At 34.6% G+C, this 67,287-nt stretch overlaps 7 protein-coding genes and 2 long non-coding RNA genes across 13 annotated transcripts; 2 read left to right on the top strand and 7 right to left on the bottom strand.

Moving 5' to 3' along the window:
• Positions 1-1,128: 1,128 nt before the first annotated feature.
• On the bottom strand, positions 1,129-4,147 carry LOC112941122 (uncharacterized). The gene is made up of 2 exons (XR_003246151.2): positions 3,913-4,147; positions 1,129-1,463 (listed from the first exon to the last, which is right to left on the bottom strand). It is a non-coding gene; the product is annotated as an uncharacterized lncRNA (long non-coding RNA).
• A 9,600-nt stretch (positions 4,148-13,747) lies between these two features.
• Positions 13,748-15,230, top strand: LOC101250200 (uncharacterized). The gene is made up of 3 exons (XR_002027464.3): positions 13,748-14,175; positions 14,721-14,804; positions 14,895-15,230. It is a non-coding gene; the product is annotated as an uncharacterized lncRNA (long non-coding RNA).
• Positions 15,231-15,535: 305 nt separating this feature from the next.
• Positions 15,536-18,773, bottom strand: LOC101250488 (uncharacterized). Its single transcript, XM_004235662.5, has 3 exons — positions 17,883-18,773; positions 16,119-16,190; positions 15,536-15,879 (listed from the first exon to the last, which is right to left on the bottom strand). Exons 1-3 carry the CDS (start codon positions 18,471-18,473, stop codon positions 15,877-15,879), a joined length of 666 nt encoding a protein of 221 aa, XP_004235710.1. The 5' UTR covers positions 18,474-18,773; the 3' UTR covers positions 15,536-15,876.
• Positions 18,774-19,315: 542 nt separating this feature from the next.
• LOC101250783 (protein ALTERED PHOSPHATE STARVATION RESPONSE 1) lies at positions 19,316-27,656 on the bottom strand. Its single transcript, XM_004235663.5, has 4 exons — positions 25,815-27,656; positions 25,397-25,572; positions 20,607-20,830; positions 19,316-20,237 (listed from the first exon to the last, which is right to left on the bottom strand). The coding sequence occupies exons 1-4, from the start codon at positions 26,887-26,889 to the stop codon at positions 19,448-19,450; spliced, it is 2,265 nt and encodes a 754-aa protein (XP_004235711.1). The 5' UTR covers positions 26,890-27,656; the 3' UTR covers positions 19,316-19,447.
• A 223-nt stretch (positions 27,657-27,879) lies between these two features.
• LOC101251073 (uncharacterized) lies at positions 27,880-33,441 on the bottom strand. Of its 5 annotated transcripts, none has more exons than XM_004235664.5 (9): positions 33,127-33,441; positions 32,451-32,561; positions 31,343-31,416; positions 30,943-31,045; positions 29,850-29,900; positions 28,889-29,039; positions 28,617-28,755; positions 28,335-28,440; positions 27,880-28,242 (listed from the first exon to the last, which is right to left on the bottom strand). In XM_004235664.5, exons 1-9 carry the CDS (start codon positions 33,308-33,310, stop codon positions 28,094-28,096), a joined length of 1,068 nt encoding a protein of 355 aa, XP_004235712.1. In that variant the 5' UTR covers positions 33,311-33,441; the 3' UTR covers positions 27,880-28,093. The 5 variants fall into 5 exon arrangements, with proteins under 5 accessions (XP_004235712.1, XP_010318575.1, XP_010318576.1 ...); XM_010320273.4 differs by having other exon boundaries at positions 27,880-28,239; XM_010320274.4 differs by having other exon boundaries at positions 27,880-28,230.
• Positions 33,442-33,510: 69 nt separating this feature from the next.
• Positions 33,511-36,794, bottom strand: LOC101251365 (vacuolar protein sorting-associated protein IST1). Its single transcript, XM_004235665.5, has 6 exons — positions 36,462-36,794; positions 36,225-36,357; positions 35,558-35,661; positions 34,980-35,124; positions 34,730-34,870; positions 33,511-34,537 (listed from the first exon to the last, which is right to left on the bottom strand). Exons 1-6 carry the CDS (start codon positions 36,500-36,502, stop codon positions 33,671-33,673), a joined length of 1,431 nt encoding a protein of 476 aa, XP_004235713.1. The 5' UTR covers positions 36,503-36,794; the 3' UTR covers positions 33,511-33,670.
• A 6,518-nt stretch (positions 36,795-43,312) lies between these two features.
• Positions 43,313-47,271, bottom strand: LOC101263011 (G-type lectin S-receptor-like serine/threonine-protein kinase CES101). Its single transcript, XM_004236361.4, has 7 exons — positions 45,916-47,271; positions 45,394-45,501; positions 45,102-45,310; positions 44,827-45,037; positions 44,507-44,744; positions 44,262-44,412; positions 43,313-43,895 (listed from the first exon to the last, which is right to left on the bottom strand). Exons 1-7 carry the CDS (start codon positions 47,048-47,050, stop codon positions 43,584-43,586), a joined length of 2,364 nt encoding a protein of 787 aa, XP_004236409.1. The 5' UTR covers positions 47,051-47,271; the 3' UTR covers positions 43,313-43,583.
• A 9,040-nt stretch (positions 47,272-56,311) lies between these two features.
• On the top strand, positions 56,312-63,597 carry LOC101251963 (mitochondrial arginine transporter BAC2). Its single transcript, XM_069295395.1, has 3 exons — positions 56,312-56,823; positions 57,022-59,948; positions 63,344-63,597. Exons 1-2 carry the CDS (start codon positions 56,590-56,592, stop codon positions 57,688-57,690), a joined length of 903 nt encoding a protein of 300 aa, XP_069151496.1. The 5' UTR covers positions 56,312-56,589; the 3' UTR covers positions 57,691-59,948; positions 63,344-63,597.
• LOC101251664 (pyridoxal 5'-phosphate synthase-like subunit PDX1.2) lies at positions 57,969-59,079 on the bottom strand. The gene has a single exon (XM_004235666.5). The coding sequence runs from the start codon at positions 59,077-59,079 to the stop codon at positions 58,162-58,164; it is 918 nt and encodes a 305-aa protein (XP_004235714.1). The 3' UTR covers positions 57,969-58,161.
• Positions 63,598-67,287: the final 3,690 nt, after the last annotated feature.

Here is a 67,287-nt window from a genome sequence, read left to right as displayed (position 1 = left end):
TACAGAGGTTAAAATGTTCTCAACAAATGCTAACTTAATTTACAAAACACGTTTCTCCCTTACGAAGACATAGACCGCAATTTGCCAAATCAGCAAGTGCCTATGAATTAGTTTAGAGAAAGAAATCAAAATTAAAGTTAGTTATCAAGTAAGCACATTGTTCATACAAAGAAAAATGTAATCCTTATTAGGTTTGATAGATAAACATGAATATATATGTTTTGAAAAGTGACAAAAATTGTATCATGTTTTAAATAATGACAAAAATTGTATTATGGAAGAAGCAAGACAAGCAAGGTTACTGATGATAAATGAAAGCTAGAATATTGCTGATTATGTTGAAGAATGCCAAAGTTGCAGACATGTTCCAATAAAACTAAGTTCAAAAGAGGAGTCTGCTTTTGCTAATAAATCACCTAAGGAAAATTACATGAAAAGCTTTATTTCAAAGCAAAGCACAAAAAGAAGTCCTAACGCAAGAAGAAATCCCAGTCGTAGAAGGATTCTTTAATTGACAAAGTTTTCTTAATTAAATTTAAGGCAATCTATTGTGGTAATTAAGGACAAACCTTATGGAAAGGTTGTTTATCAAGTTCAAGCAGGAGAAGAAATACTACAGAGAAGAGGATTTCTTTCCAGCAACAATGTTGTTGTGGCAAAGACAAGAATGTTCGAGTTGAAAATGCGGCAAAGTTATGTTGAAGATGTGGCAAAGACAAGTTCGAGTTGAATTAAGAGTTCCACACAAAGTAGGAATCCTACGCGTGAGCTTCTAAGTTTCAAGAGAAAAAGGAAGCAGAGCACAAGTAGAATTTCTAGTTGAAATAGCTTTTGGATTGAAGTTTAAATCGATAGTTTCGCTTGACAAAAATTGCGCACTTGCTTGACAAAAATTGCGCACTTACATAGAGAGAAGATCAAAACATGATCAACAGGTTTGAGAGAGTTTTGAGATTTATTGGGAGTGTTGCAATTTGTGAGGAAAAACTGTAAGATTGTAATTAAGAGTTTTGATTACAATCTTGTGAGTAGGAGTTGTTTGACAAGTTGTAGAACTTGAAGAACGTTAAAAGATATAAAACCGGGTTTTTTTTTTGTCTTTGGGTAGCTAGAACTTAGAGTTTATAATTCCTCTAGTAATTAGAGTTTATAATTTCTTAGGTTACATAGCTTTGTAATCGTGGTATTGTTTAAAGTTTATAAATAAGTATACAAAGTGTTGTTCGAATTCTTTGTTGTTAAATTTCAAATAAATAGAAACACGTTATCTGTACGTGTTCATTTGAAGAATTCAAGAGGGTAGAATTCCAACAGGTATTCACCTCTCTTAGGCTGACAACAATAGATTGTTTTTCCACCACCATTGCGACACCTTTTATCGACATGAATTTGGAAAGTCTCGATAAGAGTAACAAGAGTGAGATTTTACTTTTTCAATCTTCAAAATCTTTGTACTTGAAAAGCTGCAATGAGTTACTAATTAATGTCAAAACACTGTAAAACAAGTCAACATGGATGAAACTATACAAACTGAAAGAACAAACCAACGGGATGAAACTATACAAATTGAACCGAACAAGTCAACAGGGACAAAACGGGAATCAAAGGTTTAATGGCAAAGGTATTCAAAACAATTCATAGGTAGTAGTGTCGTTACGTTATACGTATATGAACATAATTAGTGAAATAAATTGGTTCAACTTTGATAAAATTGACATGCCAACATGAAATTATTATTACACATTGATTAGCAAGAAATTGATACGTACAAAACTAAATTATTATTGCACCTATAAGATTGATTAGAAAAAAAAACTGATACGTACAAAATTAATTAGCAACTACTAAAAGATATATGAAACTACACAAGAAACAAAAATAAAATAAATAATACATAAATAGGGAATAGAAAGGAAGCAAATATGGATTTGATGAAGTTGGCTGATGTAATGAAGCCAAATAGGACAACTACTGATGAACTAAACTATCTGAACTAAGCAATACCCCATAAACGACAACTAAATCAAAATTTTGAAATAAGGAAGAAGAGAGAGTGAGGAAGAAATGATACCAGAAATTTTCCATGCTTTTCTCTCAGTTGAGTTTATATAACCACCTATTAACGTGCCCTCATCTCAACCCCAGTGGCGGAGCCAGGTATTTAACAATGGGTGTCCAAAAATAACAACTTGTTATGTTAAGGGTGTGCAAAATATGTTATTTAATCATTTCATACATCATTTTACTTATATATATATATGATATTTTTTTTGACTAAGGGTGTCCAAAATATGTTACCACTGTGTGGCTACGCCACTGCTCAACCCTCGCCCTTCACTAACCAGCTTCTAATCTTGACCCTTCATTTCGTAGTTTTGTTATTCTTACGTCTTTCATTTTGAACCTAACCTTCAACATTTCTAGCAATTGAGGATCATTCCCACTTGTCTTGTTGCACATCCTTGTTCACTTCTTTCTTGCTTAGCCTTGTCGAAGGCGTGAATGCTTCTTCTCCTCCACCAAGGTGAAGGTTTTGCCTCTTCGATTCCGCCATTTTTCCAATTAGGATGCCAAGTTAAATTAGGAACAAAATTGTACTTTGTTCAATGACTATTTACGGAAATTATTATGTTTCTCTTATAATTTATACCAAGATTAAACTAGCAAAAAAAAAAAGGGGGGGCGTTGAGATTGTCTATCTGTGCACGTAATTTGAAAAGGCCGATCACATTTTTATTGGGCCTCCACCTAAGAGAGAAATGGGCCCATTATGAAACAAGCCTCCAACTAGTTTGTAGAGGAGGCATACCCGGAGAATATGACACGCAGCACAGAGAAACAAGGGTCTAATTTTTATGTTTCTAAATTTTCTAGATTGGAAGTCTTTCGAGATAAAGAGAAATAAGTTTGATGTAATGGAGATTCATCATTCACATTTATCATCAGGTACTGTAATAATCTCTCTTTTCATTTGTTATGGGAATTTAATTTGCTGAAATATGTATATACATATATTTAATATGGGATCATTTGTTTAGCTAATGAAGAAACTAAAATCATGGATTTTTGTTGATCTTGCAGCTAGTTTGGAAGATGCACAGGATTATGATATTTCTGGTTTACAAAGTGAAGAAATATCTGCAAAACAGGACGATCAAGTAAAATCGTCAGCCAATGTGGCTTCAAGAAAACACGACAATTTCCTTAGTTTATTTTCTCTTAGAGATATCAATTCTTGCATTCTAATTTCGGAGAACAAAAGAGTAATTTGTTCTGTCATGATTTCGTTATTAGTTGTCCTGTCTTATGCCCATATCCCACTTAGTATAGCAAGATCAAATAGCTTTGTTGCCTCAAGGCCACTTTACATATTGTTGCTAACGGATTTTACAATAGTGATTGCACGAATAGTTCGCAAGGAAGTAATTCCTGATGAAGAAAGAGCCAAAGACACAGAACGAGTGAAGGATTTTGGACAAAATTTGGATGGAGCTCTATCCATATTGGAGTATGGTTTGGTTCTGTATCAGACAATTCGTGCAATCTTCATTGACTGCAGTTTCTATTTGGTCATTGTAATATGTGGTCTGTCTCTAGTATAGTAAACATACAAAGAAGTCAATTCATATCATATATAAACAATGTAATTTTTCTCTAACGGAGATTCAGATGAACCCTTGGCTCTATACCTAGCTCCCTCACTGGCTCGCATCTTGCCTTGTGAGTATATGACATTTCTGAGGTAGTGTTCAGAGGCGGTTTATAAATTCAGTTGAATTCAATAGTTTTGGATAGTATCTTATATAGTATGTGCAAAAAAGACAAGTATATACATTTTCTTAATTCAAAACTCTTTAAAATTTTTGAATATTATCTTAGATAGTATGTACAAAAAAAAAGACTATTATATACCTGGATATACATTTTCTCAAATTCAAAACTCACGACGTCTAAATTCTGCGTCTAACGCCACCAGGCACGGTTTGTGACTCAACCTTCATAACTTGAGCTTGAAGAGTTGTTGCTATTTAGTGTACCACTACTATATGATGAATTGATAGATGAGATTGGTGAGTGTCAGGGTTAGTTGCAAGTGGCAGAATTGTATAAGAGGACAATGTTGTTGGTATTATTTCCAGGTTTCATTAAATGAATAGGGGCCATTAGAAATTAAATCTGTAGGATGATTCAAGTTGAAGAATGTGTACGTATATAATATATAACTTTTATTTTTATACATATTGTATTAAATTTTTATTACTTTATTGAAATAGTTATTCTAGGTGGAAATCTATGTAGATGACTGATGATATTGATAAAAGATGGGGAAATAGTGACATTAATGCGTGTAAAGTAAGTAGAATAAGAAGTTCACACATATAAATGCCTAGACAAACAAAATATAATAAGATCACATAGTTATTCTTGGTCAAGCAAAGTGCAAAAATATTTTCCTAGTGACATGTGATGTTTTATTATCTTAGGACATGAATGTGAAAAAACACATTTCAAGGGGGAAAAGGGGCCAATCAAAGCCTTATCTCTAGCCACATCATATATATATATATATATATATATATATATATATATATATATATATCTTTTCATTAATTGAGTGTTCATCATAAACTATATATGTTAGGTTATTAGCATTTTAATATTAATATTTAACATAAAATTACTTTATTTTGGAGTTATAAGAATGGATAACTTCTACATCATCCATTAGCATTGGTTATCCATCAATGTATTTCATTCTTAATTCCTCCATTACTCCCTTTGTAACCTATGTAACATATGTAACTCCCTTTGTAACATATGTAACTTCCATTGTAACTTATGTAACCTATGTAACTCCTAAAGAGAGTTCTTATTAGTTGAAGGGAGGTGTTCTTTTTTTGTGGAGCTTTGGACTCAACTCTTGTCCAGAGTTGTTGAGTTATACTTTAAAAAAGGCTGTTGTATCCTGGAGGGGACAAGTCAAAGAGGACTACTGCTAGACCGGTGAAAACATTTGCTGCAGTGGGCTTGAATCTCCTTAAAGAGAGTGAGATATCCGCGCTTCAGCCTGAAGAAATTACTTTCTTCATTTTATTTTCAATTGTAATCTTGCAATTTTATTATCTTGTAAGTTTTTTTTTCACTAACAATATATTTAAACGTTTATGAGATGGAGATTAGTAAGGTTGTGGGCCACAACTTGTGGCACATCATACATTCTTTTTCGTAGACTTCACTTACGAGACTATACTTGTATATCTTTTACTATCACTTATCATAACAGATTAGCGATGTTGTGTATTCACTTATTACTTAATTATGGTCAATTCATATGATTTAGTGTAAATCACATGAAGTACCAACTCAACATATACATAATATATGTATTTGCAAACATGATTATCGCAAAGTTTTAACTGATCAATACATATTCTTACCTTGATTTTTTAAGTTCAAATTAATTTTAAGATGCATGAATAAAGAGATTTGAGTATGTCACATCTTATCAAGATTGTTACCTAGTAGGTTGACAAATGATTAAATATAAGAATTTTCTTAACATGAAGCAACACTGGGGTCATGTCTAAATAGTTGAATAATCCATTCTCCAAAATGTCAAGTTAAACTGAACTTTTGTTTGTTACCTGTTGGTCCCATAGTGAAACTGGATAACCCTTGTCATACACTAGTGTTTTTTGTCCCTTCAATATATACCAATTTCCTCAATTTTGAACCATCTTTGTGATTTGTCATCTCAACATCAGCTACCTGTATTGTCACTGCCCCCCTCCCCCTCCCAAAAAGAATATTGGTGTCCGATACTCGTACTAAAGCTGAAATTTCTAATTTGTGCAGAATAGGAACTTGTTCAGGTAGAAGCGTTCTCTATAAAAATATTTTTATACTTAGGATCCACACCGAAATTTATAATTAAGGAAAGACCAATCCCATTCACTGCCCTACATCTTTTAATCGATAGTATTCAATTAGTCAATTAAGTGACAATTCCAAAATATTTTCTAACCTTTTTACTTTATTAGATGTTTAATCTTTTAAAGCAGACTAGTAGGAATTAATAAAAACTAAATAATATTCTCTAAATTTCATTGTTATCTTTATACTAACAAGTAACAATCAATTTTTCTGACTCTTGTTAGATACTCGAAGCTAATGCCAGCGTAACAAGAACACAATAACTAAGTTTCAATCTCAAATAGCTAGTTAATCTCATTTTTTCCTATTATGTATTAACTAATCTATGATTTTGACTTCTGAAATTAAAATGATCGAAACGTCATACTATTAATACTTCCATTTTCAAACTCTTAAATAAAGTTAGTTAACTATATGCTATAGTTACTATAATAAAAATAATTTTTAGCAACATTAAATATTGACACTAATAAAGAGTGCTAACGTCTTTACTGACATTAGTTAAGTGTTGTTAGAACCAATGTCGCTAAAGGCTTTAGGAACATATACAAAAATTGACAATTATCACTAAAAATACATATTTAATGACAATTAAAAATTAAATATCGCTAATAATCATTTTTAATATAGTGAATGTCACTATTAGATTAAAGGGGAACATATATACAATTTAGTTAAAGTTCCTCACATAGTTAGTTGTATATCCTCTTTGTTTAGTTATAGTTAGTTAACTATATGCTATAATGCCACTATTAGATTAAAGGGGATATATAATTTAGTTAAAGTTCCTCACATAGCTTGCTCTATATCCTCATTTGTTTTAATTTGTTTGGCTCACGTTACGAACTCATATTAAAAATATATCAAATTTTATGATTGCAAACCTGTTTTTGTAACAATATATTATATAATATAATACATACCAATTTGTTGATTTTTTTTTTGGGTCCTTTAATATGGCCTTCACATGCATACAAGCACTAGTTTAGGATGAATTTGGGGCTTGGCGGACCCACCTTGTCCCTTCTCCATTAACTTTCTATGGGCTACTATTAATGCCTATAATCAACACCAACTATAATTGAATTCTAAATTAATCATTTTTTCAGAAGAATTTATTCTCCTCTTAATTTTGTCGATTAATTAAATTAGGCTCTATCCTATATGACTATGAGATAATACTAAACAAATAGCTTAGATTAACACAAAATTAATCGCCACAACTCGTGAACCAAAGATTCCATCATCACCTAATCTTGTTGAATACTTTAAACAATAGGCAACAATTCTTCTTTCCGCCGGATTAGTATTCCCTGTGTTTAGACTTCAAAATAAGAAAATGAAAGTGAAAAACCGGGGCCCATATCTTAAGTATTGATTTTCGTGAATTCAATATTTTCTTAATGACATCGTAATTTTTTAGAAATATTATTTACGAAATTCTTATATATAAATCTTATATTTGAATATTTTTATCAAACTCTCGAAATTTAAACAAAAGGAATAGTTTTAAAAATATATTATTATGAATAATTTAATAAAAATATTATATTGTTATATATTAACTTAATAAGTTCGTATTGAGATTATAAACTTTGAAAATATCTCATTGACGTTATGAGTTGGTATTTTTACATAAATTCATATAAAGAAATGTAACCAACCAGAAATACGATGAAACCTATACCTGATCACTTTACCGAATGAAAAAATTAATGAGTTCTTTTTGTTGGAAAACTATATGTTAAATAGAAGCATATTAGGATTTTTATGGTTTATATGAATAATAGATAATTAAATTATTTATATTAGAATACATAAATATAATTTAATTTAATTTGATAAATATTTCTTAAATTGTGAACAGAAATCTTCAAGCGAATCTTCAAGATATATAGATAGACTTTTTAAGCGAATTTATAAGATAGACAATGGTTATAGTCTTCTACAGTGATCTCAAGTTCACACTCAAACTCTCTCAATACTTGAGTTATTTGGGTGGACAAGCATGAAGAAACCTTCTATCGTCTAGGATTAGAAAAATCCCTAATTATAGAAATTTCTTTCCGATCCAAAGAGGAGAACTAAAATACAAGTTATTTTTCTTTCACCGACAAATACAATCAGTTTAACCCTTCCCCTTTTCCCTTTAGAATTAGGATTTCAAGTTCTATTTTAATATAGACATGATCACAATATTAATTATTGAGGCTTCCTATTATGGAAATAATTTCAAATAAGCATTCCTCTATTTATATTTCGTAATTCTCATCCACCACTTATGTAATTTCTCATGTTAAGATTTAGATACTAATCATTAAATTAAAAAACTGATAAATTTAATTCAATGATTAATTTTCTTTAGAGCTCTGCTTAACTTATTTCATGTGCGGATTCATAAATCCACTTGCAAGGTTTGACACGATAAAAATTTACAAGTTTCTCAAAAAGGCATATCAATAATCAATCTACATAAAGAGACATGAATTTCATCAATTAACTAATTATTTCACCAATATATGTTATTATCATCCAACTTACTGGGCATATTGATCCATTTAATAAAGCAAAACAATAATCAATATATATATATATATATATATACATATATATATATATATATATATATATATATATATATATATATATCATAATAGTTATATCAGAATTAAAAACATAACTACATTTAATAGTTTAGAGAATATGTTTTTGTCGGTAACTATCTCTACTTAATCCCGTTCAATACATATAAAATGCACCAGTACAAGAAGTTGGAACTATACCGTTCGCATAATCAAGATAAATTACATATAATCTTGTGCTACAATCGTAATCTACACACTAAATCATCTACTATATAAGTAAACATAAATCTATTAAAACTGAGCAAATATCTATTCTATAATAACTATTATATCTTAACATATGTTACTTGTATATATTCCAACTATCTTCCATTAAACTTTCAACCACCACGATTGTTATAATGTTGTATATCTAAATGAAGGGGTGGCTCGACAGTGTTAGAAAAAGACATGTGTTTTAGGCTCCAAAATTTAAGGGGCCTTATTTTTTTAAAAAATAGGTTTAAAATTATTATTTTTATATTTGTAGAAAAAGTAAATTTTCATGAAATATGAATGAATTATTAGAAGAAATTTGACATATTTGAGTACTATATCTCATCAAAAATAATTTAAAATAAGAAATGTTATATTATCAATTGAAAAATAGAAGATTTCAATTATATATAAGTTATTAACAATTCAAGTTTAAGGTCTTATTTGATTTTTGTTTTAGATCACTAATATGCTTGAACCACTCCTGTCCAAATGCATGGTTAATAATATATATCCTAACAATCTTTCACTTAAATGTTTAATCTTGAAAATTATTAGAATACTATGCCTAAGCACATGATTAATAATAGATATCCTAACACTTTTCATCCTTTAACCATTCTACGCTATACGAATTTGGATTACTTCATATAAATTTGAATTAATTGAATTTAAATTAAACTATATAAATTTAAATTAATGGAACTAATAAAAAAACAATTTGTAAGAAGAATTAAAGATAAGAGGGCCAAGTCAAATGTCTGTGTAAAAGCATCGGGTGGTAGTGCATGAAGACAAAAAAAAAAGGGGAAATCAAAAGAAAGATTTTATCTGCAAAGCATCTTTCTTTGCTTGTGTGAAATAAGTTCCTCCACTAAAACATAACCAAGTAAAACAGAGTCAAAACACATTTTCTAAAATATTCTCATTTAATACTGAAATTAAGGAAGAATTACATTTACGGTGAGTCTGTAACCACAGGCAAAATAAAACCTCTAATAACTAGATTCATTTTTTCCTCCATCAAGCAACTAAGTCATTTTTGGGGAAGATTCTAGAAGGAACGGCAAACCTAGCAGAGAATGATCTAGAAAGTTCATCTTCATCAGCAAAAATAGAACTCCGATCATCAAAATTCTGGGAATAAGAATGAGGATCATAAGTAAACCGCATTGAATTTGAACAATCGAAAACTCGCCTTTTCTCTTTTCTGATCTTCCTCCATATTAATCTCCAGATCGGTCCTTTGCTCGATCTGTTCACCGGCAACTTATAGGAGACGAATGGATCGCAGTCTCTGCGGGAGTAGCTCCGCCGCCAGCTGATGTTTCCGGCGTCAGAATCGCACCATGAGCCAATCTCCATGAGAGTAGACAAAACAGAGTGAGATTTTGGGGATTTATGAGTTGTGAGTGAGTAAGCGTTTCTTTTGGCTTATAAAAGAAGGTAAATACAAGGTGGGGATGCAAAGTGGACTATTTATAAAGAGGAAAACGATGTATCTCTACGGTCCAACTGTGTAGCTGTATAAAATGGTCCAACTCAAAAAAAGGGCACGTGACATGTTCAAGGGTAATATAGTCATTTCAGTAGGTTCGTTTGGTTCAAAATAAGATTACCTTCAAAAATATAATCAAACTTACCAATCTTCTGTGATAAAATAAATAATCTCGTAATTGCATCCGTAAATTTTATGATATTCTCAGCCAAATACAAAATTAAAATGTTGACATGAGTAGAGAATCAATCCACTTAGTCCTTATGATATCCTCAGCCAAATACAAAATTAAAATATTGACATGAGTAGAGAATCAATACACTTAGTTCTGCCTATCAAACGAAGTATTATTTTTTAATTAAATCAGCTGTAATAAACTGATGATTAGTTTGCTGATTATTTTAAAGTAATTGAGTTTTAATAGATCTATTATGGCTAATCATGTAGATATCATGCAATTAATTGGGATGTTTGACTTGATCATTTGATGAGATAACATGGTCTTTAGTTTAGACAACTCAAATTATGCACCTTAATCTTCACCTGAACGTGGGATATTATTCTAACTACTAATATTTATGCTCCTAACTATATCAATTACTATATCTCAGTTTAATTTTTTCTTTTATTTTTAATATAAAAAGTCAGCTTCCATAATTTTCCCATTTCACTTGAGCTCATAAATATATTAATCACTTCATTTAGCTCAAGCTGATTTTTATGCTTAATGAAGCTAAAATATTTGAGAGAAAGAGTATTTGTATATTGCTATTAGCTTCTAATTTAAGCTCTTGAAATTACTACTAATTGGTTTGAATTTGAAATGAATCTTCTAATTTGTTCAGATTTTAATACAAGTAATCGAATCGAATCAAATATATAAAAAATTCAAAAATAACACAATAATTGAAAATTGAATAGGCCAGCGGACGTGGTCCCTTGCAGAGAGCAGAATGCACCAAATCAAAGTAGGAATTTTATGTGGGGGCTGGTGAGAGGTGGGCCCAAATGAATTTAATAGGCTTTCTCCTACTTACCTGTATTTAGGCCCATTATCAGCATATGGGCCACGGTAAATTTTGCATATATAGCATCGGTGTTTTAAAAGATGAGGGCGTGAGATGAGACGTTTTATACAGTATATGGAGCGTGACGTAAGCTTTGAGATACGGAGCGTAAGTCTCATGGATCTATGGGGCGTAGTCGCATATATATTCAATTTTATAGTTTTTATTAATAATAAAATAAGTAAAAGTAAACTTTTCAATAAATTATGATTTTTACGTGAGATAAGTATTAATATTCAATAATGAAGAAAAAATGATTAAAATTATTATTTGGGAAATATCATTAACAAATAATAAAAATATGATTTAAAGTAAAAAAATAAATTAAAAATGCCTGGGTGTATGATTTACGCCTAGGACTTACGTTTTTATGTTCAGGGCTTACGCCTCAAATTTTAGGACTTATGTCTTATGGATCTACGTTTTTAGTTTACGCCCTCATAGCGTTTTGATATGCTCCGCCTCAAAACTCGCCCCAAAAACATTTTTGAAAACACTGTATAGCATCTTTCCGTAGTAATTACTAATTAGATTTTTAAATTGATGGACAAAACTTATCTTAACAAATCACTAAGTTTTATGGTCAAATTTTGATAGATCACCATAATTTTGACTATTACGTTAATGAATATCAGAATTAGTTTATAACAAAGTTTTAAGGATCATCAAACTTTTGCTGAATTTAAAGAATTAACAATATTAAGAAATCATTAAAATTTTGACCACTTTCTCGATAAATTATTAGAATTAATTGATTGCAAAATTTTAATGAATCACCAGGATTTTAGATCCCAACTTGGATGAACCATTAGAATTAATTGACTATAAAATTTTTAACGAATTACTAGAACTTTAACAACAACTTTAACGAATCATTAGAATTAATTGACTATGAAATTTTAACGAATTACCAGAATTTTGACTACGACTTTTGATGAATCATCAAAATTATTTGACTACTAGTTTTAAAGTGATCACCAAAATTCTGACCACAATTTTGACAAAACAACAAAATTAGCTGAATACAAATTCTTAATGAATCACCAATTTTTTGTTTACTCATGATTGACTAATTTATTTTTATCAACTATAAAAAATAAAATAAATTTATCATCCATTTAAACTGATTTTCAAATATGTCCTTTTCATTAAAATATATCCATCCAAATTTCAACAATCTACAAGTGAACAAACTTATTTCATTATTTTTTGATTCATGAAAAAAGACTAAAGAAAATACTTCAAATTTTTTCTGAGCAAATAATTACCCAACGCGAACGAGTATTAATTCTAAACTAATCATTTCTCCGTGAGAATCAATTTTGTTTCGTTTCAATCTATTTATTTCGATTATTAGCTATGTAATAAAGGATATATTTTTAATTATTATTTTAATAAAATAAAATTATTAATATCATATAAAGTACTCCCTTTTGTCTCATTTTATGTGGCGTTTTTTATTTTTCGAGAGTTAAATAGTTTAATTTTGACCGAACACTTGCGTATAAAATTTTCAAATTTTTTGAAATGAAATTTTATATATTTGTAAACTACGTAGAGAGTACTATAAATTAGAATAATTGATAATTTAAAAGGATCTATGAAAAAATTACGGTAAAAAATGACTTGTTTGAATCTCGAAATTCGAAAAGTGACACATAAAATGAAACAAAAAGAGAGTACATAATTTTAAATATAATTTAAAAATCTTAAAAAATTATACTCCAATTTACTCTAAATATTAGTAATTTATATAGATCGTTACGTTACTCTATTTGTTTGAATCAATTTGCTTGATTCAACTTATAGTCTTATATTTAGAATGTTTTAAATCTATATATTTTTTAAAAAAAGAGAACAAGTACCCATCAATCTATGCCCGAAATTCCAGAGACACACTTATATTATACTAAAGTTTCATTACCCCTGAACTTATTTTGTCAGAAATTTTCTACCCTTTTTGGATATACGTGACATTTATTTGAAAAAAATAGTTAACCAGCGTTGAGCCCCAAACATAAGACAAAAGGGGTAGAAAATTATTAATAAAATAAGTTCAGAGGTAATAGGACCTTAGCATAATATTAGTGCGTCTATGAAATTTCGAGCCTAGATTGAAGAAATACGTGTGCATTATCTCTTTTAAAAATTACATATATACCGCAATGTTTCGCCGAATGATCGAGTGAGCACCTGACTACCGCGCCTGAGTGCGCGAAGTTACTATTAACAGAGCACCAAACGAGTATAAAACAAGTGGTTGGAATCTTCGGCAGCCGCGTCACTAGAGATTTTCAGTGCCAAACAATGGAAACTAAGCCAAGTGTACTCCAAACAGATAAGTCTTGTTAACAGAAAAAAGGAACTTGATGATTCCATTTCCATGGAGCTAACAAAAAAACAAAACCATATTTCCCACTTGCAAAAGCTAAAGAGAAAAAAAAAGCAAACCGCCCAGTCCTTATCCGTGATAATAAATAGGAATCAATCTAAAGCTTCTTTTTTTTTTTCTACTTTTCTTCTCATCCTTCCTTTTCCTTTTCGATACTCTTTAGTTATATATTCGTTACATTATAGTTAAATGTCAGTCAGGAATTTCATCATCGAATAGAAGAGATGTGCTACTCAGGGATTCCTTACAAAAGAGAACGATATGTTCATATACAGGCAAATACTGCAGAATCAACTGGAAGCAGAGGAGTAGTTGCTGGTAGTGCTGTAATGGCGAAGCAGTGTATTTGTTCACCAACAATCCATCCAGGATCGTTTAGGTGCAGGCATCATCATGCTGATTATAAATGGGTTGTTCCACTAGGAAATAAGCAGAATCACTTTGGTGCGTCTGTCACCAAGGCTCTATGACAATTCTGCTGTACAAATTCGAATTGTCATTTGTAATTTTTAAGTTTTTGTGCTTTTACAATAAGATGTAGATGATCTTCTCAATTTATGTGAAAATGTTACACGAGTGTGTAGTTACAAAAAGAGATTTTGCAATTTAGTCTTCAGTGTAAGAGAGGGGCCTTGCAAAATTTTACAAAATTGTTGAGCAGCTGGAAGAAAACATTAAAATTATAGTAACATATTGAACATACAACAACAAGTAAACAAAAAGAGAAGGAAGAAGACAAGTCAAGATAGTTATTCTAAACCTCAATTATAATTTCTTCCAAATTTGGAGAGCTTCTAATCAAGCAAAGAATACATCAAGCTTCACGAAATAAATTTTCTCAATCTGTGAATACTATGAATCAATCTAAAGCTTCTTTTTTTAGTTATACGTTTCCACTTTTCTACTTTTCTTCACCTTCCTCGCAAATTACGATACTACTAACACGGTTATATATTGTTGATGCTGGTGAATCATTTCCCACTATTTAGTTATACAAGATGTGCTACTCAAAAGTTCGTTATTGGGATGGTAACCTTGACAAAAGAGAACATCGAGGACGATATCTTTCTCTGGTAAGAGAGACGGATTCAAGATTTAAATTTTTTGATTTCATATCTACTATTTATAGGATTTTTACAGATAATGTGTATTCGCTCCTGCAGGTAAGCATAAGAGGAGCTGATGGTGCTGGTGCTGGAACGAGGAAGTTTCAATGTGTTTGTTCCCCCACAATCCATCCAGGTTCATTTAGATGCAGACATCATCATGCTGATTATAAATGGGTTGCTCGACTCAGACACAAAGCCTAATTACTTAGGCTACTTCTGTCGCCAAGGTTCTATCACGATTTCGCTGTACAAATTCAAATTATCCTTGTAATTTTTTTCATTAAGATGTGGATTGAACTTTTTTAAAAATTAATCAGACACTCTCTTAACTTTTTGTAATTTATTTCTTGAATTGAAGATATCTAAAAATAAACTCTTTAAAGCCTGTCATAGATGTTGCAAGGTTTCATTTAAGACATGTGAGTTAATGTTTGTGTACCACTTGCCTAACATAGAATCATCTCAATAAGAGAGGGGCCTGATGGAATATTGTAAAGGGATTAAAGAAGGTAGGGACAGTGTCGTGCTCATCGTATTGCATTGGTGATGCACCCAAAGCCAGAGAGAGTGTCGAATCATTTATCGTGATTCTATTTTACACGTACCCTAAAATAATCATCACATCACTCTATTAATTGAGGTATTTATAGTTTTCAAGGATAATTACTACATGGGTGAAGGAAAAAAAGTACTAATAAATTGAAAGATTGTTGTTTCACTATTATTTTTTGAAAGCACGACAAATAATTTGACAGAGAGTATATTGGAATGGTTTTCCTAGAACAAATGGTACATGCTACTGTATTACAGACGTGTGAATGTTGTTCCCCACAAACACGAAAAGCCTTGATAATTACAATAATGGGGAGCCCAATATGCAGTTTACTAAAACTTGGGATAATCGAAACCCTCGAGACGTAATCAAATGCACACCAATTCCATAAAGACCATAGAGCATTTACAAGGCCTCGAGCAGAGTTTGGATACTTGCCCTCTTATGCATTTCCATTAGTTCACAATTCCATCACAAACCAAGTCACTGTTAGCAAAAGACAACAATGTTTATTTCCAGGCAATTACATCATAAATATGATGGTACATGAGCAATAGCTATTGTACATTTTGGCTTTCACATATCAATGTGGGGTTTTATAAGGTAGCAAGAGTACTTGAGCAGAAACTTCTGGGAAATAGCTAAAAGCTTAACAGTAATGCTCCTATTTTGATTGATCTATGACAAAACAAATACCAGCTATACATTAGGACACAGTATCATACCTCAGGGTAGCAGTTCTGATGAGAAATCGTTTCATTGCGTGTGTCCACAACAATTTCACACACCACTTTTCCCTGAAAGAACACAACGAAAATATATCAAAACTTATTCTGATTTACAGACCAGAATATCTCAACAAACAGTATCAACAGATGCACTTTCTGGCATGACCGTGCCTCACTTCCCAGCACATAAATATTGCTTTTAGGAGTAAGGGTGCTATGGAAACTTGAGTTCCAACAGAAAAGTGATTCCACTCGCCAGAAAAAGAGTTTTAAGAGCTCAGAAAAATGCAGTGTCAACAAGTTTAGGAGCTTCAGATTATCCAACATCTAGATAACCTTTTTTTTTACCCCTTTTCCTGATAACTTACACGACTTTAGCATTGAAAGAATATGGAGAAGCCCATTAATTCTTTAATTATATCAAGTACTTCTATGCTCGACTAGATCATTACTATTGAGAAATGAAATGAAGGAAATCCCCCCTTGCTCACACTAAAGAGCAGAAGGCCAGTCAGGGAGACGGAGTTTTCAAGATCATCAATTAACGGGTCATCTAGATAAAGTTCATCGTTAAAGATAAAAATACCCAAAGATAAAAATACCCCCTTACACGCCTTAGAAAGCCCGTTAAAAATATAGTTTTTCCAAGATCATCAATTAACTTGTGATCAAGATAGAGTTCATCATTCAAGATGATATATTTGAAAGAGAAATCAAGCCAACAACACCGAAGAACGATACAGAATAACAACATGAAACAACCATTAAGACTGTTAGAATCAGATCCATAGAAGATAGAAATTGTAAGACCATTCTCCTGTACCTAGTACTTACTGTCAACAGCATAGTTTATTATCCCGATAAAGCTATTTTCTTAGTCGACATCAAGTAGACAATAACACCATTAACCATGGGAAATGAAAGATCTTAAATCAATACGTCATACAAAGAAATTATCAACAGTGCTACCATGTAATGTCAATATCAAATCATTTCTTCCGGTGGAATAAGGTTGTTCAGTTGTATTATGCATGACTATTACGAGAAGGGTTAAAAATATAAGAATTTTGGTATAAGTTGAGAAACACATAAGGGAGAATCATGGTTTTTGTGGTAAAATTTCAGAAAAGATAAACTTGTACGAAGAAAAAGTTAAGTGAAGCTCTTGAAACTTTTTTTTTAATGGTACTTACATATGCAAAAACTTTTCATTTAACAAAATCAGACAACAGTATGGGATAAAGAACATTTTGGTACAAAGAGATATAGAAAACAAATAAGCGTTTATCAGACTGAAGAGTGCTATTCTCAAGAAATACCTCAGATATCCTAACACACAGAAACAAAATTATTTGTTGACATAGTTCCCAGATGTAAATACAGCTTATTCCCTATCTTTTTCTTTACCCATGTATATCTACACATAATGAACTTCCAATCCCGTTAACTCAAATGACATATTCTCCTCGCTAACACCATCTAATTTTTTCTTTTGATATATGTGGTATCCAGGCCGTTAGCATACACCCCGACTGATTCCAGGATAAATGCCACCTCCCACCACAAGGCTAGGACAAATGGAAAAAAAAAAATCATCTAGTGCTTTTATCTAGTTGGAATTTAAACTTGAGACCTCATGTGGGGTGCTTAAGGTATATCATTTATCAAGCAGGTTAACAGAGCAGCTAAACTAATATCGAACCCCAAAAAATGATATCAATTAAGTTATGCAATGACAATAGAAGAGTTGAAAGAGTATACCTTTATGGGAATATCAAAGAGGACCAAGCCAAGCTCACCACCAATTTGAGTAACAGTATCAAAAGTAATAGAGCCCCTAGCCAAATCCTCAATCAATGGAATTAAATCAGAGAAAATGCTAACATCGGTTAGCTCAAGCGTAGCGTTGACATAGGAAGAAGCCCTAGCCTTAATACGACCATAATCAGATATAACGTGCCCGAGCTGCTTACCCCTATACCCTATAGAAATCACTACATAACGGAAACCGACGGAATAAAAGTCCTTATTACGAATCTTAGCAGTGACATCCAGGGTAACGTCGATTGCAATTTTGGGAAATGAATGAACTTTAAGGTGCCGGAGCTTGAGCCGGGCAATGGAGAGTTCGGGATCAGAGGGCCATATCAAGAAAAGTGCGGCGGAGAGGAGGATGAACACGGCGGCGCAACAAACGTATCGACGGGTAGGTCGCCGAAGAAATTGTCGAGGGGTACGGTAGTATTGAGGTAGAACGATAATGTATTGGGGTTGTTGATGTGGTTGGGGTGGATAGGAAGGGAGGGGGTCGTAAGGTCTAGGGGGTGGATCGGAGAGTTTAGAGGAAGCCATTGATGAAGGGTTTTAGGAGTTGAAAGGAGAGAACTAGGACCGGAGATATAAGGTGGAGGAGGAGTCTCGTGTAATACAAATTGTATTTTTACTCAACTCATGTTGGCTGTTGCGTGGTGCTCAAATGATGTAATGTCAATTGACATTAAATCACGGAATTTAAGAAATATACGTTTGACAATTATCTTACAAACAAAACATACCCATCATGATTTTTTTTTTGTTAAATGTACAACTTAACATGAATAAGATAATGTTAGTATTGTTGAATATTTTGAATAAGAAAGGTAAATATGAGTTAAGTCAGGTAGTACTATCAGCTACTATTATAAAAGGGTTAGGAAAAATGATAAAATAAAATTATTAAACACAATAAGTGAAGTTAAGAAAATGAGAAATGAATTAAAACAAACTTTGCGCAATACAATCTGATGTCTAATGTTGCTTTCACATTTTGTTTTTTCCTTTTTGCAACTCAAACTCAACATCAAATCCATCCATCACTTGTGGCATAAATCCAGCCTTCAAAACCAATAAAACATGGTTAAATCAAAACAGCCTGCATTTATCTTAAGCGAGAGGCAAGAAGATAAAGTTTCCTTAATTTTCTATAACTTACATAAGCTAATAAAAATTCGCAAGCATTTATTTGGACCTCTAATTTCTATAACTTACACATACTTTGAGATGATCATCTATAACAAGAATATTTTAGGCCAAAGTCATTCATAAACGAGAACGGTGAAGTTCCTGTTGCTCTTGCAAGTTCTTGGTAGACTTGAATTGGCACAGCTGTGTCTACCGAGAGCACATAATTCTGAACTTGCTGGGTTCTTGACAAATTCTGTTGTAAACTCAAATCTTCTTTGATCCATATACGATAACAGTACAAACAATGAAATACACTATCAACCAAAGGGCAATGCAAACGAGTACACGGTTTATACTACAACTTGTATACAGTGACATCAAAATCATGTGTTGACACTTCTATTACGATGCTTTGCTATAGACCTCAAGTCTCTGTACATATCTGCACAGGCAAGAGAAAATTCTGACATTGCCCCGAAAAGCTCAGGTAAGCGGCTTCTCAGGCTTGTCAAAGACTTATCTCTCACCTGCAGACATTGCCTCTGGTATGAGTCCTCCTCGTCCTCCAGCCTCTTCCTCAGCGCCTCTAATTGTAGCTGCCGATCGACCACAAGAGTATCTTCCTGCGCCGATTCTGGATCCATTTCATCTGGGATTCTACGCTGCATATGCTTGTGATACCAATCCTCATATTGCCTAGTCTTCTTGTTAAGCTCTCTCCGAGTATCCTCACACCTGTCCCTCAGCTTCATCTCCTCCTTTTGGTATTCAAAGATAGTATTTATGACAGCTGAAAAGTTATAAATAGCAGTTCTAGCCAACTCATCAGGAAGCTTCTCAAGATCATCATGCCAGGCATGTATAAGTGCCAAAATTGGTGGATTTTGGGGTCTTTGTGGCGATGAAACCTTTTCTTTCAGATTTGTGTCTATAGGGATGAGATTTAGCTTTAACCAATTGTTAAGAGCTTTGATATACTGTTTTTGGTAGATAACCAGTTTGTCAAACTGTGAATGCCACTCTTGGACAACAACATACAACTGCAAAGTTCGTTCATGATGGTGCTCAGTTGTTTCTTTAGGGGATTGAGATATATCCAAAGACTTCAGCGCTTGTGCAATCTTAGACTGACTCACATGATATCCTTTCATGTTCTCCCACATTATAGCCATCCTGCAATTGATAACAAAAAATTTCAGGACAAAACCTACAGATAAATATCTCCAAGTTGGCGATTTTGAGTGGCCAAGGTAGAGAAATGAACCAACATTTAAAAAGAACAGCTGCAACAATCGTCTCGTTTTTAGCGACACAAATTACAATTGTTTGGGTACATACTGACATGGTAAGAGATAATAGACCTTGACTCAAAACTAGCCAGTCAGGCCTAATCAGCTCAGATGAAAAAGCTTTTTAAAAAAATTAGAGAACGTTCAATGGAAGAAAATTTTGCATTAGGAAACAAATGTCAAATAGGCGGCGGTCCATCAAGAACAACAGATTTCAATATGGCTTTGCCTATGCACACGCTAAAAGACTTACCCATTAACCAGATCAACCAATTTTGGATAAAGTTGTTCATCGCGTAGCCGATTTATCTCTGAAACAGTAGAATCCATCGACTGCATATCGACAATGTATCTCGTGTGTAGATGACTTACTGTAGCTTTCACTCTCTCCAAGCTTTCTGTATTTGTACCACGTTTCTTGAGCTTATTCAATGAAGCGACCTTTCTCTGATATTCAAGTTTCATTTGTTCTCCTGCCTGTGGAAGGATCACCAGATATCCATGAGAAACATGCACATTAGATAGTAGAGTTCAAACCCAATAGCATTATATAATTTTCTTTGACAACTTCATAATACAATTTTAAACGCCATAAGTAACCTTGAATTCACTAACTTCCGCAAAACCAAAAGAAGAGTTCCAAATCAGAAACAGGATCATGACAATAAGGGAATATCCTTGATGACTGAGTTGCTAACATAAGTAAAAACACAGCACCAGAGGACATTATCCTAATCCGAAGGGGCTTCTACTAGGGTACTTGACAGAAACCAAAGATGATTCAGGTTCTAGAATTCCAATGTGACAGTTGACAAAGATAATTTGTTGAGAAGAAACTAGTTCAGAGAACGACAATTTGTCGAGAAGACAGATTTAAAGGAGAATTATGCTTTACAAAATTGTCTTTGACATTCATTCAGGGCCTCTCATACTCATTCAACATCTATGAGTAAATGCCAAGTTCACAAAAACCTGGAAAAGAAACTCAGAGATATTTTGAGAAATATTTAAAAGAAAGTGCGATAATAAATAAACATCACCTTTTGCTGGGTTTGTTGGATTACTTGGTAAAACAGATGCAAACATAAAAATTTCTGCTGGAGAGAGAGAGAGAGGCGTGTTTTGGACGGCAAAAGGCGAGAAATGTCTGCCTCGCCACAAGGCGAGGCACTCACCTTTTTGAAGTGCAGGGCCAATAAATACCAAAAAAATTAAAATATTTAATTGAATATATAAATCATCAAAATATTAGTAGCAATACCATATAAGCAAATATTTCAATTCGAAAACTGCAAACAGTTTGTACATACCAAAAGCCTAGAACTTGAATGAGAAAAAAAAAACATAACAAAAGTTAAAACTGTGAGGAAAGAATCAGAGGAAGAAACAACTCTATAGCCTCAATAAGAAGAAGGGGAAAAACAGAAGAAGAAGAAATACGTATTGCTTGGACTTTGGAGTCGCCGGAAAAGTTTGGATGGTCACCGGAGAAGTCTACTCGAGATGACCAGTTGGAGTCACAGCCGCAGTCTAAGGGTACAACAGTGCAAATTTGAAAGAAAGCCCTAAATTACCTTCCAACTTTTAAAACCCTAAATTGGTTGCCTTTTTTAAAAAAGAAAATACGAAAGGCGATGCCTTTGTCGCCATGGCGTCTCCTTTTGAAGATCGCCTCGCCACAAATTTAAAAGGCAATGAAGGGTCACCTCGCCTCTCGCTATTGAAGACGAGGCAATCACCTTTCACAACAGATAATTATTATTCTACGCCTTACTACTATAGTAGATGGGATGTGCAATAGATAATTGTTTCACTACATAAGCAAAATAATTCCAGATTTCTACTTATCTGGAAGCAAAGGGTAACAGATAGAAGCTTTAGTAGTTGCTATTCTAGCCATAATTCTGAACTTATCCGGAATGGGAAGGGGTAACAAAAAGAAGACTTTGTCAACTCTAGTGGATGCTATTCTAGCCCATAATTTTGTAACGGGTTGGTGAGACTATGAGTAGAAGGATCAAAATAAGCGACTCAAAATGACCATCAAACTATTGGTTTTAATGTAAACGAAGGATTCAAACCCTAAGGGTTAACCAACCACCCAGACCCAATTTCTCGAGAAAATGGTCAATTGTCCCCTTAATCTATATTCGAATTCTCAACTATACACTTCAATTTCACGGGGGTCCTTTCACCCCCTAAAGTATTTAAAACTGAAATTATTACCAGCCTAAATGCATAGCTGGCAAGGTGCGTGTATCTCACTTTCTTCGAGGGAGCGAGCACCAAAAGTAAATGTTAATTTTTAAAATATCTTTTGTCATAAATATGTATTTCTAATTATTTATTTTCTTCTCCACTAACATATACAATCACCATCTTTAAGCCATTACTACCATCACTATCTCCACCAAATTCACCATTCTTAATTCCAAAAAGGTCTTCAAACTCTCTTTGTGAGGAAGAAAGAGATGTAGAAATAGAAACTGCTTCCGAAATGAAGGTTTTTAAACAATTTGCAAAATCAATCTAATAAGCTTCTGATAAATTGATATGGAGTATACATTTATATCCCCCCAAAAGGCTTTGAATCTGATTTGGAAAGAATCGATCAGAATTTAATGAAATTCACTTGAACGCCCAAAAAGAAAGAAGTATTTCTTACTGATAGACCCTTTAATTATCAATCTCAAATCTCAATCAATCAGCTACAATCAGCTTATTTTCAATTTTATTAATTGTTCAATCGCTGGTGAATCAACCATTTCCTCTTCAAATTTGTCACCGACATCGACTACAACAATGACGTGAAGCACATCGTCGGCTCCTATTCATCTTCCCTAAGAGAAGAGTGCTCGTCTCCGATGACCTCCATTAAACGGCGACAGCACCTTCTCTGTTCATCCCCCCCCCCTCTTTTTTTTAAGACTGCTTGCGCCCCTGTTCCTGCTTTAGCTTACTTTGTTTTCCAGATCCCCCGACAGGAAAAGATCCTCAATAAACCTTACCATCATTATTTCACCTCGCTTCCTCACAAGTGCAACTCCAAAGATATTTGGGTTTTACCATAATGGTGAAAATGGATATGGTGAGGATATATGGAAAAAATAATAAAGAATTATCAAAAAGTTGAAAAAAAAAACAAAATTTATTGGAAATTCCACGGGTCAAACGCGTGAAATTCACAGGTCAGTATAGATGTGGTTATGACTTTTTAAGGGTGTAATAATTTTAGTTTTAAACACCTCAAGGGGGTGATAGGACCCCCGTGAAATTGAAGTGCGTAGTTGAGAATCCGAACATAGGTTGAGGAGGCTTTTGGCCATTTTCTCCAATTTCTCTCCATCAGTTCTTCCAATCATTCTTCAGACGACAGCTAATGCTTTCTCTTCCAGTCTCTATCTCTTTTCTCAAACTCCTCTGATGGCTCCTATGCTTGCCTCACTTCATCGTCTTGATGAAAATCCTGGTCCATTTTCTTTAAAAAGTTTAGTAGCAGAACTTAACTCTTCTTCTTCAACAATTGAATTGCACTGCCAATTAGGTCTTTGACTGGTTAAAGGAGCAGCCGCTTAAGATTAGTGTCTACTGTCTATATATAGTTAAAGTAGGATGCCCTGCAGTTGGAATTCAATCTGTGTTGTATTAGAAGCACAGTTTTCTTTTTAAAAATTCTAGTTTGTTTATATTAATAACTTTGGTCTGAACTGTAAGGTCAAACTTTGATTATCCTAAGATATATACTTAGAAATTTAACGATAGTCTAGAAAACTTTATGGTTCTTGCATTTTACTACGATTACGTAAGTCTTGGAGCAATTGAATCAGTATAGGACAACTGTGGAAACTGTTGAGAACATTTCTCAATTCAGGACAACTTCTGAAAGCACAATATTGGTGGACAATGTTTATTTGGATAAATTACATGATTTTTCAAAGTACAACTATATATAAGATATCTGCATGTGTTTTGCTTTAAGGCACTCACCTTAACGGCTTAACCCGATAAAGCCAATAATATCTAACAATTTGTTACACTTATTGAAAAAAATTTCTTCATACAATTAAACTTACAAGACTTCCAATATGCTTCATACACAAGTTGATTGAATTGTTCACATTACCTATGTAGAGAGATTGTATGCCGTTATGGGGGAGAACTCTTAATTAGGACGAGGGGGGAAATGGACTTGAAGAAAAAGTTAATTGAGAAGATGTTTAAGGCGAGCTGGATTGGACTATAACCATCGTTTAGCCCATATTACCCCAAGCAAACTTTGGGATGGTTGGGTCATTGACAGTTTATTAACTTTAACCATTCTGTCCAGAATGACTGTTTATCAACTTAACCATTCTGTTCAGAATGGCCGTTTATTAACTTAACCATTCTGTCCAGAATGGCCGTTTATTAACTTAACCATTCTGTCCAGAATGGCCGTTTATTAACTTAACCATTCTGTCCAGAATGGCCGTTTATTAACTTAACCATTCTGCCCAGCCTACTATTGGCGCATCCTCCCATTTTATTCCCCCAATCCCACTCCCACAACATAAACTCGATGTTCTTGGATACCCAGATATAAAGCACTCTATACAGTATCAACCAAAAACAGGAAAGCAGCTTTAGGAAAAAACTCTAAGTGGGCATGCTCAACCTTAATATAAAAGCTGCGAATATATTTGAGTGGAGCTGCTTCTTCAGATCTTCTATTAGGAAACCTTAGTTTAGCAGGAACTCCATGCTACACACATGCTTCATTTAGCACTTGTCAACACTATGGTGTAACTCATATACCCCAATACTAATGCAACACATTATAAGAAGTTTCAGATTCTTTGAAATGTTGACCTATGTGCTTGAGTCAATGACCTTTTTAGTTAAATTATCATCTTGAGGTGCTTTACAAGTGTGTACAGACTCCGATATGAAAAATTCAGAAAAGTACTCCTAAAATCTCAATGAAGCCACCTGGAACTGAGAGGGAAAAAATGAGGATCCAATGTATTCAGACATTGCAAACAAGAAAGTGATAAATAAACACACCTTCACTTCATCATACAGTTTTTTCTCCCAGGCAAGCATCTTGTCTAACACAGTTGCATGAGTTTCATGTTCTTCTGAATCAAAGTCATCCAACTCGTCATCGGCATTTGGCAAACCTCTGAAGGACCTATTCCATGTTATGACGCGCATGACCCTTGCAGAATGATCAATGTGTCCTGAGAAGCAAAAATTACGGAGATATAACAACACCAACATGCCCAATTGTGTGTTGACAGTCATTGAGAAAGTAAAACATCAAACTTTGTGTTTAAAATCAAACTAAAAATAGCCCATAAATTAACCACAATTTGATCAAGGCTTGCAACGTTGGTAACTTTTGAATAACAATGAAGATAATCCTGCATAAAAAGAAACAACTAATTAAACTGAATATTTCTTAGAGAGATCTTAAATGTACCTCTATTATCAGCAAAATTTGAGTGATAATGCAATCGATTGGCCTCAAGCATCTTAGATACTTCGTGAGCACTCTCGGACGCCTTAAGGAAACAGTCATCCAGCTCAGAGAATATCTGAAGAAGGTTAAATTGGCCTCCTTTTTTTTTGTTCTCTCCTGGAACAACATTTTTCACTCTTTTCACAACCTTCGTAGCAGCCTGAGGCGGAGGAGGTGGCTGCGACGGAGGCTCCTCTACCGTTTCCACCACATCTGCTTCCTTCGGCATCTCATTTTTCCTCACTCTTTCACTTTCATCAGCGCGGCCATCATTTTCAGTTCTCTTGGCCCTTTCTTCCATCATCCTCCGCTCGAGTTCCTGTCGTTCAATCCTACTCTCGTCCTCCTCTGCTAGCGTTGGCGCTGGTACATTTTCCATTGAAGGGAAGAAAAAATCCCATGACATGGAGTCCATCCCTTTATTATCTGGTGGTGGTGGGGGAGGTGGCGTTCGATTATTCTGCGGCAGTGTCCGAGGTGGAGAAGGAGGCGTAGGCAATTCTTCATCCTCGATTCCCTGTCGATGAGATGCTGCACCTCTGCCCCCAATTCCACCGCCGCCGCTACTTTTACTACTACGATGCCTTAAACCATGAGTGCTTTCAGTTTCCATATCATCTTCGTTCTCCTCCTCGATAATCATATCGGATCGTTTCGGGTCGGGCGTGGGGATAGAGATTTCGGGCATGGTTGCCGCACGCTGTAGAGGAGAAGCTGGGAAAGAGGTGTTGGGGAAGGGCGGCAGGGGAGGTGGAGGAGGCATGTCTATAGGTGCGGAAGAGAGCGGAGGAGTACCACCGGGAAGGGGAGAAGAAGAGGAGGAGGCGGCGGCGGCGGCGGCATTAGAAGGAAACTGAACCTCACCGTGAGCGTAATCGCTGAGGGCAGCACCAGTGTTCTTAAGGGACATAGTATAAGCAGAGTGAGCTGCAGCAAAGGCGTTGCGGGCAGATACAGCCTCTTTCATGAAGTGCTTTCGCTCTTTGCATCGAGTAACAGTTTCTTCATTTTCGATCTTCGATTGCGTACACCCCATTTTACAGAAGAAGCAAACAACACTAAAACTCCATATATATACAGAAGAAGAGATTTCACTGAGAAGATGATAACTGAAGTGGAGAGAATTTAGATCGGATCAGCTCTGAAGAATTTGTGTAGAAATTGAAAAAAAAGAGTAATAGACATGGAAACTCTGTACACAGAGAGGGAATACTCTTTTGCTTTTTGTTTCTAAAGGAAAGGCGAATCGATTAAGCAAAACTACAAAAGAAAAAATGAAAATTTCACGTTTAACGGCGCCGTCTACTTCCACGTTTACGTATCGGTGATTTGTTTGGTAACCCAAAATAACCTCGCCAATATAATATTTTCTCATGATTTCTTATAAATATTTATTAATTTTTTAGATATATTTTTACGCTCCAATTGTTCAACAAGTATAGGAGCAACACTTTAAAATAAACATGTATTAGAACAATACATGTTTTCTACTTTTCCTTTTAATTACTTTTTCTAGTGCCGTGGAGGGGTTGAGCAGAAGCTTTCAAAACAAGTTTAGGTAGGATAATAGTGCAATTATTTAAATAAGTAATTCCAGTATTTGCATGCAGTTGTTTTGTTTATTAGTATATAGTTGAAAATTTTGGACTTAACTTTCCTTTTGACTACTCAAGGGACACCTTAATCAATTGGTGATTATTTTAATTTGCCTAAACCTTGTTTGAAAGGTTTATTCGGCACAAGTGCAACTAGCAAGTACCTTGTAAAATAATCGTGGTGTGCTCAATTAGCTCGGAAATGTGCCTTCAAACAAAAAAAAGGACAAAGCTTCTCTTAGTGAGTAAAGACAACAACAGAAAGGAAGTGTTAGGATTGGATAACTTTTTGCTAGCTTTTGCACAGCAAAAGTATAAAGTTGGTTCTCAATTAAAAAAAGCGCCATTCAAAGATTCTAATATTGCATGTGACGCGTCTTCGAACATCGAAATTCTATAATAGAATACTAAGGAAAAGTCGAGAAGTCATATTTCTGAAACCCCTACTATTCTTATTATACCTGCAAATTTCTTGCTTGGTGCTTTTTTCCCTTTCTCCACATGAACAAGCCACTTGCAGGTCTACCAATCTATTTTACAAATTGACAGGTGATGATAATAGAGCATGAATATGAATTTCAAGTTCATAGCAACTGAAGATGAATGTTATCAATAAAAGGTGTTTACGGAATTCAGAAGAGTGCTCTATGATTTTACTTTAATTTTCCAAAGCTCGACGTCATCCCCTCTATTGTAATTCCGCACATAACATGGAATGTATCTCAAATCAATCTGTTCACCAACAAACAAGGGCCTGGATGCACCATCTAGCTGCTTACATCCTGCGTCATCTGCTGCACAGTAACATATCATAAACGTAGAGTGGAGATGAATTGCCAATTACAAGTGAAAAGAACTTTTTATCTATTTGCAGCTTCGTGCTCACCTTGTTCTGTGATCAGGTAACTACGGAAGTGTGAATATCCATTAGCAACAACATCAAGATCATCAAGGGTGAAATTGTAACGCTTTTCCATAGCCAAGTATAGCACCTGAAGTAAAAGCCAACACAATCAGTCAACCAATATGCTTTTCTGATCTTCCACTCTTGAAGGTGCCAACAACATAATGTTTAAAAGGTTTTGGATGACTAAGGTACGTGCAAGTTGGTCCTGACACCACCATCACCCAAAAAAAGTGCAGAGTACTCCTGATTCATTCATGGTACCTTCTCCGGGTTGTCTAACATTAATTTCTTCAAGATGCTAAAGAATGCATCAGTCAGATCATCACTGTAAATGACATCAGCAGCCAGAAGCAAAGAAGCTTTCTTGAGTTCTTCAATTTCTGATTGGGTCCACCAGTACCTGAACAAATTTGGCTGATCTGCTTTAGAGCTTATATTCTAGCACTACTTATCATTGCTAGAACCACCCAAAAAAGTTAGCAAAAGGTAGTTATCAATTCTAGCTGTCTCTTATGGTAAGACAAATCAATTACCTTCCTTTAGATGGTGAAGTATTCTCCTCTTGAGGAGGCCATGAATTTTTCCAATCAAGTTCACGTACATGAACAGACGTCTTCCCATGGAATATTTCAGCATTAAGATCCACATTTTTCTCACAGTTCTCAAGTACTTCGTCTCCATGGTCTGACACATACAACTTGGGGATTAAACAGAAAAAACAGAAAATGTGACAAAAGCATGCCATCCTTAGTGCTCTAACTTAAGGATAGACGGTTCATAGCAATAGCAACAGGAAAAAGAAGACAACGATAAAATTGATGGTGACTGGTGTAAACTCCAAAATATGCTAAAAGAAGTTCTGATAGCAGATGGCCTTAAATTAAAGGACCTACACTAACCAAATAACATTTCTATGCCTGGAGCTCTTGCCGCCTACATATATTGCATGGGAAGTGGCAATTGCTAGCAAACAAGTGCAGTCTCACTTATTTACTTGCAGAAAAAGATAAAATAATAAGCAGCGCCCAAAGCAGCATTAAGATTCACCCTACACAGTGGCTAAGTTCTTCATCACCACGATCGGCAACATACAACTAGACATAAACGCAGCCTCAGAGACAAGGATGAGTAAACCACAACAATGAAGGAGACCACTGCAAACTTTTGAATATGTGAAATTAGGACTGAAAAAGATGTTACCGGTGATAAAAAGTAAAATGTATAGTCACACAAAAAAGTAGGATAAAAAAAGAAGTTACCAATATCCCAAGTGATTATATATGGGAATCCAAGTAATATTTTGAAAAAACATTAGTGCTTAGAAAAGCTTCTGAAGCGATTGAAAAAGATGTATGAAAAAAAAAGAATCTATAGAATAACTTGAGAAAACATGCTGTGCATGACTGATGACACTAAAGATCATAGCACACCAATAAATTGTTAGCAGATGAAAAAAAAAGTAGAATAGAACTTCTGCATTTCAATGTTGTTTACCTGTTATGAAGACAGTTTTAGCAACACGGGCAAGCAAAATACCAACTAACCCTGATAAAAACATTGAAAGAATATCTTGTCATACGGCAGATACTAATTCCTTAAATTTGAATAAATCTAAATACTTGAGATCAGTCCGAAATTTTTTGATGCTCCTACAAGCAAATGAAAACCTTAAGAATACAATTTCAGTTATTCAGTGGTAGCGATGGCAGCAGGGCAGGTATCACCAAATAAAAATGACTCTAATTTCAAAAGGATACCGAGCTGATCCTGATGTTTCTGGACCCAATAAGATACCATTTACCGATTCCAATACAGTTTGCAATAAGAGGTACCTGATAGGCTCTGGGATCTAACAGCAGGGTCCGGCAACTGAACCCACATATTTTCTTATCAAGACTCACATAAGAGGTATATCATACTGTATAAGGAGAAATTTAAGCATAAATTAACTGTTTGATAAACAGGAGTACATGCTATATGATTAGGTGTCCATTAATTATAAACATAATCAAGGTAAGAAATGAAATGGGTCCACAGGGAGCGGAATGGATAGTGAGATACATATAGCCCACCTCAACTAGCTGAGAATTGACGCATTATAGTGGTTGTTGTATTTTTGGAAAAAAAGTACCCCAAAATCCAAGGCTTTGGTTCAATGGCAGAGAGCACAACATGTCAGTCATAGTAATGTGCACACTGCATAACACATGTTCGAAACCAGGTTGTTGCATCAAGCTAAGTATTAGAGTGGAGACGGGGAGAAGACTGGAAGGATTGTCCTCAAGTATCAAGTTGAAACAGCACTCTTCGTCATCAAAATAATTTAAGAGAAAAGGTTTAGAAAAAAATATGACCAATAAATTTAAATTTCTTTTTTGTCATAGAGTTTTTGAAAAGCAATATTAACAATTTATTTGTATTTTTCATTTTAATTGTTAAATTACTTATTATGGATATAGGAAACTTTTGTCAGGCGAATACCGTATCTTGGCATCACTACTCTGTGAATGGGGGATTTGCAATGAGTAGAGGTACCAGCGGTTATACTATAAACAGAACAAAACAAATTAAAGGTGATGAAACTTACCTGTACCAGCCCCAAGCTCCAATGCAACAACTTTATCAAAATCAGATGATGTAGACATAACATGCAACACAAAATCAGTAAGCACTAGTTCTGCTCTCCAAACCTGAATAGGAAAACAACAACTAAATGAACATTAAGCACTCAACTGGAGATAGCATAATGAGGATAATAGTGATTACTGACATTTGGGAATACATATTTACGCTTACGGAATAGAGAACATGCGCTCACATAGTTTTCAGTTATTACATTTCCTTGTACAATTTGAGAAGCAAAAGCATATGGAAAATGTCATAGACTCTATACATACTTCTTTTAAATTGGGGGGAGAAGCTGAATGGAGAAATGGTAGATGAAGACAATCCATAAGGACCAACGGACTCTGAATTTTTTTGATTACCTGCAAACCAACTCTAGGAATGGATGAAGTGATATTATGCTGGAGGGTTAAGACAAGATGGTGGCTAGGTGATTCTGCAAGTAGAAGGAAAACGATGTATTACGTATATGGCTATTTGATATGAAATGTTGGTGGAAGGAGTGATGAGAAACTTGAATACATAACCAGTGACTCCATGTTACTATTCAAGCCATGTAGACATGAATTTTTCTTAAGAGCATTCATCTTAAGTTAATTTTGGAAATTCAATAAATATCCACAATTTTATTATAAAATCGCTAAGAGAAAAATGGACTTCTCGTCTACGTAAACTTTGTGCCTTCTCTCAACTCCTTCTCCTGAATTCACTGAACATGGTCGAATACTGAGGAAATCAAGAGAAAAAAAACATGTGCTTCTGCCTATTGGTATTAGTTACTTTGTGATATTAAAGTAATCATGGAATGCATGTTAGCAGTGTCATGACTCATGACAAATTTTAGAAGTAACATTTTACACATCAAACCTTATCCAGATTTTAAGTTCTGACTTTTGAGATTGAGAAAAGAGGCCATTCTTTTCACTACAGACTAAACTAAACAGTTAAAACAAAATGTGATGAAGGGAGTACTTTATCATGATGGTCTTGTTCACTCTACTTATAAAGAGGGAAAAGAGAGAGCTTATGTCTGTTCACTTGAGATGAACTTCAGATGCTTCTATTATGATATACATAGATCAGACGTTCACAAACTCAATGATTTTCTAACCAATCACAGAAATCGAAGCCAGAAATCATTTACTTGCAGGCTCAATCAGCGTAAAGTTCACATTAACTACAAATTTTCATGTTTTCGTACAGTTCCATTGGAATACCTCCACCATTTTAATCATTAACCAGTAATCCCGTTAGATTACAAAAGCAGATGAAATAACATGAAAGAGTATGCACCGAGATGAAAATCTCATAAACAAACACTGATTGACTCATTGACATTAAAAAAACAACTAATATATGGTGCTAAAAGACGGGTGCATTGTGTCACTTGGAATATACGGTGGACATAAGTTACACTCACAAAAAAGAGTTCTTGATAAAAGCCTTCCTTTTTAGGTGCAGATAACTTACTTTTTCGTCGTGTTAGAATAAGATCACCATCTTCATCCAAGTCCAACATGGTAGATGCAGAAATTGATATATCCTCAACTGCATCAATAATTCCTCTCAAACTGGAATTTTCTACAAAGTTGAAAAGAATACAACTTCTTTTAGAAGTTCTTATACTATCAAGATCCTTATTACACAGAGAGTATTACTAGTATGTACATACACTTCAACAAGCTTTTGCCATCGCTTCAGATTTTTAGGCTACTCTAACAACAAAATTAATAGTGCTTTTCAGTTCTTATAAGAGGCCAGCATACGAGTTAACCTCATGCCCTATTACTAATTGTTCAGATCAAACAATCCCCTCAGTTCAATAGTCACTCTAATGATGCTTACTATTATCATTTTAAATCACCAGTCAAATATTATGTAATCAAAAGAAAATAAAGAAGAAAAAGTGCAAAGAACAAGTAGAAACAAAGGATTTTCAAAATTCTTCAAGTAAATTAGACATTACTGTTGACTGTTCGTGGAGCTAAAAATTGGAAATAAGAGTTCCAATCAAAATGAAACTTAATAATCCAACACAGTTACGGAGCAATTATCAAGACAAAAATAATACAGTAGTAGACATTTTGATGCTATGAATTGTTCGTCGGCGCGCATGTTCAACTCAATATAGGACAATTCGGCTTACCGTAGCGAGGCGGTAGCGAGATGGTAAAATGGGAGAGATGAGGACCAGAGTGGTTAGGAGGGCAGCCGAGGTGAACTTCACTCATCACTTGCTCAGACGGCAATGGCTGTTGAACGCCGTCTTCGCGCTCCATCGAATCAAAATTGTCGTAAACGACGCACCCACTTGGGGGTTTTCCAAACATTATTTTGGCTATAGATGATTTGATATATTTTAAATTTAAGTACTTAATTGCGTAACCCTTTTTTATTTGACTGCAAGAATGACTTTTTTTTGAACTTTTTATTTGTAAAGAGGAACATCTCTTGTAAATAAAATTCTAATTAGATTCTTTAACTAATGGGATGTGTAAATAATCAGACAATTCTACGGAAGGGGACAGTATACATGAAAAAATCTTTATTTAGCTAGTTTATTTACAATAGCATGAGATGGGCTATTTATATACTGCTTACAAACAACAATCCAAACATGTAAACGAAGAATATGAAGACAAGTGAACTACGAAATGTAATATGATGAATGAGTTCATCTAATTAAATATTTATTCTCTTGATTGTTCTCTGAGAGAGGCTAATCGAGCCACAAAGTCATCGTAGTCTGGTAGCTTAGGATGGACATGTCTATTTGAACCCAACATATCAGGTTGAAATGAATTTGTTCGAGTGTGCCCTCTTCTTTGATCCCTTGGACTTGTTTGTTCCCTTTCTGCTGGAAGTGAAAGGGCCCTGTTCCCCATACTTCTCCACCTTGACACTTTACTGGGACTGTCAACTGCTGCTTCTTTTGGTGTGTAAACTGATTTTTGGTACTTTTTCCGGCTTAAGTATATCAATAGCCTGTCGATCAGTTTGTCCTCTTCATCCTGAGTTTCCTTATCGTCTGCAGTTGTGACTTTTGTGCCACCTCTTGTTCTAGCTGATCTTGGCTTGTCCTGGGCTTTTTCAGCTGCATCATCCTTGCAATTTTCTTCTCCAGTAGAGCTAGTAGGAGAGACGGTATCTGAAGTGGTTTTTGTTAAACTCGGTTTGATATAAGGAGGGAGAATTGACCTATAATGCAATGGCTTCTTGTCATCAGATTCTTCTTCAGGAGCAATCTCAATCTCTGGTTTGTTTTGTTGCCTTTCGATCACTTCAATATCTTTGACTGGAGGCAAATCGTCAGAGTTTCTGCTAAGGCTATCTCTTCTCCTTCTGTTACTTCTCTCACTCCTCCTCCTTGACGAACTATGTTCATCATCAGGGACTACCTTTCTGCCGTAAGATGAATTATGCTCCAATTTATCCTTGGACAGTTGCCTCGCGTTCTCACGATCAAACTTAGCAACTTCAGAATCTTTCTTCCGAGGTGATTCCTCCATCTTACGAGGCAGATTGTACTGATGATCATTCTGACTCTTGCTCGAGTCCTGCAAAAGAGTCAAAGAAGATCCAGATGAAGGCTAATTAAACGTGAAACTCCAATCAGAAAGGATAACACACATTAAAAAATTGAAACAACTTTTAATTCTTAATAGATCAAACTTAGTTTTAGCAATTCAAATTTCAAGTTGGCTTAGATGCAAAAATGAGGATATTATGAGGTTCTATTGAAGGCTTACTTGTTCCGATACAAGTGGATTGTATAGCTTCTGCTCCAAAGCCTTTGCATTCCATTCTATACCAGATTCTGATGCTATATCTTTCATCAACTGAATCTTCATCTCCATTGTAGGTGGGACTGACTTTAAGTTCTGGTGAAACTGTATAGAAGAGAATGCCTTTATTTTCCAGATCGCGATAGAAAAAGTAAAGTTGCAGTTTTAAATTTATAGACAAATATTGTAAGATGGAGAAAACATGAGTGACTACCTCTTTATTGACATGACATTCTAGGAAATTTCCATATCTCTCAGTAAATAGACTTCTTAGTTCGCGTAACTCTGGCACATCCGCAAATCTTGCTGCTGCAAAGATCAAAGACGCCACAGCTTCTCTGCACTCCTCAGGACATTCCCTAAAGCAAATATTACCCAGAAATTGAGAAATACTCGTTTGATCACCATATTCAGCTCAAAATATCTGAAGGAAGCAATTTGTAATGTTTCCTGTCATCTCGCAGTTATAACATACATGAATGAAATGCTAACAGAATTTTATATTGCTGAAACTCTCCAAAAATATCACTGGACTCGTGTCAGATCATCCAAAATGCACAGGATTTGAGGATCTGACATGCACCAAACAATATTTTTGAAGAGCCGGGTAATGTTTAAACAACTGTACCTAATGGACCTAATTAAGCAATCTTGACAAGCCAAATAATGTAAACACATATTTCGACTAAAACTGCCAGAAGATTAGCAGTAACTAACATGAATTTGAGTACAAAAAGATCAAAATAACGCAGAAAAAAGCAAGATATAAATAATTATTTTAAAAAAACATACCTCTGTTTATACATCACTGATAGATTATTTAAGATGTGTTCACAATACTGCTCCAAGAAATCATAACATCGAGAGAGATTCATCTCAACCAGGAGGCCTTCAGCCTGTAGCAAACAACAAAGATCACAAATTAGGATAAATTAAGCTATTCACACTTTGAGGAAGAAGAAGAAATTCAATAATTATTAGACACTTAAATTTCTGGACTAGCGATTACATGAAATAAATTTAAACTCTGCCAGCTTCAAGGCAATCACCGGTCCATCCTTTACAACAAATTTTCCTTCCAAAATCCATGTTAGCAATCATATTAAAGCCCAGAGCAGGTTCTCAATTTCACTTATAGATGCCAAGTAAAATGCAGTAATTTCTGGACGCCGAGGGCGTATAGGAAACAGCCTATCTATCCAACATAGGTTCAATAAGATCACCTTAGGCTACTCGTGGGATTACAATGTGTATGTTGCTGTTGTTGTTTAGTATTTTCTGAACGGAGATCTCATGAGAGAAAAATCCATTACAACCAAAACAACACTGTGAAATTCCACAAAGCGAGTCTTCCGGTAGAGTGTACGAAAACAGGCTAGAGGCAGATTTCTTATACCAAGATACTTCAAATTTAAAGGTTCAAATCTCAGAACTCAAAGAAAGGGAAACACAAACTTACTCTGCTATAGGCGTTAACATCCAATCCAGTTTTAAGGAGGTCAGCTATATCATTCTTCAAATACTTCAACATTGCATTCCTCTTCCTTTTCACCATCTCGATTCGAGTTTTTGTGAGCTTTACTGTCGATTTGCTGTACCACATAAAAGGAAAAAAAAATTACCAACAAATTCAAAGCTCAACCCAGAAAATCAACAGAAAAAAAACAGAGCCTCCTTGCAGAATCATGATTATTACCTTTTAGCATAGAATTTGCTTTTCAGCCATGCATCTAACATCTTGAATTTCTTAAAGTTCCCCAAACGAAAGGGATCACCAATTTATACAAGATGAAAAAATGCAACTGTATTCACGATAAGAATCAACTTCGAAAAAAGTAAAAGAAAAGAAGCTGCTGCTTTGTTTTGATAAAAGGGAAAAGAAACCTTTATGGAGGTGTCTTAGTCTAATAGAAGTTCCTATTTATCCAAAAAAATTGAAAAAAAATAAAAGAAAATTTATCTTGCTAAGATTGAGGCCTTAAATATATGAACATACACAAGAACTATATTTATGGAGAAAAAAAATAAAGAGTTTATATATATATATGAGAAAATGTAGCAGCTGGTGCTGATTGCGAATCTTTAGGTGCCCGTCGGATTTTACAGTCAGTAATAATCGGGTCTGATAACGGTAAATAATGAGTAGTGGGGCAACGTTGAGGCGTAACATGCGCGTATAGAATACGAAACTGGCGGGTTCTTAAATATTTACTAGAGGAAACAAATGATCCATCTTTTTTATTTTCACCTTAACTATTACTCTAAATTAGCGGGTTGTATTAAACATTTATATCAATAAAAAAAAAAGTAGTATAATATGTGTTTGTACATAAATTTTTAATAGTGTTGTCACATTGCATTATTTAGTTAAAATAAACTTACATGATTTAGTGTAATCATCTAATGCGAATAAATATTTTTTGTTTCAATAGTGGTTCAATTAATGTTGGTGAAGTTATTGGTCAAAATAAATAATAATCCGCGTTAAATTTATTATTTAGAGTATCGGGGAATAAATAAATTGGAGTGTAGCTATAATTATTCAACGTGATCTGTTGAACACAATTTTGTCAAAAAATATAGATATATAAGTGAATTGAATAAAGATTTAATTTAAATATGTTTGTCAAAATATCTAATTTCATTTTTATAAACGTATTAAATATTTATATCAAGTCAATAAAAAGTATTTGTACATAAATCTTTTTGTGTCCAACCATAGTTTTCATGCATTACCACCACATTACATTGCTTAACTATAGTAAATTCACATGATATCACTGTAATCACTTAATAAGAGCAAATATTTTTGATTTTTTTTCAATTTATATTGATGAAGTTAATGATCAAAATAATTAATAAACAATATTATATTTATCAAAATTAATCTGTTCAATATACTTTTATCTAAAAATAAATTACACATATGAGTCAAATATGTATTAAAATATTTTAAATAAATACTTTGATTTTCCTCACTTATATATATATATAGTGAAAGAAAGGGTCATGTAAACTCATAGGCGTAAATGTAGAGATTCAAATTTAGTGGTGAAAAATAAAATATATCGGCTTTTTATTAGGAGAAAATAGAGGTGTTTCTTGATTTAAGGTAAAAATATAAAAATTGTGGAAGAAAATGGTCTTTATTGTCCCCACCGTTTACTAGCTTAAGTCCTAAGCTTTACTATTATACTAGTCCTAAAATGACATTTTTTTTGTCCCAAAAAAACAGCTTTTTATGTTGAGCTGTTTTAAGTGTTTGCGAAATTAAAAAATTTTAAAATATGAGTACATTACTATAAAAGTGAAAAAATGTATATAAAGTTTAAATTTATTCCTAGTCCTTTATATAAATAAAATAATTCAATTAAGTGCTTTAGTGCACCATTATTATAATTTATTTATTTTAGAATAGCTAGTTGTTTAGTCATGATTGGATTCTAATATTTAATTTACTAGAATATTCCGTTCTAAAGTTAAAATTTGAGTCAAATACTCAAATTATATAAGAGTATAATATATAGTTTGTTTTTGCAATTTTCATCCTTAAACCTTGCATTCTTGCGCCTAGCATCTTTTTGGACAAGTTATTTGTTATGTGATTGAAACTGCTATATTTGTCATATATATATATATATAAAAATAAATAAATAAATAAATAAATAAATATATATATATATATATATATATATATATATATATCATATTTGAACTAAAACTATATTATGTCAAATATGAAATAACGATATAAATAAAACATATTAATAATCACTTAAAGGTTTAATATGTTTAGGTAGATATCATATCAACTAAAATTAAATTTTATCAATTAAGAGATCAAATCAGTGTTTTAAAAGCAGAGGACGTGAGGTTAGACATTTTAATTACTTAGTATAGGCGAAGCGTAAGCTTCGAGATGTGAGGCCGTATAGATTTTAAAATTTTTAATTTATATTATAGTACATAATATAATAATACAAATTATAAAAATAAATCAATAATTTGAAATAATTACAAATATGATTAAATAATAAAATAACATTTCTAACATGATTATATAAGTATAAATAATCCAACATTTTAATTTTTTAATAATAAAATAATCTTTATTTCTCAAAAATTATTTTATTGTCATGCTATATGATATATCCCTTAAAAGAAAATAATTAATAACCTTATTAGTACTATGACAAAAACATCACTCCATCATAAATAAAAATAAAATTACTTTCAAACAACTAAACAAAATAATGTAATCATTTTGAGATACGTGACAAAATCATGAAAACATGATAAATAGAAAAGTAAATTTCGCGACATATTTATAAATTACGTAATATAATTACTTTTTCAGTGTTACTAAATAGAAAAGATGCGATGCTAAAACTTGTTTATTCGAGTTATTCTCATTTTGCTTTATCTCTGTAGATTAAAAATTATTATGTATCATTCAATAATTGAAGAATTATGAGGGTTAACAATGTTATGATTTTAAACCCATAATTTATGTAAGATCTGTCAGACAAGCCTCGATCGCTAGATATTAAACGTGCTTACGACGTACAATCGAACGCTTACGATGTTAGTCTTACAGCACTAAACCTCATATTTGAGTCTCGAATATTTTGCTAAAATCCACCCTAAAAAGAGTTCCATTGGAGTTTTTTAGAACAGTTTAAATTAGAAAAGGAATATATAATAATGAGTTGGGTTTGTGTGGGCGCGTAGAAAATGTAACAAACAAAAGGAATCAAGAGCGGCAAGAAATTAAACGCAGAATATGAGGATCATTCAGTTATTCCCCAACTGCAATGTCCAAGTGGCCCCACTGCCTTGTCTCGTAACTCGAAAGCAACCAAGCGCCGCTGCAATATTACTTTCGCGTCTGAAATTAGTTAAAATCGAATTAAATTTAGATTTATATGTAAAATTTATTCATTGAAGCGGTGTTTTAATTTGATTTTTTTTTATTTTTAAAAATCAAAATTTCAGTATTTTTTATTAAGAATGAAAAAATCTTAATCATTTTATCAGTGTGTGTGTGACGACCTTCCTAATCTTAATCACTAACTATTTTTTTAATTTAGCCAAAGAGATCATAGAGAGTTCAATGTTGCTCACAGCTGTATGTGATTAATTAACTTAGCTGTACCTAAATACAGTTGTTTCCCGTGTTAGATTTCCTTCAACTTTACAAAAAGTGTAACCCTTTTCTACACATTATTATTTGACATATACAAATTGTTTTGCATTCTCTCTTAATATTTTTTTTTAATTTTCAGAGTGATGGTATTCTTCTGATCTTATTCAATAAATGCAAAGGACTTGGAAAATAAAATTTTACTGTTTCATTGCATAAATTGATGAGTAAATTACTTAAAATGATTTGTTTGGTTATATTTTGTGTCAATAACCTACATGTGCGAAACTATTTTCAAACAAGCCTCATATTCGTTTGTTTGATTATGAAAAAGAAAACATAAAAATATTCAACAGCATAATTTTTATGGTCACTTAGTCAAATTGTAAGTTATTCTTTTAAAAAAAAAAAATCAAAATATAGCATTCCCTACATTACATGCATGATCATTTTTTTTAAAGTGTTATGTGGTTAGTAGATATGCATGTGCATTGGTTGTTCATTTATGAATGTTGATAAAAGAAATATTGACCTCAGTGAATTTAGAATTTAAATTTTTAATAATTCATAATAATAATTGAGTTTACAGTTAAATGTTATACATAATTTGAAAAAAATAAATAATAGGTAGCTCATGTGTATCCACAACTTAAAAATTAGATTTGTGTTACGATTTATAGCTTGCTTAGTTAATCTTTTAAGATCTGTTTATTTGAAAAAATATTTTATGTAAATTTTTTTTTGAAAGATACTTTTGGGAGCATTAGATTATGTTTGCTAATTAATTTGAAAAATACTTTTTTTCTAACATTTGAACAACAATCGATTTGAAAAATGCTTTTGGAGATAAATTTTTTTTCAGTTTTCCTTTTTACTAGAAATCACTTATCTTTTCCTAATAACTTGACTAAATACTTCAATTTTATACTCCCTCCGTTTCAAAAAGAATGTCCTAGCTTGACTTGTAACGGAGTTTAGAAAATAAAAAAGATTTTTTAATCTTGTGGTTCGAAATTAAAGTTATGTTAAATGTATCAAAATGTCCTTTAATCTTGTGGTTTTAAACATGGCACGTGAAAAGTTGAAGTTAAAGTTTAAGTGTTGCCAAAATAGAAAAGGGATCACTCTTTTTTAAATAAACTAAAAAAGAAATAGAAACATTTTAAAACGGAGGAGTAAAATAAGAAAAAGAAAAAGAACATTTTTCTATTTTCTAAATACTTGGCTACACGGACTATTAATAAAGTATTATATACATGGATTAGAGAATCTCCTTAATTAGTCCTATTTATTAGTATTACTTAAACGCCAATCGTTCCTTGTATTGTTAAAGTGATGATTCTATTCTATCTTAGCATGATAGAATTATTATAATTATAAGTATTGACAACCATTAATCATAAGGACAAAAGCAAATTATAATATAAAAGTAGGGTCATGTTCTCCCTTAATGAATATATACTCATGAATATTATTTTTTTCCAATATTAAATATATGCTATGAAGTATTATTTTTCTAGTTGATGCTAATCATACATTAAGATCTACCTAAATTCTCCACCATACTCATTTAAGAAATTCACTTTCTACCCCAAAATTCCATAAAAAAAAAAAAAAGAAAAGGAAAAGTAACTAATTGTTTATTCCTTCAACACTAACTCTTTCTAGTGCGTGTTAAAAGTGATTATTCTAGCTTCCCAGTATAAAATTATGACTGGCAACCATTAGCTTTTAAGTACAAAAAGAAAATATAAATATATAATATTTGTTTTAATCAAATAATTAAAAACTAATCCACCCAAGGAAATAATTATTACTTTTTAGCTTAGGATAAGGAACTGGTTTGATCAAACAGTGTCGGAATAGGTGATTTTGTTGTAGAGTTATTGTTGTATTATCATATTCATACGCGTTTCAAATCTTTTTTGGCTAAGAAGATATGAAAATAGAAGCAAAAATTCTTTGTTTATTATTTCGGTGCATTAATATCTGATTGATTTTTATTTGTGTCATAAAAGGGAATTGGCTATCTTAGATTTGTATCGGACTCATTCAGGAGAAGCGCGTTTCATATGTAAAAAATTTTCATATATAAAACTAGAAATTGAAACCTTTGATTTTTGGAGAATGATCCTATTTGCTATACCATATCCCGTTGGTGGTTTGGTTCCCCCTTAATGCAACGTGCCTTGTTCTCCCTCTATTTAGCACAATCATTATATACTTAATATAATGTAGTTTCCTTTCTAATTGATTGCTAATAATGCATTCATTATCTACCTAACCAAAGCACATGCTTTGAGATAACAATGAGCAACGAATGACAGCATTAAAGAATAAACGATTCCACAAAATGAAAAAAAAAAAAAAAGACCAAAAAAATGTGACATAAAAATTAAACCATGAATTCTATGTGGAGTTCAAATTCAAAATCCTTGCTTCAAAAAAAAAAAAAAGAAGAAGAAAAGGAAAAGGAAAATGATGATTTCCTTTCAGAAAAATAATACTTAATTGAAGTTGATTTTATTAGATCCCTTGAATAATAATAAAGGGTAAATTATAAATCGGTATGAGCTCATATATTTTATATCAACACTACTAGCATCTTCAATTATAAATAATTAATTCGATCAAGTTTTGAACCTAAATTGGACATAATTATGTTTTAGTATATTACAAAATGTTCAAAATAAATCTACAAAAGACTCAACGTTAGCCATCTTGTTGGGAAAAGAGTGTTTCATCTAACATTATTTAAATTAGTCGAGTTATTTAATTTCAAAAAAATAATTTTATTCTTTTACCTCTCCTACAACGTCCCACCTTTTTGCTCCAATAATAAGTCAAACTCACGATCGTTAGATTAGAAGTGAATCAGAATTTCGAAAAAACTAATTAATACTTAACAAAACAAATAATTTACCTGAGTTTGTTATTTCCTTCACCTATTACTCAATATTACAGTGGGCCAATGGACACTAATGGAGAGGTTAAACCAATTTAATTCATAAGGATTTTTTTGGAGACAAATAAAAGTACACCGACTTATATTGGAGTAATTATTACTATAACCAAGTCAAAGGCAAAAATTCATAAGGAATTGGTTAACTGTGAATGAAATGACACATTATATAAATGGTGGATTTGGTCAAATAATTTGTTGGAGGAGTTGTTGACCTGATGGAGTACTCTGTAAGATTAGGTTTGTAAGAAACAAATTAACACACAGAAGATGATACATACACAACAAAATGACTAGTAACTTGTAACACACTCCCATCAATTATTAGCTAAAGCTGTGAAATTAAGCATTTCCAAGTGATTTTGATCGTTCGTTGTTAGGCTTTACGATATAACTTGTAGAAAATTATGGTACGAAATATAATTCGGAAAAGCAACAAAGGAACGTGGGAAACATCCATTTGATTTTCTAGAGTACAGATACTAATCATCTTTGTAAAACTAGTGACAATAACTACATTTATGAGTTCTGAATTTAGTTACCATTGATACTCTGATTCAAAAACAAATGTGTAAAAATTGTTTAGACAGAGTACTTACTCACTTTATTTAGTGTAAAATCTAGATGGAGACAAGCAGTGGTTATTATTTTGTTTCATTAGGGAGATTGCATAATACCATTTTTGACAATTTTGAGGGGTGCAATGATGAAACTCATCTTGCTACTATATCTGAAACTGATAGCCCATTTGTGGAACAGTGTACAACTTCTTCGCGAGTTTCGGTCTCTGTCATAGCTGTCTCAATGAAAAATGCTGGTTGCTTGGGGACGGGTAGATGTAGGCTATCATTGGTGAGCATCATAACCACATTTGACATGGATGGTCTGTCCATAGGATTGGCTTGAACACAGAGTAATCCTACATGAATGCATCTCATCACTTCGTTCGTTGGTGTTGATTCATTTGTCAATACAGGATCTGTTAGTTCTTCAACGACGCTGCCTGCTTTCCACAATTCCCATGCCTGAGACAATTGAACATATCAAGTATGAAATTTCCTTGTTCAACTCAGTGATCCAAAACAATGTAAAGTTGATAAGTTGAACCTGTAAAGTTTTTACAACTAGACTCATTGTACTTCAGAATTTTATTAATTCAAGTGATTTTTCACATGTATATCAATGTTTCCTGTCTTGAGTCGAGGGTCTATTGAAAACAGCCTATCTTCCTTTACTTAAGTAGGTAAGTCTGTGTGCACACCGCCCTCCTAGACCCAACTTGTAATAAGTATGTTGATGTTGTATATTTATATTTCGCTTCTAAAGTACTGAATAAACACTCCATCCGCCTCTTGATCATGCTATATTGATATTTAACGAGAGGAACTTACATATCCGATGAGGTTTAGTGGGCGTTCTAAGTGATAGCAGCTGTTGTTTCTTTTGCCACTCAAAATCTCGAGTACTAGAACTCCAAAACTGAATACATCTGTCTTCATCGACACAATGCCGTTCATGGCATATTCTGGAGACATATAACCACTGAAAAGGAAGCAACTTAGTTCAAAAAAAAGAAAAGAAAACGAGGACACAGTGAATCACCACTGTTAGATAATTATATCTATTAAGGACTTACTAGGTACCAACAATTCGCTCCGTGTTTGCTTCAAATTCTTGCATTCCAAATATCCTGGCCAAACCAAAATCTGAGATTTTGGGGTTCATATTGTCATCAAGCAAGACATTGCTAGCTTTTAGATCTCTGTGAATCACCCTCAGCCTTGAATACTTATGGAGATAAAGTAGTCCCTGAGCAACTCCTTCAATAATGTTCAAACGCGTATTCCATTTTAGTGAATCTTTTCTGCTAGGATCTGTTCAATCAAAATGGGAAGGGGTGTTAGTTCTCAAATATGATTAATTAAGCAATTTAGGAATGAAATTAGAAATCCATACCAAATAGGAAGAAGTCTAAGCTTTTATTCATCATGTATTCATAAACTAATATCTTCTCTTCCCCTTCAATGCAACATCCCAAAAGCCTAACAAGATTAGTGTGCTGGAGTTTAGCAATCAGCATAATTTCATTTTGAAACTCAACCAATCCTTGCCCTGAACTTCTTGAAAGTCTCTTGATGGCTATCTCTTGCCCGTCGAGCAACATTCCCTGAAATGTTGACTACTTAGCAAATCTAAAATCAGCTTAAGCCAAAAAGCTTCTAAACTTTTACCTTATAAACAGGTCCATAACCGCCCTGTCCCAACTTATTGGAAGACGAGAAATTGTTTGTGGCCATATTCATAGTTTCTAGGCCGAATATGTGTATATCATGCCTGAACTTCTTCCTTAGTCTAGCAGTCTTCTTAGTATTGTACTGGCCGGAAATGGTCTTAGAATCTTCAATCTCGTATAACATTTTCTCCATTTGTCGGACTTTGCCTAGGTGACAAATGCAAAATTGAAGATTTCAAAGACAAACAAGTGTCACCTTAGACTAATGCTAGAGCGGACATATTGCTCACCTCTTGCTCTGAGTTTTCTTCGCATCAGACAGAATAAGGAGCAAATAAACGCAAATACTATTAGGGACACTGCTATTGTCAACCATATCCACCATTTCCGCTTCCTATCTGTCAAAGTTGTAAGTCAATGTTTCTCATCAAAATTCCATAATTTACCTTGGGAATTCACTATGATGCTATCATAATTGTCGGTAGTCTAGATATACCAAAAACTAATACTCCAAAACAAGATTATGTATGGTATGGTTGTTCATTTGCTCGAGTACATTTTGAAAGGAAGATGACACTCTATTAGCTCAAATCCTGTAGCACTGTGATCAGAGAAAATTGCTTGCGTTCTCGTACAAGTAATTTTGGAATGACATGCAAATTAAGAGTAATGCAGATTGGTGATATTAGTGTGATGCCATCCCAAAACAATATATGTTGAGCTGGATAAAGTAATCATAATACGAGAAGCAACACTATTAACATGTCTTTTGATCTATCGCTATATTGAATAAATTTGTACTCAAGAATTACCTCGGCTTGCAAGAAAGAAAACATCTCTGGCTAGACTGTTTTGTGCTGTCACAAAACTCGTGTCATTCCCCCAAATTTGACAGCCAATTCCGGTTTCACTATCGACTGAGGCATAGGCAACACACCAGCAATCATTCACACACTTGGCCTTGCAATCAGAGAGGCTCAAGGTATAGTTCTCATCAACTTTAATGCTGTTTCCAAACATGTAAACTTGTCTAAGCTCAAACCAGTACTTTTTAGCTGCCCTGCACTGGGGCAACTCCTGTTTTACGCAGCCAGCATGGGGAGTCTCATTACTACAATTACCAAACACTGCATTTCTTTTAAAACCATCCTGAATTATTCCAAATGGACTCACAAAGTATCTTAGATAATCAACTTCAACAGTATACAAAAAGTATTTCTCATCCTCATTTGAGACATATTTAAGAGCAAGATGCCCAGTAGACCACGGGCCACTCTTCCAATAGACCTTGCCCATCCACAAGATTATCAGCTGATTTGTACCATTAGGGTCAAGACCAAAGGTAAAAGACCCTGAAGCAGGTGCTTGATCATTTACCCATGAAGTCAATGACCATTTATGCCCCGTTCGCAAGTTAATCCCAAGCTTCATTCCAGGCAGAAGTGTATCAGTTGGATAATCAAAGCTTTGCCACAGCGTCCGATTTACAAAGCTATTGGTATTCAGTTCCCTCAGCACAAAATTCCCATTATCGAGTAGTATAGCAGTTAAGTTAGTGGCTGTTGTTGGTGTAGCACTGAACAAAGTAACATTACCTTCCTTGTGAGAAATTATTAATCTGCCATCAGGAGCTATCATAAGACTTCCAGATGTATCAGTTATCGGATCGTCTCTGTTAGCTATCCACAAAGCCTTTTCATCTCCTCCTCCATTAACATCAGAGTACATATCAAGGCTTGGCTGAGTGTAAAATATACCCAAGTAGCGGTTCCTTGACTTGCCTGGACTGAAAAATTGCATTTTGAAGAAGCCATTTGCTGAGACCAGCTGTTGGTAATCAGCTAAACTTTGTCCCTTCATTATTGAGTTGTTATTAGCAAAATCTGCACGCAAAAAGTGACAGGATAACACGAGGACGGAAGCAATCAGATTTCTGTAGGTAGCCATATGAGAGAAGCTTTCTAATCCAGACACGAATGATTACTGTCAAAATAGAATGACCATAACAGGGACAAGCATGCTGTTGGCTTTGATTTCTTTTGTTGACCAGGGTTCTTTCTATTTGCTTCAAATTTCAAACCTGTCACACTCTTTTAAGTGGAAAATTCTTGTATAATTGATTACCAAGAATTATCAAATCCCAGTTGACTGGGTCATTCTGCTGTTTTCTATTACTCAAAATAAACTTTTACATTCTAGTGGAAACATCACCGTATAGGTAAGATCTGTAGTTATCCATTTGTTTTTATGAAAGAGCAGTGTTGGGGCTATTTTTCAAGTCAAAAACTGTCACGACCGGAATCTAGACCCCAGACGAGACCGGCGTCGTTGACCTCTCAGAGGTCGCAGACAAAGTTGGTATCAGAGCGCTAGGTTAAATTCCTGAAATAATGAGTTCACATCAACCACATTGAGTAGTTTCTAAGTCATGGTAGTGAAGTGCACCACTATCCTGGATTAGAGACTGCATGATGCGTAGGAAAGACTTCCCTTCTTCTTATCTTATTGTGCTTTTCCTAATGTTTTAATTCTTGGTGTTACGAACGTGTCTAACATCAACCTTGGGTTTTTTTCAGAGAATGAATACCTGGGGAACTAAGGGTCTGAGGACGGGAGCAGCAGCAGCTAGGGGTAATCAGAATCCACCCCAGGCTCCAGCTGAAGGAGTGGCCATGCCAGTGAACCCAGCTGGGTTGACTGATGCGGAGGTGAGGGCATCTCTAGCCCAGATGGCACAGGCCATCACGATGCAGGCCCAAGCTATGACTGCCCAAGTCAACCGGCAGGATGTTCTGAGGGAAAACCCACCGGTTCGCAACATAGCTGACAGACTGCGAGACTTCACGAGGATGAATCCTCCAATTTTCACAGGGGCTAAGACTTCAGAAGATCCTCAGGAATTTATAGACGAGTTGCATAAGATACTGGTGGCCATGGGGGCCACTGATATTGAGAAGGCTGAGTTGGCTTCCTACCAGCTCAAAGATGTTGCACAGACTTGGTGCAAAATGTGGCGAGATAGCCGTGTCCTAGGAGGGGTGCCAGTCACTTGGGAGCTGTTCAAGACAGCATTTTTGGAAAGGTTCTTCCCTAGAGAGATGAAAGAGGCCAAGGTTGAGGAGTTCATCAACCTCAAGCAAGGATCCATGACTGTCAGGGAGTATTCCCTGAAGTTTGTGAAGTTATCAAGGTATGTGCTTCCCTTAGTATTTGATAACAAGAATGATGAGAGTACTTAACTTTGTTGAAATCATCCAGGTATGCTACTCCCTTGGTTTCTACCAGCAGGGAGGAGATGAGCAGATTCCTCACAGGAATCAATGGAGACCTAGAGGAAGATTGTCGGGCTGCGATGCTCCATGATAATATGGACCTTTCTAGATTAATGATGCATGTCCAACAGGTAGAGGACAGCCGAAAGAGGAGAGGTGTACGTGATGTTAGGAGGCCTAGGCCTCAAGATCAGGCAGGTCCCAGCCATGGAGGCCACAGAAACAATTTTGGCGTCCGCGAGCAGCCCAAATTCAAGAAGGGGCAACAGAGTGCTGGAAATTCTGACCCTCAGAGAAATACAACGCCTAGAGGAGGCAGACCCGAACCCAAGAGGGGCAATGGAGGTGAGATGCAGCGTCCAAGGAAGACTTGTACTAAGTGTGGCCGAATGCACCTTGGAGAATGTAGACAGGGCACTAATGCCTGTTTCGGTTGTGGTAAGAGTGGACACATGGTCATAGACTGTCCCCAGAACAGAGGTCAGGCTGGGGGTAATGCTCAGCCTAGGCCTACCCCACATAATGCAGCAGCAGCCGAACCTCCGAAGAGGAACAGATTTTATGCCTTGAAAGGTAGGGAGGAGCAGGAGAAGTCCGCTGATGTGGTCACAGGTATGCTGCAAGTATTCTCAACTTCTGTTTATGCTTTACTTGATCCAGGGTCTACGCTTTCCTTTGTGACTCCTCTGCTTGCCCTTACCTTTGAAATACTACCTGAAGTTCTGCATGATCCTATAGTGGTTAGTACGCCTTTAGGAGAAAATGTGAGAACCGATAGGGTATACAAGAATTGCCCAATAGTTGTGAGTGGCAAGGCTATGTGTGCAAACTTGATTGAGTTACCCATGCGCGATTTTGATATTATTCTTGGCATGGACTGGCTTCACAGCTATTATGCTTGTTTGGACTGTCGTAGTAGGGTGGTGAGGTTTCGCTTCCCTAATGGAGAAGAGTTAGTCTGGGAGGGGTACAATCCGATTCGTCCTAACCCCTTGGTTTCAAATCTCAAGGCCAATAAAATGATGGCCAAAGGGTTACTATGTCATCTAGTGAGTGTTAATGATTTAGATCATGACGTTCCTTCCATAGACTCGGTGCCTGTAGTAAGTGAATTCCTAGATGTGTTTCCTGAAGATTTGCCTGGAGTCCCTCCCCTTCGAGAGATTGACTTTGGTATCGACTTAGAACCTGATACTAAACCAATCTCAATTCCTCCTTATAGAATGGCTCCAGCAGAACTCAAGGAGTTGAAGCTGCAGTTAAAAGATCTCACGGATAAGGGTTTCATTCAGCTGAGCATATCCCCTTGGGGCGCTCCAGTGTTGTTTGTAAAGAAAAAGGATGGGACCCTTAGAATGTGTATCGATTATCGGCAGCTCAACAAAGTCACTATAAAGAATAAGTACCCACTTCCCAGAATTGATGATTTGTTCGATCAGCTCCAAGGGTCTAGTTTCTTCTCTAAGATTGATCTTCGTTCAGGGTATCATCAACTTAGAGTTAGGGATAGGGATGTCCCAAAAACAGCTTTTCGTACCCGTTATGGTCATTATGAGTTCTTGGTTATGTCATTCGGTCTCACGAATGCACCTGCTGCATTTATGGACCTCATGAACAGAGTTTTCCGTGAATACCTTGACTCTTTCGTCATAGTATTCATTGATGACATTCTCATCTACTCTAAGACCAAGGAAGAGCATGAACAGCATTTGAGACTAACCTTGCAGGTACTTAGACAGCATCAGTTGTATGCCAAATTCAGCAAGTGTGAATTCTGGCTGAGATCAGTGACCTTCCTGGGCCATGTTGTGTCCGATCAAGGTGTAGAAGTGGACCCCAGAAAGACTGAAGCAGTTAAGAAATGGCCAAAGCCTCTTACACCCACCGATATCCGTAGCTTTCTGGGATTGGCTGGTTACTACCGCAGGTTCGTGGAAGGATTTTCTTCCATTGCTGCCCCACTTACAACCTTGACAAAGAAGAAATCCAAGTTTGAATGGACGGATACTTGTGAGAAGAGTTTCCAGGAGCTCAAGGACAGACTCACTTCAGCCCCGGTACTTACTCTGCCTAAGAGTGGCGAGAATTACACTGTCTATTGCGATGCATCTAGGGTCGGTTTGGGATGTGTTCTTATGCAGGCTGGTAAGGTGATAGCTTATGCTTCCAGACAGCTCAAGGTTCATGAAAAGAATTATCCCACTCATGACTTGGAGTTGGCAGCTGTGGTGTTTGCGTTGAAGTTATGGAGGCATTATCTATATGGAGTACACGTGGATGTGTTCACGGATCATAAGAGTCTCCAGTACGTGTTCACGCAGAGAGAGCTGAATCTACGGCAACGCAGATGGTTGGAGCTGCTGAAGGATTATGACATGAATGTGCACTATCATCCAGGTAAGGCTAATGTTGTGGCTGATGCTTTGAGCAGGATGAGCATGGGGAGTACAGCCCACGTTGAGGATAAGAAGAAGGAGCTAGTGAAAGAGGTACACAGACTGGCCAGGCTGGGTGTACGGTTGGTTGACTCTACTAGTGGAGGTGTTTCAGTTCACCCTAGTTCTGAATCATCCCTGATAGTGGAAGTCAAGAAGGGTCAGCATCTCGATCCTGTGTTGATGGAGATGAAGGACTCAGTGTTGTTAAAAATGAATGAGTCTTTTGCTTTGGGAGATGATGGCATACTTAGATACCAGAACCGGTTGTGCGTACCAGATGTAGATGATTTACGGACCAAGATTGTTACAGAGGCCCATGGTTCCAGATATTCCATACATCCAGGTTCCACAAAAATGTATCATGATCTTAAGCAGATTTATTGGTGGGATGGCATGAAGAAGGATATTGCAGACTATGTGGCTAAGTGTCCTAATTGTCAGCAGGTTAAGGCAGAGCATCTTAAGCCTGGTGGTCTGACTCAGATTATTGAGGTTCCGACTTGGAAATGGGAGGCCATTAATATGGATTTCGTAGTTGGTCTTCCGAGGACTAGGAGGCAGCATGACTCTATATGGGTTATTGTGGACAGACTGACTAAGTCTGCCCACTTTATCCCTGTGAAGTCCACTTACAGGGCCGAGGATTACGCGAGACTCTACATTGATGAGATTGTGAGATGGCATGGGATTCCTTTGTCTATTATCTCAGATAGAGGAGCTCAGTTTACTTCGCATTTTTGGAGATCTTTCCAGAAAAGCTTAGGCACGCAGGTGAAACTTAGCACTGCCTTTCATCCTCAGACAGATGGGCAGGCAGAGCGCACTATTCAGACATTGGAGGACATGTTGAGAGCGTGTGTGATTGACTTTAGAGGTAATTGGGATGACCATCTACCTTTGATAGAGTTCTCGTATAATAATAGCTACCACTCCAGCATTGGGATGGCACCATTTGAGGCATTGTATGGTAGGAGGTGTAGATCTCCAGTTGGGTGGTTCGAGGTTGGAGAGTCATCTATTTTGGGTCCAGAGATCATTCATGAGGCCCTGGAGAAAGTTAGAATGATTAGAGACAGGTTGGCTACCGCTTATAGCCGACAGAAGTCATATGCAGACAACAGAAAGCGACCCTTAGAATTTAACGTTGGTGACCAGGTTTACTTGAAGATATCGCCTATGAAAGGGGTGATGCGATTTGGTAGAAAAGGGAAGCTTAGTCCGAGGTATGTGGGGCCATATGAGATCCTACAGCGCGTGGGTGAGGTGGCCTATGAGTTAGCATTGCCTGCGGAGCTAGCTTCTGTGCATCCAGTCTTTCATGTCTCTATGTTGAAGAAGTGCCTAGGTGATCCAGCATCAATCCTACCTGTAGAAGGTTTGGGGGTTGGTGAAGACTTGTCCTATGAGGAAATACCTGTTGAGATCTTAGACAGACAGGTCAAGCGGCTGAGGAACAAGGAGATTGCCACAGTGAAGGTATTGTGGAGAAACCATCTTGTTGAGGGTGCTACGTGGGAGACTGAGGCCGACATGAGATCCCGATATCCACATCTTTTCAACTCTTGAGGTTAGGCTTCCTACTCGTAAAACTATAGTTCCTTATCTCTTCGTATTTGTTGCTATTGGCTGATTGTACATAGCAATTAAGTTATGATCTCATTGGCATTATGAGGTGAAATGGTGGTGTCATTCGGGGACGAATGTTCCTAAGGGGGGGATAATGTAACGATTCAAAAAAAAAGAGAATTATGTAAATAAGTATTTAAGGGCATAATTGTCCTTTCACGTTTTAAATGAATAAATAAATAAATAAATAAAACAGATTAGTATTTATTTATTTTAATGTTATTTGACTAATTCTTGAATTAGTCTCCTAATCCAATTAGTCCTCTCTCTCTCACGCTTCTAAACTCCCTCTCTCACGTTCTCCATCTTCCTCACATTATTTCTGCCAAAATATCAATAATTTTCATGCTTGAAGAACTCATAAAAAAATTTTTAAGCAAAAGAAAAAGTAATCAAAACGTCAAGGCTAAGAGAGGTTCGTCGAGAGAGGTATACTTTGAAGTGAATTGGGAGTGGTTTGGAGGAGTTTTCCGGGCAGCAACATTAAAGTTTGAACATCGATTAAGGTATGAGTTTCTCTCATGGAATTCTTTCTCCAAGAGTACTTTCTTTCGGACGTTTCTTAAACTCTTGAAACTAAGGTTGTTCCCCTTCGTATGTCCTTGTCCTTAGCTCCCTAATGAATTTGTAGGATGGGTATGTTGTGCTGCTAGATTTTTGCATGAATGATGTGTTTAAATTAAATATGAATGTGTTTATGTGCGGGAAATCACGATAATGATCATCAGAATATGATCGGAAAAAGTTGATGTATGGGTGTGTATAGGGCAGTGTTTTAGGCATTGTTTTGGGGTATATAAGTTGTTTATTTATCATGTATTTTATGTGTGAAATGGGTGTGCAATGTGATGTTTATTTTGATGAAGCATAGTGAAGTGAATGAACCATGAAATCTCCCTAAGAACTAATGTGAAACTTGATGAAAAAGTGCAGAAAAATAGTGGAATAAATTTCCAAAAACATAGAAATAGGTTTAAAAAGAATCTGGAAATTTTTGGGATGTCAAAGAATTAAAAAAAAAAAAACGTTTTGAGGCCTGCAGGGATCGAACCCAGGACCTCCCTGCAGCTGCCTTAACAAAAAAAAAAAAGATTTAAAAAGGGAATGTTGGGGGCGGGGATCGAACCCACGACCCCCGTTCGCAAAAAAAAAAAAAAAATAAATAAAAAGGGGGGATGCAAGGCGTGGGGATCGAACCCACGACCTCAGGGCTGAAGGGGGGTAAAAATATTAAGGGAATAAAGGTGAGGCTGTGGGGGTTCGAACCCACCACCTCACAGCCTCCATTCCCAGCGAAATTAAGAGGAAAATGAGGGGGGCTGTGGGGGTTCGAACCCACAACCTCCCTATTCAAGCGAATTTAATTAAAAATAATAATAATAGTAAATTAAAATTCTAATTAAAGTTGGAAAATTAATTCTCTTATGTAAACATTGAGATTTAATTTAGAATCTTAATTAAAAATAGAATATTAATTCTTTTATGTAAATATTGAGATTTAAATTGGAATTCTAATTAAATTAGAAAATTATTCTTTCATGTAAATGATTGAAATTTAATTTAGAATTCTAATTAAAATAGAAAATTTATTATTTCACGAAAATGTTGAGACTTAACTTAGAGTTCTAAATTTATGAATATTAGAACTAAAATCAATGAAAAATATAAATGATATCCAAATAATTCAAAATTTGGGTTCTCGTGTCCAAACCTCCGTATTGATACATAAGTCATACGTGAGTGAAATATTCAAGAATAATGTCATCTACTTAGATCAAAAATCAAAGATCTTGGCATATATACAAGATACATAAGTCTTGTAATACATAATCTTAGAAAAACAAGAATTCACTTAACGAACTATAAATGAAGCCTCATGGCTTGTATGTATAGATATATAAGTTTAACATACGTTCAAGAATAAGTGAACCTAAGATATACGTAATGAAATGAAGAATGTGGCGACAATCATGATGTGAGGTTAATGCATATGATGAGAGCAATCTTAAATGAGCTTAAGTAAATGTTACCGATACATACTCACCAATGAGAGTGTAAGATAATGAAGAGACCAGTCTCTATGAATACTCTAATAAAAATATTGAGTTTAAAACACTTAATACTAATGATGAGATGAGAAATCATCTATTGAGCTATGATGTCTTCATACTAGAAGCAAACTTCTATGATGTATGAGTTGCATGTAATGGAACTTTATACCGAGCACCGATAGGCTAGCTATGAGTGGTGATGCCTTCTTTCGGGAAGGGCGGAGGTTCACGTAATTCTCATGAGATGAGACTGTCCGGCTTGCCGGGTATGGGTCTCCATACATCTCCTAGTCTTTGAACCTATATTGCCACTATAGGGATCTGGCGGGGTTAAATTCCCATATACGCTAGCATGTTATTGAATCGCTTTGGCCGGTGATTCCACCTCTTTTCGGTGTGGGGAAGACACTGGATTTCATGATGCTCACATGATCTATGTCGGTTAAAGTTAAAGTTCCCAATGAATGAATGAGGCCAGCCTCAAACGAATCATATAAAGAAATGAATGATACCGAAGGTGTTAGGATAGGATAATCAAGAGGTGAGCTAGATTCAGGTAATGACATTAGGTCATTCCTGATCATTGCACAGCAAACCCGATGAGAGTCTTAAACTACATCCTAGGTATACCTGGTGTTCGCACTGGCCTATGAATGAATTGAAATGAAATACGAATGAATGAGTGAAGCAGACTCTGTGTTTGCTAAAGAAGGCTCCCTAGTTGAGGTCCCATATGTTGAGCCCTCATTTTGGAAAGTCTTAAAGTTAAGTCTATGATAATAAGGTCTCATGGTATACGAATGAATAATATGAAAGAAAGTATGTGTTATATGTTATGTGTTATATGAATATGTTATGTTTTGTGTGCTATACGATAATTATAATGATGCATGTCACTCTCATGGCATAACTTTCCCAATCTCAATTTGGCAAGTCCACTGACTTGACTTCCAAAAATCATGTTGTTAGGAAAGAGCTATTCTTCCTCATGCATGTCCCTGGTGTGTACTTGCATATACTCATACTTAGTACAAGTGTGTACTAATTCCATACGAACATCTACTTTTAGGTGCAAGCACAGGTGGACGCTAGAGCTACAGGTTCGTTGTTGCAGCTATCCGGACATCAGTATTCATCCGGAGTTTGGTAGGTCCTCATGCTTTCGAGGATGCTACCGTTTTACATTCTAGCGTAGTTTTAGAGTTGAGCTAGCGGAGCATGTTCCACTAGCGTTTCTTTCCTGTTTTGGTTCAAACTTTGTATTGGCGCTATTTTGGCCGATATACAAGTAATACTTAATGAATTATTTCTTTCAGTTGCTTATCTCTTAAATGTTAGATGGTTGATGATGAACGATTACGAAATGTTAAGAATGTTCAGCAAGTATGATTAAAGAATCAAAAATTTCAAATTTTCCGCTAAAATTAATCTATGTAAAGTAAGAATGACGTAAGCAGGCTTGTCTGCGACCTCTGAGAGGTCAACGACGCCGGTCTCGTCTGGGGTCTAGATTCCGGTCGTGACAAAAACTATCAGCTTGGGCTCTTCCCTCTTGTTAAAGAAAAGAAAGTCTCTTTCAAGTTTTTTTCAGCCCAACTTTACAGTCACTCATATAACTGGTTATCAATTGCAGAATTTCTGATTGATTTTCAACTTCCGATCATTAAGAAATGACATACAAAATTAACAAATGATAAAAAAAAAAAAAAAAAAATTAAAATGGACGTTCAATTTGCAACCTCTGTTGATCTTGATTGTTACACGTGGTATAATAGTGGATTTCCTAAAAAAGAGGTGGTTGGCCGTTTCATTTAGTAGGCCATTGGTGGCAGTCACTAAAAGAAAATCAGGTTGAAATGTGGCACATTTTCAAGATTCAAGGCCTCAGCTCTTTAACTACCAAACAGAAAGGTGCAATGCATTTTTTTTATATCACACATATCTAAGCAGTGGTCAATTTTTGTGTTACAGAGATATTCAAGGAGAGGTCGTTTCTTAGAACAAAAACATGTTGATTGCTGTGCTAGAAGAAAAAACAACAGATTTGAAAGAGAAAATATAAGGCATTTCATTTTCTTGAGTTGGGGGATGAAGGGGGCATGGATTTTTGGCCAGAGTTTCTTGCAAGTAGTTGGGGCAAAGAGTTTGTAGCGGGTGGATTTGGAGGAATAGCTGGTCTCATTTCTGGTTATCCTCTCGACAGCATCAGAGTTCGCCAGCAAAATTCCAAGAGTGGTTCTGCTTTCAACGTTTTCCGCCATGTAGTCGCCAAAGAAGGTCCCCTCTCTCTCTACAGGGGCATGGCGGCTCCTCTAGCATCCGTCACTTTTCAGGTCATTGTTGTATTCCTCTATTTACACAACTTCTGTTATAGAATATGGATATGATTTTATTTTTTTTTTGTGATCAATACACTTGATTTGAAGGAATCATAAGACAAAAATAAAGTAGATTTCTAATTCTGGCAAATATTGTATCAAATCAAAGTTCCTTCCTACAATATCAAAACACTAGTTTGCTCCCTATTGCAGAATGCCATGGTATTTCAGATCTATGCAACCCTATCGCGAACATTTGACAGAAAGGTCCCAGTAACCGATCCACCCTCATACAAAGGAGTGGCTTTGGGTGGCATTGCAGCAGGAGCAATTCAGAGCCTGATCATCAGCCCTGTAGAACTGGTGAAAATACAACTACAGTTGCAAAGCAAGACCAATCAGTGCAACAATCAAGTAACTAGACTCAAGGGTCCAAGAGATGTCACAAGAAGAATTGTCAGTCAGGCAGGTTTGAGAGGGATCTATCGAGGATTAACCGTTACAGTCCTCAGAGATGCACACTCTCACGGACTATATTTCTGGGTATATGATTATACTAAGGAGCAACTTCATCCTGGCTGTCGCAAGTATGGTCAAGAGAGCTTCCAAACGATGCTCGTAGCAGGTGGTCTTGCAGGGTCTGTTAGCTGGATAAGCTGCTACCCCTTAGATGTTGTTAAGACCAGACTCCAAGCTCAATCACAGTCTAAATCTGCAAAATACCATGGTATTATTGATTGCTTCAGGCAAAGCGTAAGAACAGAGGGATACGGTGTGCTTTGGCGAGGCGTTGGAACTACAGTTGGCAGAGCATTCCTAGTGAATGGGACTATATTCACTGCATATGAAACTGCCCTGAGGTTCCTTTGCAAGCCACAATGAAAATGATCAAATGCAATTATAATACAGGACTAAAGATTTTCTTTAATATGCATCATCATGTTGTTGAAAGAGAAAACATTAACAGTATGGCTCTGAAATACTGATCATCCATTATGGTAGCAATTATTTGCCAATACATCCAAATGCAAGAATTGACCGGATCCGATTTGATCATCCGACGTCTCTATATTCGTTACAACACACAACTATAAACATGTAAACAATAACTAAAACAAAGTGATCAACATGCCTTCACAATATTGTAATATCCAGAGTCATTTCAAGTCAATGTTGCCATTTTCTTCTGGTGCCACAAGCATGTAAACAAGCGTAAAACACGGTATGTTAAACTCATCATCAAGTTATTGCTAAAGCAAAATCAAGAAAAGATAATGTTCACAAAAGCTGAACTGCAAAATACATGATACTATGATCAACAACAGACACAAAAACAGACTCATCTTGATCTCATCAGTAGTTCTCATCGCTAACAAATCGCTCGACCCTGTTTTCGTTCAGATTTAGACCACCCATTGCTTCCTCCAAACCACTGCTAGCCGCGGCCAAAATATGGGGATCGTTATAGTTCCTGACAGCCTGCACAATTGCCCTTACTTTCTTGTAAGGATCAGAGCAATTGAATATATCCGAACCAACAAACACACCATCACAACCCAGCTGCATCATGAGCGCTGCATCTGCAGGCGTGACAATTCCACCAGCAGCAAAATGAACCACAGGGAGCCTACCCATCTGCTTCGTCTGCGCAACAATATCATAAGGGGCACCGATCTTCTTAGAGAAAGTGAAGACCTCATCATCATCCATGTTTGATAGAATTCTAATATCTCCCATCACTTTCCTCACATTGTGGACTGTATCAACAATACTGCCCGTACCCGCTAGATCCCCTTGGGTCCTAACCATGGCAGCGCCTTCTCTGACTCTCCTTAACGCTTCTCCAAGATCTCGACATCCACAGACAAAAGGTGCCCTGAAATTGTGTTTGTTGACGAAATGATCTTCGTCGGCGAGGGCTAAAATCTCGCTCTCATCTATATAATCAACTCCAATAGCTTCAAGGATCTGGGCTTCAACAAAATGACCGACACGGGCTTTAGCCATTACAGGAAGCGCAACTGCCTGCTTGATTTCCTTGATTAGAGACGGGTCGGGCATACGCGAGATTCCGGGTCCTTTAGGCTCCGAAACTACAAGACAACAAACTCCGGCCGACTCGGCAATCTTCGCTTGGTTGACGGTGGTGACTTCCGCAATCGCTCCTCCTCTAAGCATTTGAGCAATTCCAACTTTGATCGAAAACGAATTCTTCTTGGTATCAGTTATGGCGCTGCCACTGTACACTGTAACGGCACCGTCTTCTTCCATTTTGCAAACTGTTTCTGAAAATGCCTGAACCAAAAGCAGATAACAAATTCTCAAAACAGTAAAACTACGCCGGCGAGATTGGAATACGTTGGTGGAGAAATGATTGTGAAGAATGATATATAAAGAGAAGTCCGGTGGGAGAATTGGAATGGGGCGGTGAGATTTAGTTTGTTCTAGAAACTGCTAGGAGGTGTCTGCGTGTTTTTTGTAAGAAAGTTCGGATGGTTTCGATTACACCGGATCAAATCTAGGCTTCGTTTACTTATTGGATTTAATTATCTTAATAACCATTTATCCCAACTTATTTTAAAAATTTCAAAAATCTCTTATTCCTCCAATTTAAAAAAATATAAAAGATACATCAAAATTTCCCACCTTTTTTTCACCCAATTGGCAAGTTTTACTTTAACAAAAACTAAATCCTATTTTCAAGCTACCCACTTCCCCATTAACATCCCCAATTAAAATTTACCATATTAATTTTATTCCTTTTCCTTTTTATTTCCCTACATTGTAGGTGTATAATTGTCTACTCCCCATTCCACACGTTTGCAGGTAAATTTTGAATTCCAGTTCAAATTTTCATCCATATCTAATATTTTGTAGGACTCTCTTTCCATCTAACCAGATTTTCTCCTTCATTCTCTTCATCTTGTGAGTTTACAAATATCATGGAAGATTGTGGTAATTCCAAACGTGTTTATGATTCTGATGATGAGTTGTGGGCTGAGAATAGATCTAAGAGACTACATGACCCATTGTTGATGAAGAACAACAATGTACTTGAGCCAAAGAAGAAGACTGAAGAAATCAAGAAAAAAAGGCCAAGAAAAGTTACATCAACTGTTTCAAGACCCACACTTCCTAAGGTATGTGTTTAAAATTCATAATTTTGTGTTTTTGTTTATAATACCCTAATTATAAACTGTTGTATGTGTTTGTAAACTGAAATTAACAATGAAGATTGATACATTCAAATTAAAGTACAACCAACATGTTTCTTTACATTTTATAGTGTGTATCAGATTCATAATTTTTGTCAATAATTTTGAGTTGTGTATCACTGAAAGCACAGTGTCTGTAAAATTTTAAGATTCTTCAGTAAAATTTCGATTAGTAAAAGCATTATGTGGTTTTCAGTTTTAAGGTCTATAATATGGTAATAATTTTGTGGGTTGTTATTAGTAAAATAAAATTCTGTGGTACAGTTGTGGGATGTATCAGATACACTAAGTCTATTTACAATGTTTATAAGTTTAGTTAATGTAACGATTCAAAAAAAAAGAGAATTATGTAAATAAGTATTTAAGGGCATAATTGTCCTTTCACGTTTTAAATGAATAAATAAATAAATAAATAAAACAGATTAGTATTTATTTATTTTAATGTTATTTGACTAATTCTTGAATTAGTCTCCTAATCCAATTAGTCCTCTCTCTCTCACGCTTCTAAACTCCCTCTCTCACGTTCTCCATCTTCCTCACATTATTTCTGCCAAAATATCAATAATTTTCATGCTTGAAGAACTCACAAAAAAAATTTTTAGCAAAAGAAAAAGTGTTCGTCGAGAGAGGTATACTTTGAAGTGAATTGGGAGTGGTTTGGAGGAGTTTTCCGGGCAGCAACATTAAAGTTTGAACATCGATTAAGGTATGAGTTTCTCTCATGGAATTCTTTCTCCAAGAGTACTTTCTTTCGGACGTTTCTTAAACTCTTGAAACTAAGGTTGTTCCCCTTCGTATGTCCTTGTCCTTAGCTCCCTAATGAATTTGTAGGATGGGTATGTTGTGCTGCTAGATTTTTGCATGAATGATGTGTTTAAATTAAATATGAATGTGTTTATGTGCGGGAAATCACGATAATGATCATCAGAATATGATCGGAAAAAGTTGATGTATGGGTGTGTATAGGGCAGTGTTTTAGGCATTGTTTTGGGGTATATAAGTTGTTTATTTATCATGTATTTTATGTGTGAAATGGGTGTGCAATGTGATGTTTATTTTGATGAAGCATAGTGAAGTGAATGAACCATGAAATCTCCCTAAGAACTAATGTGAAACTTGATGAAAAAGTGCAGAAAAATAGTGGAATAAATTTCCAAAAACATAGAAATAGGTTTAAAAAGAATCTGGAAATTTTTGGGATGTCAAAGAATTAAAAAAAAAAAAACGTTTTGAGGCCTGCAGGGATCGAACCCAGGACCTCCCTGCAGCTGCCTTAACAAAAAAAAAAAAGATTTAAAAAGGGAATGTTGGGGGCGGGGATCGAACCCACGACCCCCGTTCGCAAAAAAAAAAAATAAATAAATAAAAAGGGGGGATGCAAGGCGTGGGGATCGAACCCACGACCTCAGGGCTGAAGGGGGGTAAAAATATTAAGGGAATAAAGGTGAGGCTGTGGGGGTTCGAACCCACCACCTCACAGCCTCCATTCCCAGCGAAATTAAGAGGAAAATGAGGGGGGCTGTGGGGGTTCGAACCCACAACCTCCCTATTCAAGCGAATTTAATTAAAAATAATAATAATAGTAAATTAAAATTCTAATTAAAGTTGGAAAATTAATTCTCTTATGTAAACATTGAGATTTAATTTAGAATCTTAATTAAAAATAGAATATTAATTCTTTTATGTAAATATTGAGATTTAAATTGGAATTCTAATTAAATTAGAAAATTATTCTTTCATGTAAATGATTGAAATTTAATTTAGAATTCTAATTAAAATAGAAAATTTATTATTTCACGAAAATGTTGAGACTTAACTTAGAGTTCTAAATTTATGAATATTAGAACTAAAATCAATGAAAAATATAAATGATATCCAAATAATTCAAAATTTGGGTTCTCGTGTCCAAACCTCCGTATTGATACATAAGTCATACGTGAGTGAAATATTCAAGAATAATGTCATCTACTTAGATCAAAAATCAAAGATCTTGGCATATATACAAGATACATAAGTCTTGTAATACATAATCTTAGAAAAACAAGAATTCACTTAACGAACTATAAATGAAGCCTCATGGCTTGTATGTATAGATATATAAGTTTAACATACGTTCAAGAATAAGTGAACCTAAGATATACGTAATGAAATGAAGAATGTGGCGACAATCATGATGTGAGGTTAATGCATATGATGAGAGCAATCTTAAATGAGCTTAAGTAAATGTTACCGATACATACTCACCAATGAGAGTGTAAGATAATGAAGAGACCAGTCTCTATGAATACTCTAATAAAAATATTGAGTTTAAAACACTTAATACTAATGATGAGATGAGAAATCATCTATTGAGCTATGATGTCTTCATACTAGAAGCAAACTTCTATGATGTATGAGTTGCATGTAATGGAACTTTATACCGAGCACCGATAGGCTAGCTATGAGTGGTGATGCCTTCTTTCGGGAAGGGCGGAGGTTCACGTAATTCTCATGAGATGAGACTGTCCGGCTTGCCGGGTATGGGTCTCCATACATCTCCTAGTCTTTGAACCTATATTGCCACTATAGGGATCTGGCGGGGTTAAATTCCCATATACGCTAGCATGTTATTGAATCGCTTTGGCCGGTGATTCCACCTCTTTTCGGTGTGGGGAAGACACTGGATTTCATGATGCTCACATGATCTATGTCGGTTAAAGTTAAAGTTCCCAATGAATGAATGAGGCCAGCCTCAAACGAATCATATAAAGAAATGAATGATACCGAAGGTGTTAGGATAGGATAATCAAGAGGTGAGCTAGATTCAGGTAATGACATTAGGTCATTCCTGATCATTGCACAGCAAACCCGATGAGAGTCTTAAACTACATCCTAGGTATACCTGGTGTTCGCACTGGCCTATGAATGAATTGAAATGAAATACGAATGAATGAGTGAAGCAGACTCTGTGTTTGCTAAAGAAGGCTCCCTAGTTGAGGTCCCATATGTTGAGCCCTCATTTTGGAAAGTCTTAAAGTTAAGTCTATGATAATAAGGTCTCATGGTATACGAATGAATAATATGAAAGAAAGTATGTGTTATATGTTATGTGTTATATGAATATGTTATGTTTTGTGTGCTATACGATAATTATAATGATGCATGTCACTCTCATGGCATAACTTTCCCAATCTCAATTTGGCAAGTCCACTGACTTGACTTCCAAAAATCATGTTGTTAGGAAAGAGCTATTCTTCCTCATGCATGTCCCTGGTGTGTACTTGCATATACTCATACTTAGTACAAGTGTGTACTAATTCCATACGAACATCTACTTTTAGGTGCAAGCACAGGTGGACGCTAGAGCTACAGGTTCGTTGTTGCAGCTATCCGGACATCAGTATTCATCCGGAGTTTGGTAGGTCCTCATGCTTTCGAGGATGCTACCGTTTTACATTCTAGCGTAGTTTTAGAGTTGAGCTAGCGGAGCATGTTCCACTAGCGTTTCTTTCCTGTTTTGGTTCAAACTTTGTATTGGCGCTATTTTGGCCGATATACAAGTAATACTTAATGAATTATTTCTTTCAGTTGCTTATCTCTTAAATGTTAGATGGTTGATGATGAACGATTACGAAATGTTAAGAATGTTCAGCAAGTATGATTAAAGAATCAAAAATTTCAAATTTTCCGCTAAAATTAATCTATGTAAAGTAAGAATGACGTAAGCAGGCTTGTCTGCGACCTCTGAGAGGTCAACGACGCCGGTCTCGTCTGGGGTCTAGATTCCGGTCGTGACAGTTAATAAGATGTATCATATACATATTATGATTCCTTTGTCTTACAAATTAAAATTTAATGTATCATATACATTCATATAATGCAGTGCATGAATTATGTTATTTTATTTTTTGTATAAACAGGGCATGCATTATGTTATAAAAAAAAATTCCGGCGCATCCATTGTATACGTAGCTACATTTGCAGAGTTTTTGAGTGACCAACTTGTTATACCACCTGATACTGATGGACATCTTGCAAATTACCTACGCAATAGATATGCTGCATTGTTATGGAGATACGGCAGTGACAAGGTCAATGGTGGATACATAAGTGACAATGACGATCCACCAAAGCCTAAGGGTCAATTCACAACACCAACTGAAGATGACATTGTTAACATAGATTAGTAATTAGCTGGGACAGAATGAACAAGTTTATATGTTGTTTTTTGTTGAAGACAATTATCTTTTGTGTTTTTCTAAAAGCTTATTGGTATTACAATTTTTTGTTAGCTATGAATGTTATGTTTTTTCAAGTTATTGTTTTAGAAACAGTTGTTTCTTTACAAATTTTAACTGTTTCAGTTTAAGTAATTTTGACATTTAATTTACAAAATGAAGTATATGACACTTAAGTTCTAATGTGTATGATACATTATTAAGTATTTTTCACTTATAAAAATGATGTATATGATACATAAGTATAATATATACATGAAAAATATTGCAGTTATATATTTAGCAACTTGAATTATATGAATGTATATGATACATCATATACATAAACAAACTTAACCCTGATTAATATTACAGTGAAACGCACCACTAGAATGTACTATATCAAAATTATAATTCATAAGGCTTTACACACTAAACATGTCGTACACATTTGAACAAGTCAAGTTTTGGGACACTAGAATAACTCATGATGGAGTATACACGAAAAATATAATATATTTTTCACTCAAATGAATGTATCTGATACATAAGTTACACAAATAAACTCAGGTTGAATTACTGTTACACTGAAACTCAAACACTGTTGAATATAATATATCAAATTTATAACTCATAAGTATGTATACACGAACCATATAGTAAACAATTGAACAAATCAATTTTTTTGTACACTTGAATATCTCAAAATTCAAATTGTAACCTTCATAATTAATATCGCTTACCCAAATTCCAGAATGCCGCGGCAGAATTGAGATATTCATCTTCAAAACCTTTTTTTTTTTTTGAATTCTTAGTATGCAGATCAACCTTTACAAGAATATTTTTGAATTATGAAGCTCATCTGATTTAAAATTTGAATTTACTAATCAGTTACACAATCTGATGACCATTAATTACGTGATTTTAGTTAATAATAACAGAAATCACGATAATTAATCCTAATTAATCGCAACAGCTGTTAAAATGGGATGTATCAGTACTTATGTATCCCGCGCCAGAGTGATGTATCCCGCTTCTTTGATTTTTAAGGGATATTTAGTAATTTCAATTCTTAAAGGGACAAATGATCATTTTGTATTTATAATATGTGGTTCCTATAATTTATAGTTACTTATTTCCGTATAGGCTAATATTAATGTTTGGGTTGGCTCAACATGATTCATACCCAATTAGTCCATCAATATTGATTGGGCATATTTTTAAGTGAGAAGTAAGAATAAATTGAATTACCAATTTATTTCATAATTGGCACAAAATTCTAAAAAATAAATATATAAGACTTTTTGATTTTATAAATTTAAATTAATATTATGTTAAATATAATAAAATGTCTTTTTAATTTTATTGCTTTTTAATTTATCAGTGAAAATTAAAATTAAAATTAAAATATTACAAAAAATAGGTTTTTTTTATAAAAAAAAAATAGATAGAATCGTAAATATAAGTAGAAACTATACCTAAATAATAAATTATGTTTTAAATTACTAAATTGGAGGAACAAAAGTAGATATTTATGATAGACTGACATAATATAAATTAAGTAAATAAGATTGATGCATCTTTTGATAAGATAAAATGAAATAAGTGATTACATTTTTAGTAAAAATGATAATTAAATTTGAATAACAGTAACTTAATAACAATAATATATAAGTATAATTTTTATTGATTAGAAAAAATAATTTTAAAAAAATCAATAAACACTCAATCCGCAATATCAATAACTTGTCTTTTCAAAAAATATTTATTGAAATAATGAAATTTGACAAGAATAACATTTATACGAGCATCAAAGGATGTGGATATAGCCTCGGATTTAAATTCAAATATAAAAATATTACTAATGGATTTAAATATCATTATTATCAAAAAGTTAAGTGACATTTCTGTACTTATATTTTCATTTAGGTGGAATGACATATTTTAAACTTTTTTGATCATTAATTGAATTTATGTGTTACTAATAATGTCGCGTTGGAAACTTTTATGAATATAAGCATTGACAGCGAATAAATTAAATATTTTACATTTAAAATATTTAAATAATAATAATTAACAATTTTTTTTAAAAATAAAACAGAAGTAAAAACTCATTTTCCTCAACAATTCCTCTCCCACCCTTCTCTCTTCCTCTTCATTCTCTCCTCCATTCATTTTCTCCTCAACCCACACTTCTTTTTCACTACAAATCAGGTGCTCACCCTAAAAGTCTTTTAGATTTTAGCTTTTTAATCTGAAAGTATTGAGATTATCAGTATTTATTTTTTTACGCTTCAAGAAAAAAGTCTAAGTATGGTTTAACACAAAGAATAATGGTGGATATTGAAAATTAATACTCCATTGATAAGTCAGAGAAAGCTTGAAAACTAACAAATGGAGAACTTGAATTTCTGAAATTGATTCAAAATTGTGATCGAAATTAATTGGATTTATGGTGGTGAACTTATATATGAATTTTCACGTGTAAGCAATTGTACTTCTCACATACTAGTGAGATGAAAAAATGGTTTAAAATATTATATTCTGGCGATTTTAAGGGTTCAATTGACAAATTGATGAGTAGGAAGATCCAACGTACAAATGGAGTCAAGTACAGAAATCTCTCAGGTCATTTCGCCTTTCATTTATTCTTGTTTTTACTGAAGACACTAATTGTTGTTTTCTTTTGATCTTATATTTGTTCACTGCGTTTGCACTAAAAAGATTCATCTTAGTAGTCCCAATGTCAACTGATAATTGCTTTGGATTTTGTACCGTCCAAATTTTAAAGTATATAGAAGATCAGAGTATAAAATCAAATTTATATTCAGGAACAAATTTACATATACTGTCCTAAACATACTCTATTTGTAAATTACATATATATTATGCTCTCTTCGGGCTCCATTCGTAGATTAAGATAATGTTGTTGACATTATATTACTACAGTTTGCCGCAATTATTGTTATTACAGTTTTACCCGATGATTAAGCCATTTGAATCAAATGCAAATTAACTGATTAACACTTATGGACCTCAAATTATTTGTCAAATTTTGACTTGAAACA

The sequence above is a fragment of the Solanum lycopersicum genome, chromosome 3 (assembly GCF_036512215.1).
Source record: "Solanum lycopersicum chromosome 3, SLM_r2.1".
In the NCBI taxonomy this organism is placed as follows: Eukaryota; Viridiplantae; Streptophyta; class Magnoliopsida; order Solanales; family Solanaceae; genus Solanum; species Solanum lycopersicum.
This window is presented reverse-complemented; position numbering and strand designations above follow the sequence as displayed.

Excerpts from the sequence above, each read along its gene's own strand:
- LOC101250488 (XM_004235662.5), bottom strand. The coding sequence starts at position 18,473 with ATGGCTTCCTCTAAACTCTCCGATCCACCCCCTAGACCTTACGACCCC. Across the intron at positions 16,191-17,882 it reads TCTTTGATATTCCCATAAAG|GGAAAAGTGGTGTGTGAAAT; the intron begins GTATACTCTTTC and ends GTGTTCTTTCAG.
- LOC101250783 (XM_004235663.5), bottom strand. The coding sequence starts at position 26,889 with ATGGGGTGTACGCAATCGAAGATCGAAAATGAAGAAACTGTTACTCGA. Across the intron at positions 20,831-25,396 it reads AACTGTATGATGAAGTGAAG|GCAGGAGAACAAATGAAACT; the intron begins GTGTGTTTATTT and ends ATCCTTCCACAG. Across the intron at positions 20,238-20,606 it reads TTGGTTGATCTGGTTAATGG|GATGGCTATAATGTGGGAGA; the intron begins GTAAGTCTTTTA and ends TATCAATTGCAG.
- LOC101251073 (XM_004235664.5), bottom strand. The coding sequence starts at position 33,310 with ATGTTTGGAAAACCCCCAAGTGGGTGCGTCGTTTACGACAATTTTGAT. Across the intron at positions 32,562-33,126 it reads CTCGCTACCGCCTCGCTACG|AAAATTCCAGTTTGAGAGGA; the intron begins GTAAGCCGAATT and ends TCAACTTTGTAG. Across the intron at positions 29,040-29,849 it reads TAAAACTGTCTTCATAACAG|ACCATGGAGACGAAGTACTT; the intron begins GTAAACAACATT and ends TGTATGTGTCAG.
- LOC101251365 (XM_004235665.5), bottom strand. The coding sequence starts at position 36,502 with ATGTTAGATGCATGGCTGAAAAGCAAATTCTATGCTAAAAG. Across the intron at positions 35,662-36,224 it reads ATGTTAACGCCTATAGCAGA|GCTGAAGGCCTCCTGGTTGA; the intron begins GTAAGTTTGTGT and ends TGTTTGCTACAG. Across the intron at positions 34,871-34,979 it reads AATGTCATGTCAATAAAGAG|TTTCACCAGAACTTAAAGTC; the intron begins GTAGTCACTCAT and ends TCTTCTATACAG.
- LOC101263011 (XM_004236361.4), bottom strand. The coding sequence starts at position 47,050 with ATGGCTACCTACAGAAATCTGATTGCTTCCGTCCTCGTGTTATCCTGT. Across the intron at positions 45,311-45,393 it reads AAGAAAACTCAGAGCAAGAG|GCAAAGTCCGACAAATGGAG; the intron begins GTGAGCAATATG and ends TTTGTCACCTAG. Across the intron at positions 44,745-44,826 it reads CTTAGACTTCTTCCTATTTG|ATCCTAGCAGAAAAGATTCA; the intron begins GTATGGATTTCT and ends TTGATTGAACAG.
- LOC101251963 (XM_069295395.1), top strand. The coding sequence starts at position 56,590 with ATGGATTTTTGGCCAGAGTTTCTTGCAAGTAGTTGGGGCAAAGAGTTT. Across the intron at positions 56,824-57,021 it reads TAGCATCCGTCACTTTTCAG|AATGCCATGGTATTTCAGAT; the intron begins GTCATTGTTGTA and ends TCCCTATTGCAG.
- LOC101251664 (XM_004235666.5), bottom strand. The coding sequence starts at position 59,079 with ATGGAAGAAGACGGTGCCGTTACAGTGTACAGTGGCAGCGCCATAACT.